General features: G+C 41.1%; 1 protein-coding gene across 6 annotated transcripts; it reads right to left on the reverse strand.

Annotated features, from left to right (window-relative positions):
- Positions 1–5,824: 5,824 nt before the first annotated feature.
- CEP78 (centrosomal protein 78) lies at positions 5,825–53,950 on the reverse strand. 6 transcript variants are annotated; one of them, XM_054032945.1, is made up of 17 exons: positions 53,670–53,693; positions 49,381–49,497; positions 47,117–47,400; positions 46,089–46,264; positions 45,489–45,561; positions 44,745–44,848; positions 37,593–37,767; positions 36,094–36,207; positions 35,040–35,104; positions 32,218–32,326; positions 29,586–29,718; positions 26,450–26,495; positions 24,459–24,608; positions 15,808–15,885; positions 13,238–13,404; positions 9,694–9,847; positions 5,825–7,019 (listed from the first exon to the last, which is right to left on the reverse strand). In XM_054032945.1, the coding sequence occupies exons 3-17, from the start codon at positions 47,367–47,369 to the stop codon at positions 6,501–6,503; spliced, it is 2,316 nt and encodes a 771-aa protein (XP_053888920.1). In that variant the 5' UTR covers positions 47,370–47,400; positions 49,381–49,497; positions 53,670–53,693; the 3' UTR covers positions 5,825–6,500. The 6 variants fall into 6 exon arrangements, with proteins under 6 accessions (XP_053888920.1, XP_053888919.1, XP_053888922.1 ...); XM_054032944.1 differs by lacking the exons at positions 49,381–49,497; positions 53,670–53,693 and adding an exon at positions 53,780–53,950; XM_054032947.1 differs by lacking the exon at positions 49,381–49,497 and having other exon boundaries at positions 24,459–24,605; positions 53,670–53,718.
- Between the last annotated feature and the right edge of the window lie 18,139 nt (positions 53,951–72,089).

Below are 72,089 nucleotides of genomic sequence, written 5' to 3' on the forward strand. Positions count from 1 at the left end.
GGCATCCCTGATCTTTATGGCCCCCCGCTGTGCCTCTCTAATAGCCCTGGTCTCTGGCTGTTCAAACTCAGCCTCCAGGTGCTGAGCCTCTGCGGTTCAGCCCTGAGTGAAGCTTTCACACTTCCCTTCACAAATATTATGGCGTGTACAGTACGTGGCTATAAGCATAGGAATATTGTCATCGGCCAGGTCCAGCTTCCCGTAGAGGCAGCACCAGCGGGTTTTTAAATGGCCAAAAGCACACTCAAGTCATTCTCCACTTGCTCAGCCTGGTGTTGAACTGCTCCTTGCTGCTGTCTAGTTGCCCCGTGTATGGCTTCATAAGCCACGGCATTAAGGGGTAGGTGGGATCTCCCAAGATCACAATGGGCATTTCAACTTCCCCTACGGTGATCTTCTGGTCTGAGAAGAAAGTCCCTGCTTGCAGCTTCCTGAACAGGCGTGTTTCGAAAGATGCGTGCGTCATGCATCTTTCCGGACCAGCCTGTGTTAATGTCTGTGAAACGCCCACTGTTATCCACAAGCGCCTGGAGAACCATTGAGAAATACCCCTTACGATTAAATGTAGTCAATGGCTAGGTGGTCTGGTGTCAGAACTGGAATATGCGTGCCATCTATTGCCCCTCCACAGTTAGGGAAGCTCATTTGTGCAAAGCAATCTACAATGTCACGCACGTTGCCCAGAGTCACAGTCTTTTGGAGCAGGATGTGATTAATGGCCCTGCACACTTCCATCAACACAAGTCCAACGGTCAACTTTCCCACTCCAAACTGGTTAGCAAGCGATTGGTAACAGTCTGGAGTAGCCAGTTTCCACAGTGCAATTGCCACATGCTTCTCCAACGTCGGGGAAGCTCTCATTCTCGTGTCCTTGCGCCGCAGGGCTGGGGCGAGCTCATCACAGTCCCATGAATGTGGCTTTCCTCATCCAAAAGTTCTGCAGCCACTGTTAGTCATCCCAGATGTACATCACAATGTGACCCCCATCACTTAGTGCTTGTTCCCCGAGCTCAAAAGCAGTGTTCCATTGTAGTCAGCACCTTTATGAATGCCACAAGTAATCTCGTGTCATAGCTACTACACTTGGCAAGATCAATGTCGCACTCCTCTTGCATTTGTAGTTTAAGGAATAACTCCACTGCCACTTGTGACGTGTTGGTCAGAATGAGCAGCATACAGGTCAACAGTTCAAGATCCATTCCTGCAGCCTGAAGAGCCAGGGCACACAGTACACAAACCATTGAAAGATGGTGCCAAATGCGGACAAAAGCACAGGGATTGCTGGGATGCAAAGCAATGCATCACGGGTCATTAGGACAGGACCCAGGATGCCTCACGACCCCCCTCCCCCTTCCCACACGTCTTAGTGGCAGAAGGGAAAGAGGTGCTCTGTTTGATAGCTGCCCAGAGTGCATCGTTCTGAATTCTGGTGCAAGTGCTGCAAGCGTGAACATGATATTGCGCAGGCAGCTGACTGTGTGAACATACAACAGCGGTTTCCCTTCAGGGCTTTCTGAGTGGCGCTGTAACTCTGCCAGTGTAGACATGCCTTAAGTCTTTCTTGCTAACTGTAAAGTCACGTGTATGCAAATGTTTCTACAAATCTGTTTCGTATTCTGCAAGATTATTGAGCCTGCTGACGTTTCTCACTGAAAAATTAAATCAAGATATGCAGTAAAATGCTTTTATCACTTCCAGATTAGACTATTGTAATGCATTCTGAGGGCTTGTCTACACGTAAAACGCTGCATCTACACCGCTATAGTGCTTCATTGAAGACACTATGCTGATGGGAGGGCTTCTTCTGTCACCTCCCGAAAAGGCAGTAGCTAGGTTACGAGAAGTCTTCTGTTGATCTAGTGTGGTCTATAGCAGGGGTAAGGTCAGTTTAATGGCATCATTCAGGGGTGTGGATTTTTCACATCCCTGTTCTAACAGAATTTCCTAGTGTAGATCAGGCCTAAGTGGGGCTATATGTTGGATTTGGAAGCTGGCAGTGGTGCAAAAGCAGCCATCCACTAGATAAATGGGATATGCTATAAAGAGCACGACCCCTAGGATCTGTGAACTTCTGGATAGATTTCAAGGTGCTATCTTTGATCTATCAAACCCTTAAAGTGCTAGTACTAGCCTACCTAAGACCACCTCTCCTCTTAATATACTGCTAAACTTGCAGTCAGCGGAAGAGCTGATTCTAAATTCTCATTGATATGAGAAGTGGCTTGTTGCCAGGATCACACTAAGGATATTGGGATGTCAGGAACATCCTCCTACTCCTGGTCCAATATAGCCTACATCTGCTGACTTTCAGGACATGGTGAAGGACCCATTTGTTTCAACTGGCTTTTGAGGAGAGTTTGGTCAGCATTTCAGTTCTCCCGAAATACTAGGTGGTATTGGTATTTAGATCTGTTCCGATAGAGCAAGCTGACTGACATTTGTGTTTTGTTTGTTTTTGTAATTTGAATAATTGGCAAGGTGCACAGATAGTTTATAAAAGCGTGTTTTATTGCTCTGAATTGAAAGAAAAATAATAAATGTAACTGAGACACTGCTAGTACCACATCCTGGTACCTGATGCTCATTTTGTCCCCAGTACTCTCTGTATGCCAAAAGTTGTGGCATCTCTTGGAAGCAAGCATGTAGCTTCTCTTTACCCAGTTACCAGGTCTCTCATACCACTCTACCTGGTGTATGCCAGAGAAACAGGATAACGTCCTCTTCAATGTCATATGAGTTTTTCTTCAATAAATCAACTACCACAGGTCACTTTTGATTAACTAGAGACATCAGTATGAAATTATTAGATAGATACAGAAAATTAACAATTTGAAAATATTAAGTAGTACTCGGGCTCTAAACAATCTGATAAAACTATTATACAGTTTTGTCATATACTGCTTATTACCTACTACAAAGCATGTTTAAGAACCTGCTGTCAGTCAAAGACATCATCTGTCTCCTTTTAACCATAACCGTGTGCATGACCTTTTCTTAGGGAAAGGTGACTGCTTACAGAAGCCAGATATAGCCCAATTCTTCTGTAAAGGTTTATCCATACATCAAGGACGAGCTGCTTTCTTCACACTATAGTCTTGTTGACATTTCATTATTATTCATCTTGTGTTGATATAGTCACTTGGCCCTGTCAACACCAACAGGTAAAGGCATTTGCTTGAAAGCTATCATGATCTAGCAGATTAGACATTAATTTGTGGTGCTAAACCTTGTTCTGTGACCTTTTCCATAACCTCTGATAATCAGTTTTCCCATCAGTGAAGTCAGGGTAAATGATCAACCTACTGTATAATTAAATGATGACCGTAAAAGTGCTATTTAAATGTGCAGGAGTAAGCAAAGTTAGTGACAAGGTGGAAATAGATTTTAGTACCTCCTTTCTCCTAGCTCTGTGCATAATTCACTAATCTATATGGCTTTGGGGAACTAACAGCATCACTTCCACCTCCTCAAGAGTGAATTCTTTTAAAAATATGAACAGCTGAGCTATCAGACGCATGCATTGTTTAAAAAAAAAAAAAAAAAAAAAAAAAAAAAGAGAAAAAAGTTCAATTTTCCACAGAAAAATTTCCAACTTTTGAAAATAATTGCTTGCTTTACAATCTTGAAAAAAGCCATACTTCAACACATATATGTTGTCTAGATCTCTCTTCATTACAGCTATTATTCCTTTTTATCAATAACTGAACACAGTAATTAAAGATAATATTTTGGACACTTCACTTTTTTCAGTTAGCAGTGGTCTTGGTTCTCTCATATTCTCTCTTTAGGAGGACATATTACAGATGGTTCTGGTTATAAAGCAGTTGCTGTTCATTATGTGAACAAGAGTCCCCTCAAGATGGAATAGCTAGATGATCTCAGAGGGGTCCTTTCTAATATTCACAAACTTACACTTTTTCCACTAGAAATCTCATGACAAAAGGACGAGAATGCTTTATTCTTTTCAAACTTTATTTTAAAAATATTTACATAATGTTTCTATTTAAAGTATTCTTCTGGATTCATCTCCCACAAATCTATCAAGAATATTAGGCAGAAATAATTCAAGAGGAAAGTCCAGAGAGGGCGGGAGAGAGGGAGATCAAGTAGACTTTTTTCAGCCCATTCAGTATCTGCAGAAGTTTATTTTATTTATTTAAATTTTAAATAAAGTGTTAATTTCAATATTATGCAGTCGATTTAAGCCTAGATCAAAATCTTGAATTAGTAATTTTGTTTTATATGTTTCATACTCAGAAGGTACAAAGAAATTAGAAGTTTAAGGTTAATTGCTACAGACAGTTTAAAACTAAAAAATGTTAAGGAAACCATTGCTTCAACAACATACTACATATTTATCATTAACTAGAAAGCTAGATAACACCCACAAGATACACAATGGGTTTTTCACTGAAAATAAGAAATTTTCCTGGCTTACAGAAAAGTATCTTATTTCTAGCCATTAGTAGAACTAGCTCATGATTTCTGCTGTGAAAGGAAACAGTTTCATCCAGACTTCCATATTCTTTCAATATTTTTCCATTTTCCACTAGAAGCAGTTTCCCATATAAGGTTAAACAATTTTGCTGGAAAATAGGTTCAATTTTGTTGTTCTTTTAAATTCAAGAAACTTCAGTCTCTAGGGCTGTCAATCTTTCATAATCACTGAAATTTCATATTTCTTCATTAAATGGAATGAAAGGATCCCCACTGTCTGAACCAGAGTGCCTCAATGCTGTTCTGGAGGGTCCTCTAGGACAGGGGTGGCCAACCTGTGGCTCCGGAGCCCCAAGCGGCTCTTCAGAAGTTAATATGTGGCTCCTTGTATAGGCACCGACTCTGGGGCTGGAGCTACAGACACCAACTTTCCAATGTGCCGGAGGGTGCTCACTGCTCAACCCCTGGCTCTGCCACAGGCCCTGCCCCCACTCCCCTTGCCCCCCCGCCGAGCCTCCTGTATGCCACGAAACAGCTGATCGGGAGGTGCAGGGAGGGAAGCGGAGGTGCTGACTGGCAGGGCTGCCGGTGGGTGGGAGGATCTGGGAGAGGGTTTGTGTGCTGATGGGGGGGCTGCTGATGTATTACTGTGGCTCTTTGGAAATGTACATTGGTGAATTTTGGCTCCTTCTCAGGCTCAGGTTGGCCACCCCTGCTCTACGGTAAGGAGGTAGTTCTATCTTCCTAGGTATTTTTATCAGAGGGATAGCCGTGTTAGTCTGGATCTGTAAAAAGCGACAAAGAGTCCTGTGGCACCTTATAGACTAACAGAATATTGCAGCATAATGAATACCCACTTTGTATTTTTGTTACTCTCAGCAGCATCAAAATCTAATTTTTCAGGCTCTATGTTCATTCTGTCATTGGCATCACTGCTAAGATTACCAACAAGAGGACATGTTAAATAGAATATGAATTTTTGTGATAAGGGCACTTGTCCACTAAGAACTGGACCAACACAATTAATTAAAAAGACCATTTAACAGCCATTTGATAGTAATGATTTCACTAGCTAGTCTTAACCAGCAAGCAGGAAATGATCCCAATACTAAACCTCTTAGCCACCTCTATGAAGCCAAATCAAATTGGTTTCACTATTTCAGAATAACCATCACCATCTCAGAACCTAAAATTTCAAGTGGGACATGCTAGTGATTGAATGCAATCAATAACTGTCTTAATACAAAAACAGAATCACCATACCTAATATAGGCTGATTAAATAGAGAGACACTCCACTGTCTGAAAACAACAAAAATACTTGAAATTTTCAATTGAGCCAGTAAGAGTTATGGCTTACATTCTATAATAAAAAAGAAGAAAACAAATCACTTAAATAAAATTACTGTAATTTCAATTCACATGTTACTGTCAAAGATATAGACACAATAGTGGTTTTGTATAACTATGAAACAAGAACATACTTTAATAAACAATATTAACTAGCAAGGGGTTTAGACTCACCCTTGATTTTCCCAATAATAATGGGAGCTATGCATAAACAATGAAGGGAGAATATACCATATTGTCTTAGGCACCAATGGATATGTAATTACAACTAAACAATGGTTTGAAATACGATCAACTGAAAATGCAAATCATAATTAGTACTGTCTCATTCATTTTATTTGCTTAAAACTTTATTTAATAAATCTATATTCATTTGTACTGCACAGCAAATCAAACACCCCTCTGCATCACATCACTGCCTTTCTAAACTCAGACAACATTGACAGGTACCATTCTGTTGATGTTTCATTTGGTTTCTCTAAAAACTGTGTAATGGAAAAAAAGATTATGGTTATATGAAACAGAAACAGTAAAGAGTGTGAAAAGTTTTACCAAGTTTTCAAAGCATACATCTCTCTCTCTCTCTCTCTCTATTTCAAAAAACAAACCAAACAAACAAAAAAAAAAAAACCAAACAAACAAAAAAAAAAACCTATGGACATTTTTTATTCTACACATGTGGAAAACAATCTGAACTTTCTTTTTAGACTCATTTCAAATGCTTTTCATGGAATGGATACTTTCTTGTATTTCAGAATCAAATCCTTCTGTGCCATTTCTAGAATGATCTGCTGTTTGGTGTTTACTTTGATCTCCTCGGACTGCAACATTTGCAATTCCAGTTTCATTTGTTCTGCAGATGTGTTTTTTTGAGGAACAGTTTTGGCTGTCTTCACTAGAAGTGGCACTGAATGTTTTGCTACCCTTACTCTTCAGATTTACATTGGAATCAGAGAATGAACACTGACTAGTAGCTGATTGCTTCGAAGAATGACCTTTTGTCTGTTCACTTAATTTGACACTCTTCTCAGAGGATGATGGCCTGCTATTTTTGGATGTTTCCTCTTCCTTTCTTTGATTATCCATTTGAGCTTCGGTTTCTCCCAATAAACCTTGCTGCTGTTTAACAGTGACCTGAAATTCTTGTATTTCTCTGGGAATGGCACAGGTATTCACAAGGACCTGAGAATGGATGAGGCCTGGAAGAGAAACTTTGATGTCTCCACCAACATTCTGAAGCAAAAAAGATTCAAAATAAAATCAAAATTTCTTAATGAAGCCAGGAAACCACTAATTTAATTTACTGTACTATTACACAGTCATCTTTGTAAAATACATATGTAATGAAATTGGATGAGGGTACACATTTTTAGACCATCCTTTACTTTTTCCAGAAAATTCAGTTTAGGAAGGAGGGTGATACTAAGGCCTTGGCTACACTGGCAATTCACAGCGCTGCATTTGCTGCGCTCAGGAGTGTGAAAAAACACCCCCCCCGAGCGCAGCGAGTGCAGCGTTGTAAAGCGCCAGTGTAATCAGCGCCTGCAGCGCTGCAAGCTATTCCCCTCGGAGAGGTGGAGTTCTCGCAGCGCTGGCGGTGCGACTACACTCGCGCTTCACAGCGCTGCCGTGGCAGCACTGTAAATCCGCGAGTGTAGCCAAGGCCTGAGAGTGGTTAGGGAAAACCAGTGTAGAAGAAATAGGCATATTACAACAGTTTCACTTGCCCCATTTATTTTGGGCCTTGTCTACAGCTTAAAATTGAACCAGTTGCACTGAACCAGTTAAAGCACATATGAGTTAATAAAGCCAAACTAGTCATGCGGAATTATTTAAGAACCATTACAGGCTTGCCTTGTGTCCACACTAGCGTTGTCCTAAATTACACCTCTACCCCAATATAACGCGGCCCGATATAACATGAATTTGGATATAACACAGTAAAGCAGCGCTCCGCGGGGGAGTGGGGGGAGAGGGGGCTGTGCACTCAAAGCAAGTTTGATATAACGCGGTTTCACCTATAACGTGGTAAGATTTTTTGGCTCCTGAGGACAGCGTTATATCAGGGTAGAGGTGTATTTAAATTGCAATGCCTTCTTAGTACCTATCCCACAATCTGTTCTGTGTTTGTACAGCCTCTAGAACAATCATGTCCTGGTCCATGACTGGGGTTCCTCATTGCCATGGTAATACAAATAATAATCTCTAGCTCCCAATAGCAGCGCATGGTGGGAGATTTTCCGAAGCCACTGGTGTACTGTGGACAGCAGTGGAAAGATTAGATGAACCCTTCAGTTAGTCTTCAGTCACATCGGCACTAACACCCTCCAGGGTGAAAATGTTCAGATAAAAACAAACATACATTTAGCCTGGAAGGGAAGGGGGGAGAAGAGAGAGGGAAGGGAAGGAAAAATAATCAGGCCTTCCTATAATGGGTTAACTTTCAAAACAGATTCAAACCAGCTTTAAAATCAGTTGGAGACAGCATAGATGAGGCTCCAGAGGCCAGAACCACAATTAAATCAGTCACAAAAACAATTCTAGCAACAAGATCCTCATCTACAGTAACACTCCAACTAGTTTTAAAGCTTAACTAATATTAAAACTGATTTGATTTAGTCAAAGAGTGTAGACCAGTCCTCATAATTCCACAGTGTCCTGCAGTAAACCATTTGGAGTACTTTTAATGTGGATGCGAAGTGCGTTACAAGCATGCTAGAAGAGGGTTACAATGATATTGTAGCAAAGCAAATTTTTATGGGGTAGACAAGGTTTTGGATACCCACTCATTTTTTTAACCTCACAGTTAAGATCTTCTGGAACACTCAAGCTTACAGCCCCCAGATCTGCACAGTTTTAGAATGGATGTTCTTACTGAAGGGCTCCTGACTCTGGATTTAGTCCAACGACTCAAAAGTTTTAAACAGTTTAATATTGTACACAGCAATGAACGATTGTGAAGCTTGGTTGAGGTGGTGGAGTAAGAGGGTGGAATATTTCTCAGGGAATGCCTTGCTGCTAAATGATGAAGTGGCACTCGGCTGAGCCCTCAAGGGTTAATACGTTGTTGTTAATGTAGCCTCACACTTTACAGGGCAGCATGGACTGAGGCAGGAGGGAGGAAATACAATAGATGCAGAGAAGTAGCTGCAAACACTTCCCTGCAAAAACTGAACATGATAATGAGCCCATGCTATCCAGCTGGAGCGCACCACTTCCTCCTCCTGACAGCACATGCGCTGACTTTCCAAAGTGCTCAGGGGGGGCATACAAGAGTGAGTGAGAGAGCGAGAGAGAGACGTGCATTGCCCCTTTAAGTACGCTGACCCCACTTCAAGTACATTGCCCTTTTAAGCAGATCAGACAGGAAGCAAAAGCTTCCAGCAAGCTCCCTCCTTTCTGTCCCGGAGCCCTGTCCCCCTCCTCCGCTTTGTGGAGACGGGGTATGGCAGCGGAGGGGTGGAGGGGGTCAGGAGCAGGGGAACATCCTGATATCAGCACCCCTCTCTCACCCTCCCCCAGCAAGCAGGAAGCTCCCGGGAGCAGCTCCAAAGCAGAGGGCAGGTTAGGAGCAGCACCGTGGGGGGAGGGCCATCTGAACTGTTGCTAGGCAGCTGCTGAGCCACATACCTTACAGGGAATTTAGGGGAGCTGATGGAGGACTGCCGGCCCCTCCGGTTCTAATCGCCACAAGGAGGGGCTGCTCTTCGAGAGAATCCTGCAAGCAGTGTTCAAAGCAGGCAGCTGCCAAACAACATTATAAGGGAACATTGCGCAACTTTAAACTAGCCTGTTCCCTAATAGATCAGCAACGTAACAATGAAACAACATTAACCAGGAAAACGTTAAGTGAGGAGTTACAGTATATTGCCACAACTATTCTTCCGATTCCCCCCCACACACTTACTTTGCTATTCTGTGTTTGTTCTTGTCTTTCTTCTTCATATGATTTCTCCTTTTGTATAATAGCAGGTTTGCTGACAGTAGAATTCATTTGGGGATGGCCCAACAAACCAAAATCAGATTGGTCTATCCCAGCTATTGTAGCAAGTTGCCCAAGTCTGTTAAAAGAATATATGTAAAATGTGATCTTTCCGGAATGAGCAGTAGTTACCTGTACCAGGGGAAGGAAGAGAGCTGTTGCAAAATAAATATTTGTTTGAAATTTCCCTTTTAATTTTAGGCTTTTCTAAAGCCTGGGGGGTCCAAGGATAATTAAAAATTATGGCTACTATAAGCTACAGGAGTTGCCCTCCTGTTTTGCACTACAACTAAGACAACTTCAACTGGGAAGCTAAGAAGCAGTAGAGATGGAAGGGGTGCTGGGAAAGGAAGGGTAGATGCTTCTATCTTATGGGTTACTTTTTCTGCCCAGTACTACCAGAGAGGCAGATTGTGATACTTTTATTAACAATGAATATCTTTCCCTATTAATCCCAGATTCCCAGTGAATTTCAATGGGGCTATATATACAGTCAGATAATATTCAATGTGAGCAAGAACATCAAAGTTTGGCCTAGAGAGAAGAAAACCCTACAGTTTTGCCAAGCAGATCAACTGACATGATTACAATAATATTTTGTGGTTCTAGAATACAAAACAGTGACCTGAGAGGAAAAATTCAAACGACTGACAAAAATCCCTGTTAACATCGACTAAGTATACAAGGAAGATAGGATAAAAATTAGTTAAAAAACATGAAAAAACAGTCATTCTTAAAGAACATTTTTTCTAATAATTCACTTGTCTCAGATTAGTCCTATTCTTAATGACAGGAACGACACATACATCAAAGGAACATGCAATACAAGCGCACACACACACACGCACACTCTAGTGAGAAAACAAGTACAATTACTTTAACTTATTCACTATTATCCCTTCCAAAGTACATACCAGCTGATCCACCACTCCTGCGCTGATGGGAAGCAGCAAGTAGTAGGAAATTTCCCTCATCAATGGGGAGTACAAAAATTTCCAACTCAGACTGACTCCATGAAGTATCAGAAACATTTTAATATATTTTATATATTTAAAAATACCAGTATGTTTACTGAAAGAGAGCAAAGGAAGACTAGAGTGCCCTTCATCAAAAAGCTGCTTTTGGCTTGGTCTGATGCATCTGTCTCATAGCACTTAGAAGAGGAATGTGCTGACAACTAAAACAGTTATATTGCAGATCTATTTGAAAGATATGGCATACTACACACATGACAGCATTGTCTTGGTACTGTGTGCTTTTACCCCTGCAGAGGAAATCCTTATTGGATAATTTGTAGCTTGATCATTTACTTTATCCTCTCAGAGTCACCATACACATATGAGAGAGAAATTTTATCATAGTAGACTTAAAAGCTTTGTACCCTCTCTCAAAGACCTCTCTACCATGCCAGCCTTCCTTCAAGGTTGTGTATGGTACAAGTCAAATTTCACCTCGTTGGCCACATACAAAGTATGCAACTGTTTTTCCAGGTTGTGATAGAGTGTAGGACAGGAACAGGTCAGAAAATTGACTGATACAAGTGAAAAGCAAAATTTCTATTGAGAGCAAATTCTGGAGTTAGCCTGAAAACCATCTTTTGGGGGGGGGGGGGGGGCAAGAGGAAATAAGCTGCATGTATAACTTTTGGATGGATAATGTCCCCAGCTCAACAACTCATAGGCCAGAAGGAACTATCATGATCCTTGTCTAATCTGACCTCCTGCACATTGCAGGCCACAGAATCTTACCCTCCCACTTCTGTAATAGACCCAGAACCTCTGGCTCAGTTACTGAAGCCCTCAAATCATAATTTAAAGACTTCAAGTTACAGAGAATCCAGATGGTTTGGTGGTTGAACCAAAAAAATCTGGAACAAAAATTTGGTTCATTTCAAACCAAAAAAAAAAAAAAAAAAAAAAAAAAACTGATATTTTTTGTTTTTCTTGTCAAACAAAAATGTAATTTCAAATAGACATTTTGTTTAGAAAATATCAATTCATAATGGTTCATTTGGACATTTCTGAATCTTTAACTTTTTTTCTGCCTGAAACTATTTGGCCAAATTCAATAAAGTTTCGGTGCCCTGAAAAATGCATTCACTGGGAAAAAAAAAAAAAAGAAAAAAAAAAAATGTTGCCTAGCTCTAGATTCAATCTGGAAAGGCCCAGAACAAGGCAAACCTCTCTTTTTCACCTCACCCCACCCCACCCCCCAAAGTGTAGGGGGCAGGGGAAATTGTCTCTTTTGCTGGATTTGGAACAATAGTTCCTAGCCAATGAGACTTGTCACTGTCTGGTCAAGCTTGTTGTTTGAGTTCTGAGGAAGGAAAGAAGACAGGAAAATCCAGAGGAGCAGTGTCTAGGGGCTCTATGGACAGTCCCTTCCTAATTGGAGAGTTAACACTTCAGACATGTGATCTGCACAGGAGGAAAAAAGTTCTTCAATCTTTCTCCAAGAGCAATGTGTTCATGAGGTAATAGAATTATTTTCTGGAGTAGAAGCCATTTGGAAAGCCACCACTATCACTGCTGAATCAGGGATTGGGTGATGGACAGAGCTGTGTGAGTGAAACTTGCAAAAGCCATATTTGCTCATAAGACATGGGAGAATGATCGAAAGCCACTAATTAGTCAACTTTTAATCATCTGGCCTACCAAATCCATTAGAGATTTTTGGATTGAGATTTTCCTGTGTTTAGTGGTCTTGTCTGAGATGAAGAAATAAAGAGCCAATCTTAAGGTCCAAAAATATTTTGACTAACTTGTTCATTTAATTCTGCCATAGCTTTTGTGTGGCCTTGCTTTTCTTTTTTGATTTAGACCTGTAAGTGTATATCTTTTAAGGGTGGAGAGGAAGCCTCCAGGGCATGCTACTCCATTCCAAGGTTATCATGGCAAAGACATACTGTATTTTCTGAGACAAGAAAAAAGCCAGTGGGGGAGAGGAACTGCTCTTGGAAAGACAATAGAAGGTTCAACAAAACAAAATCAGACTGCTGCCTCTACTCAGAGTCTGAGACCGGAGGTCCCATGTGCAGTGGGAGAAGGAGCTCCCCTCTCAGTACTAGGATTTCTGAGAGCCATATTTCCAGAGCTGCTGGAAATTGGAGGTGAATCTGGTAAAGAATGCTTGGAAGGAAGGAGAAGAAGCTTCCTTCTCTGAAGAAAAATAAAAAAAAAGAGGAGGGAGTTGGAGATCCTGAAAGTCTATCCTAGAGACAGGTAAGTAAATTTGGATTTGGGTTTGTTTGGATCATTGGTTCTAATTAGGAAAAAAAGTTGGGAGAGGGCGAAGTTTATTTTCTATTTACTCCTGATAGGCATGCCTCTCCTCCAAGTGTCTAGGAGACCCATGAGATCCTCCTAGACACTTGAAGGGGAGGCATGCCCTATTAGGAGGAAGATGGGGCAGGAACAGGGGGAAGATGTAATAGAAAAAGGTAAAATACTCAGATATTACGATAACCTACCCAGCATCTTTAAGAAGGTCTAAAAAAGCATGAAACTTTTGGAAAGAGGTCTCAATGCTGCCCAGAACACCTTCATCTTCCAGAATCATGTTGGTTACTGACTGTGCATGAAGAACCTCAGACAGAGAGAAGTTTAGATTCCTTAATCGGGCATTTTCAACTTCCAGCTACAAAAAAGGGTGAGAAAAAAGTAAGTATCACAATATTATCACTGAGGATGATATAAGCCTTGAAAAAGAATGTAAGGCATTTCAAACTGCACTCTTTTAGCTGAAAAAAAGTGTTCTGTGAAACACTTTAAACAACCAAGACAGTGTAATCATTATCAACAAAGAGACATCTCTTAGCAAAGGTTAGTACTCTCTTCATATTTAGTGTTACATGTGTCTAAACCAGATCTCATATTGGGCCAGTACAGTGGCACCTTTCGCCAGCCGCCTTTTTGTGACTGAGAATGTTAGCTTTCATTTAAGAAAAAAAGAAAGTCTGCAGTATAGCAATGTCCTCCAGAATTTGGAACAATAGCTTTGAAAGTTGTGAACAATCCCTCATACTTCTTAGTGAGATCTTAATTCAGATGCGCACTGAAGATGATTTGAATGCCAACTCTAAGGCTATGTCTACACTAGAGACCTTACAAGAAGCACAGCTGTACTGATGCAGCTGCGCGGCAGCATGATTTCTAGGTAGCCACTCTATGCTGACAGGAGAGGGCTCTCCCATCAACATAATTAAACCATCCGCAACGAGTGGTGGTAGCTATGTTGGTGGGAGAAGCTCTCCTGACAACATAGCACTGTGCACACTACCACTTATGCTGGCGAAACTATGTCACTCGGGGGTGTTCTATTCACACCCCTAAGCAACATAAGCTTTGCCGATGTAATTGGTAGTGTAGACATTGCCTAAGTATTTCACTGTTCATGAAAGCATGTAACAAAGGAGAGGGATTTACAGATCTGCACAATCTACCGTGGGTGGTGTTTGAAAGAGTACCATGAATTATCTTTTTCCTCCCCAAACAAGGGGCTTAGGAGAGTAGAGCATCTGATCCCCATTAAGGGAGAGCCAAGCCAAAAAAGCCCAGCAAGACATCTAAGCACCCCACCAATGGGAAGCCAAGCCCTAGGAGCTCAGCAGTGCCCACAGATATTATTCCAAACCTACTGAGGGACAGCCAAGCTCAAGCTGTGCAATGGAGCCTAGAGTGTACACACAACTATATTTTGGACATCTGCATCCTGTACTGGGAGTGATGCCTCATGGCAACTCACATGGGTTGAGCTTGAAAGAGTACTGCCACATTTAAACCCCAACATTTAACCCCAATCTAAACTCTACATAAGAACCCAAATCCACTCATACATTCTGTTTCTTTGAAGCTGAGTTTTGTTTAAAGAAATCCTATTTACTTGTTACTCTCTAACCAGGAGAATCTTTCTAGTAACTCCACAGAGAAACAGTTAATTGATTGCCTAGTATAAATCACAACCAATCAAAGATTAATCACTCTTAACAAAAAAGTGAACAATCCAAGTGGCCTGGATGCTAGATACTGAAAGCACACTGAAACAGCAGCTGGGCTAAAACGAGTTCAAGGCTCTGAAATAGGATCAGCAGTAAGAGACCAAGAGGGCAAACACACATTACTAAATACAAATGTTGCCATTTCTCTAAAGCTGGTAAATGACACACATTACTTTGACCTCAGTTATTCACATATTTTCTTAGCTGGGACTACAGCAATGCAATATACCTGGGCATGAAGCCTGCAGCATTTAGGAAACTAACTGGTACAGAATGCGGCAGTCTCTTTCTCAGCAATACAGGCTACTGTGAAGACATCAACCCTGTCCTCTGTTCCACATTGGCTTCCCACAGAATATAAAATCAAGTTCAAGGTATTGGTCCTAATCTTGAAGGTGCTCCAGGATATCTAAAAAAAATTACCTAAAGCTCCATGATAAAGAGCATGGTCAACAATTATGCTCCTATGTCACAATGCAGCTCTTTATAATAAGGGTGAAGGCTCATGTGTATGGAGGACAGAACATCCTCAGAAGCCAATCCAAGTCTGTGGAATGAATGCCCTCAGGAACTAAAGACCATCATAAACCTCACCACCTTCAATGCCAAGTGAAATATGCATTTCTGTGACCTTGCCTTCTCTAGCATATAGCAGCATGTATATTAAAAAACAGCATTCTACCTAATGAGTCACTCCGTTGCATGCACTTCTCCGGTGATGATGAGAGAACAAACAACATGTGACGGATGTTAGTCATGTCACTTAATACACTACTGGAAAGCATTCAGATATACCAGGCTCATCAATGTACTAAGAGCCTTTATAGAAAAGAATGGAACTAGTCATTTTAAAGCAATTAAAATCCTACATCTTTTTAAAAAACTAGTTCACATAATTTGGCTTGACCATTATAGAAAATATTAATGCACACGTAATTGTCATTGATAGTTACTCCAAACTAAACATTGAGATAATACGACATATACAGCTATAAAAGCAAATGTGAACTGATGATATTAAATATTAAACAATCAATAACTACCTCCATTATCCGTTCATCGGCCTTTACTCTTGCCCTTCTTTCTTCCTTTAATTTTAATAGACATTCTTCCAACTCTGTCTGTCAGAAAGTAGAATATTATCTTTAAAGTATCAGACACACCTAGAATACTCTATAAATATATTTGTGTTCTAATTGGATGTATACGTTCAGTCCATAACATTATAGATATGATATAGTTGTCTGCAAGAACGTCATTTTTGGTTTAATATGTAATTTTGAGGCAGTGGGGTGATTTGATGGTGAAGGAAAGAGAGGGCAGTACTTTTTGTTTTCTAATAAAATGACAATATCATTTAGCCAGATTAAAATAAAATAGTTTAAATGTGACTAAAATGTATACTTTAAAACTTTAAATGTTATTGCCAACATTTTTCAATATTCTTGTGTTGCCAACTATAAATTCAGGGATCGTTTCTGTTTTTCTTTTTGTCGGTCTTGTTTTAAAAATAAATAAGCCTACCTGGTCAAATCTCAGAGTGGGGTTAGAAAAAGTAAAATGCATTTTTACTTGATAGCTACATTTATCATCCAGGACTGTAAATGTTTATAGGTGTTACCCTCTAATACTAGATCTTCCCTCAACTGGTTACTTGATTGGATTGAAGAGCTTATTTTAAAATTCTATTTTAATATTTTTATTTTTCAGGACCCCAAACCCTTTGGTAGGGTTAATAAACAATATTTATTATTAATTAATTATTATTATTATAAGGCAACAAAAGAAAATAAAAGGTCTCAATGAAAATTTAAATTTAAAAGAAAGCAAGACTAAACTGGAATGTGACATTTTGGATTATAGTCCTGTTTTATACCATTCTCCAAGACCACCAATATATGAGAGATTCTTGAATACTGATCAGTGAAGATGGAAAGCTGCACAGGCTAAAAAGAAAGCAGAGCAGAGTTGTAGCAAAGATGTATACGACAAGGGCTGGAAAAGCCAATTGCCTGCCTCTCCTCAAGTGACAGGTCACACATGGAGCTTATTTTGTCAGGATTGGCCAACACTACTATTAGAACCACTTAGAAACAAAGACTCTTCCATCCGTTATCCCATTTAAGGTACTATAACTAATGCGGTCTTGTGTGGCACCAAAGAAAAAAAACAAAACCAACAGTTGCTTGTCCTTATAACTGTGGTTCTCCCACATGATTACATGCATGGACCCAAAATGTAGGTATTGTGCACAGCCTCTGAACTTTTTGGATAGAAATGTCTTCTGGTGCTACATGTACCATCACTCAAGTTCACATTAGGGAACAGATACACAACTGGCATTCACTTCCTTCCTCTAATATCAACAATCTATTGTCAGACTCCAAAACAGTGGGTAAGAAGGGAAGTTAGTGCACATTGATGCAATCAAATTCCCATGAGCCACAGCTGATCAGAGTGTCAGAGACAGGAGGAATATTAAAAATGATACTCTTGTGGAACTTTAAAAAAAATATGTCAGCTCTTTTAGGAGGTGGGAGGAATGGATCCAAGGATAAGCAAGAGGTCTATTGCAAGTTCTAGAACACACTTAGTTAAAAAAAGGTGCTGACAGAATTACTCAGAAACAAGTTACAAACAACTCCAAGTCTGGGACTTCAGCTAGACTTCTCAAGAGTTTCTGGAAAGTCTTGAAATCCTGAGTTAGGGAGGCTGGTGGTTCAAGTGACAGGATCGTTCAGACTAAAAAATATGAGAATGGGCTTTCTACAGCCTCATCTTCCTCCAGGTATTGAGCCAGAGGAGAGTTTATGCAAGGACAGTTATGGATATGTAGAAAGCCTCACAGAAAATTATCTTAGAGACTGATCTAGCTGGATACAGACTTCTTCCTTCACAAGCGCTAAAGGTACTTGTCTACGGCAGACTTTGTGCCATCACAAAGGGGAGTTGGTCTTCACTATCACAAATCAAGAAAAAGGGGGACTTGCGGGGGAGGAGGGGGGGAAGTCAGAGATGCTTAGGAAAACATTCCAATAATGCCAAAACTGAAATTTTTTTGCCAATGTGTAACACTACATTAAAAATACCCTAAGAGCATTAAAAAAAAACAAAGCAAAACAAAAAAAAAAACCCTCAAAGATTTTTCTGACAGAACAGACAGCAGAAGAAATTGCATAATAGTTGGGGTTGCATCTCCTTCGACATTGTCTGATGGGTAGGTGAGGACAACAACAGGATATGCATGTTATAAATAGGAAGAAAGCAAAGAAAGAAGAAGTGGGACCGCTGAAGACTATAGCCGGAGAGGAGATTAAAGATAATCTAGGCATGGCGCAATATCTCAATGAATATTTTGCATCGGTGTTTAATGAGGCCAATGAAGGTATTAGGGATACTAGCACCGTTACAGAGGGGCATACGGGATGGGGGATTACCGCATCCGAGGTAGAAACAAAACTAGAACGCCTTAATGGGACTAAGTCGGGTGGACCGGACGATCTTCATCCGAGAATATTGAAGGAATTGGCGCGGGAAATAGCAGGCCCATTAGCGACTATATTTAATGAATCTGTAAACTCGGGGGTAGTCCCGTTAGACTGGAGAATAGCCAATGTGGTTCCTATTTTCAAGAAAGGGAAAAAAAGTGACCCGGGTAACTATAGGCCTGTTAGTTTAACATCAGTAGTGTGCAAGGTGCTGGAGAAGATTCTGAAAGAGAAACTAGTTGAGGACCTTGAAGTTAATGGCAAATGCGATAAATTACAGCATGGTTTTACGAAGGGCAGATCGTGCCAAACGAATCTGATCTCCTTCTTTGAGAAAGTAACGGACTTATTAGATAAGGGAAATGCGGTGGACCTAATATACCTGGATTTCAGTAAAGCGTTTGATACAGTACCCCATGAGGAACTATTGGTTAAAATGAAAAACATGGGGATCGATATGAAAATCCAGAGGTGGATAGGGAATTGGTTAATGGGGAGAATGCAGCGGGTCGTATTAAAGGGTGAATTGTCGGGTTGGAGGGAGGTTACTAGTGGAGTGCCTCAAGGTTCGGTTTTGGGACCCATCTTATTTAATCTATTTATAACTGACCTCGGGACCGATTGCAAGAGTGGGCTGATAAAGTTTGCGGATGATACGAAGGTGGGAGGAGTTGCAAACTCGGAGGAGGATAGGGATACTCTGCAGGGAGACTTGAATGAGCTTGTGAATTGGAGTATCAGAAATAGGATGAAATTTAATAGTAAAAAGTGTAAGGTGATGCACTTGGGGACGAATAATAACAATTTTAGTTACAAGATGGGGACGCATTGGTTAGAAGTAACGGAAGAGGAGAAGGACCTAGGGGTCCTTGTGGACCGCAGGATGACTATGAGTCGGCAATGTGACGTGGCGGTGAAAAAAGCCAATGCGGTCTTGGGATGTATTAGGCGAGGTATATCTAGTAGAGATAGGGAGGTCCTGCTTCCGTTGTATAAGGCGCTGGTGAGACCTCATTTGGAGTACTGTGTGCAGTTCTGGTCTCCAATGTTTAAAAAAGATGAACTCAAACTGGAACGGGTGCAGAGAAGGGCGACTAAGATGATCAGAGGAATGGAAAACCTGTCGTATGAAAAGAGATTAGAGGAGCTTGGGTTGTTTAGTCTGACAAAGCGAAGGCTGAGGGGGGATATGATTGCTATCTTTAAATATATCAGAGGGTTAATACAAGGGAGGGAGAGGAATTATTCCAGTTTAGTACTAATGTGGACACGAGAACGAATGGATACAAACTGGCCGGGGGGAAGTTTAGGCTAGAAATTAGACGAAGGTTTCTGACCATCAGAGGGGTGAAATATTGGAACGGCCTTCCGAGGGAAACGGTGGGGGCGACGGACCTGTCTGGTTTTAAGATTAAGTTGGATAAGTTTATGGAGGGAATGGTTTAATGATAAAACATAGTAGCCAAGGAAAACCAAGCAATGGTACATGAACAGCATAATGGCCAACAAGGGTCAGGCTAGAGACTCTTGCCTATATGCTCGGGGTATTACTGATCGCCATATTTGGGGTCGGGAAGGAATTTTCCTCCAGGGTAGATTGGCTGAGCCTCTGGAGGTTTTTCGCCTTCCTCCGCAGCATGGGGCAGGGATCACTAGCAGGAGGGTCTCAGCCGATTGAAGTCACTAAAACACAGGATTGGGGACTTCAACGGTAGAGTCCAGGGAAGGGTCTTGCGGCCTGCAGCATGCAAGGGGTCAGACCAGATGATCATAATGGTCCCTTCTGACCTTAATGTCTATGAGTCTATGAGTCTATGTTGATGTGCACCAGAGACACTAGCATCCAGAAAGTTCCATATTTGCACGCTGAAGTGCATACATCGCCTCATCCTGGAATCCAGGCAGGCAATGCTTGAAGAAGAATTTTGGAGTCAGACATAGATTTTATGGATCTGACTGATACTCAAAGTGCTCTTTGCAACATCATTTAAGTTTTTCCTCTAATGTTACCAAGCAATTCTCTTGTTTTTAGGGTTTTAAAATAGCAATATACCTTTGCACTGGGAAGAAACTTGGTTCAGGATTCAAAGGGTGGCAAAGTTTATTTATTTTAATGTTTGCTGCTCTGGCTAAGTCACTACATTTCTTCCCAGGGCAAAAAAGTTTATAGCACGGTTAAACCCCTGGAAATAGAGGCCTGTAAAAAAAAAAAAATTATAATAATAAAATAATTAAAAGGATAAACTTTAAAATGGTATTGCAAACAGCCCTACAATAATTCTTTAGGTCTAACAATTTCATGGCCATCTATTACATTATATAATATCAAGTCAATAAATAAATTATTTAACTAGGCTCTGCCGGTTTAATATACCACATGTAACAGACTTCTTAATTATCATTATTACATACTTGCCCGTCAAAAGTATATTAGGTCTTATACATTTGCCCAATAATGCAAACACTACTGGCACACTGCTTACAAGTGTTAACAGTCCTAAAGAAATCCCAAAGAAGTGGTAGGCACTATCTCTGAGAGTAAGTGTTTGCAGCATCAGGCCCTTAATTAACTACTAGCAAATAAATGTCTGTACTGTAGAGAGGAAAAAACAATTTCTGGTGAATCTCCTCCTAAGTATATTAGAAGCCAAAATTTCAAATGAAGTTGACTTAACTGCACTCATTTGTCATACTAAGACAGGTGTATGTTCCAGGTTTGTTTTGCAGCCTTGGTACTCACTTTTGAAATGTGTCCTTTTGTTAGTTTTCCCTCTTCTGCAGTCCTTATGCAGAAAATCCTTTTATTTAAGTTTGTCAAGGGAGTTATATCTCCAGACAGTTTCTGACTTGCGTAATTGAAGCACAGAGAGAAGACTGTCACAAGAGCCTTAAAGAATTCCATGGATACTACTGGGATAGGTTTAAGGAGAAAACAAAATCTGCCCTTAACGCCTTTGCAGTTATGGTTTCACATTAGATCACTAATACTAGATAAATTACCAAACTGATTAGCTTTTAAAAACTAAAAGGAAAAAAAACAGGCTAACTCTTTTCACATATACTATAAATACCTGCAGTGCTTATGTAAAGTTAGAGATTGCACTATGTGGAGGATGAAGTCCACCATTTAAATCACTATTTACAACTGTATAATCCTTAGGGCTTTCCACTATGCATGAGAGCCTATTCAAGCACTTCTGATTCCCTCTAGTGGAGGGAAGGACTATATCAGTTCCTATTTTAATTTAGTTTTGAAAAACACTGGGGTTTTCATTTAAAATTTCAGAATTGCTTTATATTGTTTCAAAAATGAACTACATTAACTAAAATATTATTTTATTGAACATAAGAATTAAAGAGACTGTAAGCTGCCATTATGGCAAGAAGCATAGGACAAAAGGAAGCAATAAATTTAAATGCCACATTATGTCACCCTTTTCACATTCAATAGTACTCTGATCCTTGAACAGTAGCATTGAAATAACCAACTACCCATTGCACCAGGTACTACTTCCTCAATGTGACAGGTATCAGAATCTGGCCCTCAGTTAATAGGAAGGACACTATGAAGGCATTTTTCAGATATGTTTCAAAACGTACTGAATTTGTTCACCCTCCAAGAGAAGCTTTGTTCTAAATATAAAAAAAAACATACTCCCTTTATCCTCCATCCCCTTTCCCTGTCTAGGATTTTTCAAAAAAGACATGTAGTAGGTTCTCCCTTTGCAAGAGAACTTAGGTTGAAGTACAGTCATTCTGCTGTCTCCTCCATATCCCAATCATTCTCTATGCTCAGAAAGCATAAATCTGCCACTAAGCTAAATAAGTTAATATTTTATTTCTTTTGATTACATAAAAACTATCTATGTCTTTGGATAAATCTTTAAGAACCTAAATCAGTACAATCAGATACAATGAAGGATAGGTCAAATGGAGTGATCTGAAGCAAAACCCACTGCAAGTGTGTGGTTTAAAATTATGTTAACTTGGTGGCAAGATATCTTTTGCAAAACTAGATTCTCAACAACTAGCATTTCAGTGTCTAGTTATTCTGCCTGAGTGGGAGTGTTTTATAGTAATGCTACTGTATTACCATAGCAGTATTATTGAGCCATTAAAACAAACCCTTTATTTTCCTTCTCTTCCACACATCATTATAACACACTCTGTATGAAGATGTTTGTAGCAGCTGTCGGAGTCTTGCTATCACTCTTCATTTTGCTATAGATAGCAAGCAAAGGAATCAGGAAGAATAATGAGGAAATGAAAAAGATGTTACTATAAAGCTCAACTGCAAATGGAGCTTTAAAGTAACTAATTTCAATTTACTTTTTAAAACATTTTTGTACCAAGTACATTAAAGTATTTTAATAAAAACAAAAAAAGTTAAAAATACATTTACTCCCTCTATGAATTTTTAACGGAACAACAGAAATAACCACCTCATTATTGCTCTAACAGATTCGTACATCATGAAACATTTTTACAAATACATTAGAAGCAAGAGGAAGACCAAGGACAAGGTAGGCTCATTCCTCAAATGAGAAGTGAAAGACAGTAACAGAAAACACAGCAATAGCTGAAGTGTTAAATGCCTTTGTTTCATTTTCACCAAAAAGGTTCGCAGTGATCAGACAACTAACAGTGAACGTCAGTGTAAATGGGGTAGATCTGAGGCTAGATTAGGGGAAAACACAAATTAAGAATTAATTAAACTGTCTTCAAGTCAGTAGGTCTAGAATACTTAAGAACTGGCTGAAAAGATCACTAAGCCATTAGTGATTATCTGTGAGAACTCATGAAGGACGGGAGAGATCCCAGAAGACTCAAAAATTGCAGTATAGTACCTATCTATAGAAAGGGGACACTAAGGAAAACCCAGGGAGTTAGACCAGTCAGCTTAACTTCTGTACCCTAAAAGATAAAAGAGCAAAAACAACAACAACAACAACAACAAATTTGTAAGCATCTAGAAGATAATAAAGTGATAAGTAACAGACAACATGGATTTGTCATGAACAAATCACCTCAAGCCAACCTAATATGCTTCTCTGCCAGAGTAACAAGCCCTGTGGTTGGGGAAAAGAAGTCGACGGGATATATCTAGACTTTATTTAGTAAGGCTTTTGATACTGTCTCAGATGACTTTCTCATAAACAAACCAGGGAAATATAGCCTAGAGAAACCTATGATAAGGCAGATGTGCAACTGGTTGGAAAACTGTACTCTGACTGTGAATCACTGATTACTCTCTATCTGAAAGGGCATGTCAGGTGGGGTCCTGCAGGGACTTGTCCTGCGTCCAGTTCTCTTCAATATCTTAATAAATTATTTGGATAATGGCACAGCAAGTACATTTATAAAGTTTACAGAAGATACCAAAGTGGGAGGAGTTGCAGGCGCTTTGGAGGACAAGATTAAAATTTAAAATGATCTTGACAAACTAGAAAAATGGTCTGAATTATATAGGATGAAATTCAATAAGGACAAATGCAAAGTATTCCACTTCGGAAGGAATTATCAATTGCACAAACACAAAATGGGAAATGACTACTTAGGAAGAAGTACTGCAGAAAACAATTTGGGGCTTACAGTGGCTCACAAACTAAATATGCGTAATACTGTCATCAAAAACAAACACACACACAAACAAAAACCCCGAAAACCATCATTCTAGCATATTATTTAGCTAGAATGTAAGCAAGACACGAAAAGTAATTCTTCTACTCTACTCAGCACTGATAAGGCCTCAGCTGAAGTACTGTGTCCAGTACCGGGCACAACACTTCCAGAAAAAAAAAAAAAGGACAAATTGAAGGAAGTCCAGAGGAGAGCAACAAAAATTATTACAGGTCTAGAAAACATGACCCGTGAGGAAACACTGAAAAAACTGGGTTTGTTTAGTCTGGAGAAGAGAAGACTGATGGGAGACAGAATAACTGTCTTCAAGTATGTCAAAGGTTGTTGTAAAGAGAAGGGTGATTAACTGTTCTCCTTAACCACTGAGGACAGGAGTTGCTTAAAGTACCCTGTTGAATTGAGGCATATATGCCATATAGTATAACAGAAGTATGCAAATATTCAGAGTTCCCATTCAGTGATTATTTACCCATTTAAATCTAATTCTAAAAACCCATTTTTCTGGAAAAATAGAAGCTCTATGCACTCATCTTTTGAAAAATCTGAACAAAATTATTTCTTCTTACCCGTAATTGCTGATATCGTCTTACATTAGTTTTAACTGGGGATTTTGTCAAATCAGGATCATGCATAATGTCCCCGAAAGCGCCTTCTGTCTCTTCAGTTTCAGATGTAGAAGCACTTTCCACTGTCACTTTCACAGGAATGCCTGTCTGCTTATATGAAATAAGTGAACATAGGAGCATTATTAAACAATGTTTAACAAGGAAATAAGTCATATAATATTTAATGAACTAATCTAATTAGCCGATTAGAAGCAGCAATCCACAAAGTTCTTTCTTTTGAATTACTTATAACATGTTCATTTTAAATAGTTCCACACAATCTAGATATAAGTGTGCATGTGGAAAGAGTATGATAAATCCTTTGCAAATAAATTTCTATGCCAAAATGGAGCAGAGTGTATCACCTGTCAGAAGCTTTTACTTTATTTGTAGCCTCTCCTTATACTAGACTTGAAACATTCTAGTCAACCAGGAAGAGTATTTTTTAAGCACCATAAACTATTAAAATATTAATTGTTTCATTATCATAACAATGGGCACAAAGGTAAATGTTATGCCTGGATGGTAAATTTTTGTTACAATTATGCCAAGGTTCTTCATGTTTGTATGTAAGTACATCTCCACAGAACATACAGTGCATTGGTTGCGAGTGACAACACATTTAGCCTCACTGCTTCAAGATCAAAAACTGCAGTTTGACAGTTATTTTGAAACACTGCAGTGTCAGTACTGTGTAAGACACCTAATAGTACAAATAAAAACTTGGGGAAGGATTCTCCTCTCAGTCCCTGAACTCTGCTGTAACAGAGCATAGGGGCCATAAAAGCCCCTTAGCTGGCCAAGGGAGAATTCCCCCTACACAGGTACTACATAAGATAAATCCTAACCACTGTCTTCCCCAGAGATCTCCTAAGCTCTGGTATGGCAGGTGGGGGACTGCCTGCCTGCAAGCAGGAGAGGCAGAGGTATAGTGCACAGTGCTTCAGTAATTCTGCACAGCTCTGGGTTGGAAAGATGCTCAGAGGTAGCCCAGACAAGATCATAACTAGGAGCAGCTCCCTGAAATACTAAAATTAAGCTGGAAGCTGCTTTGGTTCCTGATCAGCCCAGATTCCAACTGAGAGCAAAAGCGACGTTATTCCATTAAAATCACACCTAAATATGAGAATGGCAAATTTTGCTGTATCTGTCAGGGTTCTCTGCCCCCTACAGCCAATTTTTTAAAATGACCATCAATAAGATTGTCACGCCTTCAGTAACAGGTGAAATGATGTCAACTTCAAAGCTGGTGATTAGTGCCAGTGATTTCATTAGTATTCTTCCCTCAATATCTTCTATAAAACAATTAACTGAACTCAAAATGTTTTGATTTTTTAAGCTAATTAAAAAAAAAAAAAAAAGAACTGAGGCCTGTCTACACAAGAACACTGTACTGATTTAGTGAAATCAGTGTAATCCTCTCATGTGGACATTTATTTCAGTTTAAGTCAGTATGGAATTAGTCTTCACAAAGGCTTGCGGGGTGGATAAGATATGTTGTAGTGTGGAGTTTTTGAACCACAAACATCCTTGAAAATAAAAAATTCAAAGCCATGCCATCTTAATTATCTTCTTCCAAGTTATGTTTGAGTCTCACAAGTATAGATTTACTTCATTTAAAAAAAAAAAATAGGAAAATAGTATTGAAACCACTGATTTGACAATAGAAAAAAAAAAAAAACCTGACACAAAGGAAGAAAATAAAACCTCAAGTATTGCTTAAAAAAAAATTCATCCCAAATGTTAAAGTGTGACCATGAAGTGTTTTCACACACAGTTTCCATGCTTCCAGGAAGTATTTAAGCCATAAAAAACACTCTCCACTTCTGTTTCGTCACCTTGTGTTTTTATACTGGAAGCTCACTGGATACAATGGATTTTTATTTGTTCAGCATATTATCTACAGTACCGCATCATGTGCCTATCTATTGATATGTAATTGATAATCATACCTGGAACTTCAGTGGTAACTCCTGGGTACCATCCACTGGGAATCCCCTACAAGGATATGTTTAAATCAAAGTGGGTTTTTTTGAGAAAAATATTGTAATTTGTCAACATTACAATTTCAAGGCATAATTTTGATTTAAGGGTCCTGATCCGACAAACACACATTGCTAAGATATTCAAAAGAAATAAGAGTTAAAACACGGTATAAAAATACTTGACAGGATCCTTTGAACAAACTGTCACTAAAATATCATTCTGCATAACAAAGTAGCTCTACTTTCTAATCAAGATTTAGGCCACGCTTTCAAAACTAGGTGCCTAAAGTTAGGCTCCTAAGTCCATATTTAGATACCTAAATAAGCAGCCTGATGTGGCACCATTGCAGCTGCCTTTGGAGTTTACAAGAGATGCTGTGTGCTTGGCACTTTTGAAAATCAGGTTTTATTTAAATGATTAAATATGGATTTAGGAACCTAACTTTAGGCATCCAGTTCTGCATATCTTGGCCTCTAATTTTATAAATTATTTGTAACTACACGTACAGTTTTTCTGTATGTTTCCTTGGCCAAACCTGCTCATGCAGGAACTACATAAAAATGGTGTTGTGGATTCCAAATTTGTGTCTCAATGCTTGCAAGATCAAAATGATTGCTTAAAATAAAAAAAGAAAGAAGAGCTATTTTCACTTGTTAACTAAAAGCCAGACCTGCACCTAAGCTCATAAAGGTAAGCTGCATCCTTTCCTTCTTGTGCATCACAACCAGCAAGAAAGGCTGTGGCAAACCAGATTTTTCCTTCAGTTACACCTGTGCATTCCTAGTGCCTTCCAAGTTATGCTCTCAGTATTTTTAAGCACTTATAAAGCCCTCCTATTGCCCTGGTATCTGAGTACCTTAAAAAAACCAACCAAAAAAAATAAAAATAAAAACATAAAAACAAACAAACCAGAAATAGCAACAATTACTCTTTCTTCCTTCCCAATCTCTAGCAGAAATAGCCTGATTATAATATTTTGAAGGGGGACTATGTTTGTGGGTGTGCAAAAATACTTCGAGGCAAAGTAAGTCAAAGAAATGAGTTTTGTATTTAATTCTGAAAGCGATAAGGTCCATGATCTGTCTTATTCCTCACAGGAGGAAGTGCCTCAAACTAGATCCAGCTCCTGTGAAAGTTCTGTCCCCGGCACTCACAGGCCTCCACCTAACAAACAACTATAAACCAGTGAAATAATTTCACCAACAAACGCAGAAAAAAGAAATAATATTAATGTCTATCTTTAAATATTTGGGAAGCACTCACAGATATGGTGATGGGAGCCATGTCAATTGACAATTTCATTGTGCTAGAGAAATACAGATACCTTGGGAGGTCATGGTCACAGGTAGGTAGGGCCAATCCCATTGAGGGATTTGAGTATCTTGAGAGAAACCCTGAACTGTATTCTATATTCAATGGAGAGCTAATGCAGAAAGCAGAGTCCAAGAATAATATGTTTACAGCAACCTTTGTTAATACTTAATCATAATTTGTGGTTATGATTATGCTAGGGTAGTGTAAGTTCACATTTATTCTGCTATTGTCTGGAGTCAGTTTTGTCACCCAAGGTGGGGTGGGGGAGGAGGAGGAGCAGGACCAGGCATGGTCCTGTAGGACTTAGGAGCTATGCATGGCCATTACCTCCTCCTGCAAGCCTCTTCTAACCTGACAAGAACTTTGGCCCATTTCACTGTTTGAGTCCCCAACTCTATCACTCCTCTAACCACATACACACAGTCTCCCATTCTGAGGAGCTGCTCAATTCCACTTATGAACAGCAGATTACAAACTTCTGCATACCTTACCCTACCTGGATGATGAGGTTCAACAAAGATCCTCCATCACCCAGATCCAGTGATCAATTTCTTGTGCCTTTACTGCTGTATCAATTGTGGAAGAATTTCCCACTCTGTCTTTTTAAAAGGTCTCAGAAAGTGAGCAGATGTGGGAAATCTAATTAACTCCACATTAGGTGAAAAATACAGCAAATAAAAAGACAGACAGGTAAATAAGCCAGGAAGGAAAGTAGTAAAGAAAGTGGCTGTTGTTTTGTGAATCTGTGTGGCTAAAGCAGACTGATGGGGAAACATTACCAAAAGATAAATTATATGTTAATTTGCATGGTTGCATAAACTGATTGGAACTTAGTAAACAATTCTCTTGATGACGTACAAGAAGGAATAGTACCCTGCTCAGTCTCTCTCAGTTGTGTTAGCACTGCAGAGCTAAAAAGGAGTAACAAGCATTAGAAAGTGTTGTCACTAATGCTAGGTGATACGACTCAACAAAAGGAATGGATCAGCTGAATTAGAAGGTACCAAATTTATAATCACTTTTTCAATAGCATTATTCATCTGCTTGGTTTACAAAAACAATTATAACATCTGAAATATTCCATGTTTTTTATTTTAAAAAAGCCCTGTATAAAAACAAAATCTATGTGCAGCTAAGTTTTAGAATTCTTTTGAAACATCCACGTTCTAACTGCTTAGTTTAATTATTGCTTAGTTTAATTATTGCTGAAGAAGCTAACCAATTGCAGCTAAGGGGCAGACAAGTTACAAAATTCAAGACACAGAAAGGATTATAAATGCAATATAAAATCTGTTTTGTGTACTCTAATCTGTTTTAAAATGAGTACAGATATGAATTTACAGCAGGGGTGGGGAACCTACGGCCCGCGGGCCGGATCCGGCCCCTTGCTCATTTTCATCCAGCTCACGAGCCATACATGTTCAACTCACCCGCCGGGAGGTGGGGCGGGGGAGTGGCACAGAGGCTCGGGGCTTCCCCATGGGGCTGGAGCCGCAGCTGCAGGGGGGAAGCTCTGAGTCTCGGCACTCCCCTGTGGGACTGGAGCGGCAAACACCGGCTGGCCCTGCTACGGGGGCCCCCGAGTCCCCGCCCCCGGGCAAGTGAGTTGAACGCGTGTGTCCCGCCATTGATTTTTTTTCAGTGGGTCAATGGCCCAATACAAAACAAACAAAAGTTCCTCACCCCTGATTACAGTATGACCTCTGTAAACCACATCAACTTATTCTACTGTAATCCAAGATACAACATGCAGATTCGGTTTTCTTACTCATGCTCTCAATACTTCACCTGCACCTCTTTGCACGCTCTGCAGTACGCCAAGGTAGGAAACCATATGCACCTGGTGGTAATGGTTTTGGTGAACAGGTATCTTTATCAGATGGACTCTTTCCAGGGTGCATGGGCTTTTTAGATGCTAATCCTGTATTGTACAGCAGGGATAGGGAGAGAAGAGAGAGTTCATTACAGTTACAACATGGAGAGACAGCTAGAGTTAAGGTTGCTTAGGCATTTCCATTTTAAGGATCCTCTTTCAGCTGCTCATAACTTTCTCAAACATGCACCTCTCCAGCTGAAATTTTTCAGGGAGAGTTTCTGACTAAGAATGAATTTTTCGTTTTTGAATGCTTGAGTGAAAATAGCTCCGGTATTCTTCAGTCCCAAGAGAGTGAGAATATATCCTTATACCCACTAGCCCAGAGGCTGATTGAGAACACAGTATGGACTGCTCCACATTCCTGACTGTACAGCTAAGTGCCCACCCCACCTTTGGGCTTGCATCAGTTAGAACCCAGCCAGACTAGAGAAGTGCTCATGAAGTTTATATCATTTACCTAGTGAAATGTCTGAATATGGAAATAAATTATTTAACTTCAAGTTATATTTCTCTGGAGAACATCCCATAATCCTGCTAATCTGGTGGGAGTGTAAAAGGACATAACTGATGTTGATGGGATTTCAAATTCCTGGTCACAGTTTAGCAAGTATCTAGGATTAAGGAGAAGGGTTTTTTTAAAAAATTAGCAGCAGCAGGAATTTTCCTCCCCACCCTCACAACCGCCTCAATTTCAAGCCCTTTGAAACTGATTGTGCAGTTTGACTTATTATGCTTACCTCTGTGTCTCCAAATCACTGAAGCAAAGATTAAAAAAGATAAACAGCCAAAGAAATGGAATTAAGTATGATTTTAGTAACTTTTAAAAATATTTATACTATCATGTGTTTTACTCATTAACCATGTTTAAGAGATATATATATTCAAAATAAAAAAATTTAAAATAATTTATTCAAATTAGCAGTGACAGGACTGCCATCTATATATAGAGCCAGATTCATCCTACCTTATGCTGGCAATGGAGAGTCTGCTATGGAAAGCCTCAGACATGAAAAAAATAGACAACTATCTGCTGCCAAGCCTCCAAGAGCCATAGCAGTTGAAAGATTGAATAAAGTATGGTAAGGCCATCCTGGGAGGGAAGGAAAGGGTCTTGCTGATGCAGCACACATCATTCAGAAGTCCCCATGCTTATTTTACTTTTCTACTGATTGTGTGTTATTTGGTGTGAAATGGGATCAGCAGAAGTAGGAATCTGAATCAGGTAGCAATGAGAGAATCTGGAGAACTTTTGTATTTTAGGAAACACAGAACATTGGGCAAATTTTACTATTCTAAAACACATTTTCAGGGCTTTTTTAAGTGTTTATTCTGCTTCATTTTAGATTGACTCTGGCATTCAGTTGTTGAATCCTAATCTTCAAAATTTCATCTGGTTTTCCATAAAGTGTTCTTGTCTGGCCATGGAAGATCACTGCTTAGGCTGCTCCCAACTTACTGGATCTTTTGCTTTTGTATCTTTGATCACTTCTCAGTTCATTCAGCATGAGCTTAAGTACACAGTCTATTGGAAATATTGCTACCCTCTCAAACAGAAGAGGGAATGGAGCACCAAAAGCACTAATCCAGTGTACATGGAACTGAGAGAACTCACAAAGAATGTTACTAATTCTACCAAGCACCAGGAAAAACGGGAAGGAAAGAATAAGGCCTGGCCTAGACACAGTTTTTGTACCAGTAGAAATATTTTGGTTAGAGTGTGTCAAATTTTACTGAAATAATTATACCAGTAGAACCCCTCATATGGGCACAATTATACTGGTATAACAGTGCTTCCTGTAAAGAAAGAGGAATAAATTATACTGAAAAAAGAACCTTTATACAGATATAACTGCACTGGGGGGGGGCTTGTACTATTTTGACTATACCAGTAAAGTTAAAGCAATACAAACTTTTGTGTTTAGACAAACCCTGGTCTCTTTTATGCCCCCACTAGGAAGGAAGCAGTGACATTTAGCAAGAGGGGCTGAAACAATTCAGTTCTATTAAATTCAGTTTTGCCAAACTAAAAGAGGGGAAACTCTACAACTGAGGTTTTCCTACCTATGTTCTACTAGGGAAAGTACTATTCGCTATATATAATGTCATCAACATAAAAGGTATCCCAGTTAATGACTGGAGTGATGATCAACATAAGAACAGAACAAGAGATCAGCAGCTAGTATTTTAATCTGGCAGATGGCTAGAGGCTAATTGTTGGTGTAAGAATGTAGTTTCAATGGTTATTTCATAACCAAAAGCACTACATCTATTTTCCTCCCACCCGCCGTTCTTCACAAAAAAATTCTATTTATTTTTTTCTCACTATTGAGATCAATAACATGTACAGTAAAAATCATCATACAGAGCCAAAGTGTTTGTATAAAGTCAATGAAAACTGTGTCATTACAATTTGTATTTGCCAACCTCTTGGGACCAATTTCACTGCCTTCTTTCTAGACAGATGGGGTCATGTAAAAAGCAAGAACTGACAAGCTTAGAAATAACTTTCGATTTCTTTCAAAGAGAAAGGGAAGGCAGTATTACCAATACGAATAGTAGCTTTTCCTTTCCGACCACTTCCTAGGACAATAGTTCTTTTTTTTGATTTAGGTTTGAGAATATCCTTTGAAGAAGGAGATGTCAGCCACTTGTACTAGAACATTAAATAAAAAACACAAAAATCTCAAAATGTTAACTTCATTTTAGTAACGGATATTTCAGGATGTACTAGCTTTGGAGTTTCATAGCTAATATGCTAAAGATTACTTTTCTATATTGAATATTTTATTTAATAAACTTCACTTATGTAGCCTTGTTAACAATTTGAGTTTTCAATAATCAGGACTGAGTTAAAAATCTTCAAGATTTTGAGAGGATCACTTATTATTTAACAAAATAATTTCCAACTTAATTGGATATAAATATAACATCATACTATCTGCAGGCAAATGTTCCCAGAACACCTCTAAAGCACCCCATCCAATTTTTCTTCCTCTGTGCAACAGTTCTCCTTTTATAGTAAGAAAAACAGCACATGCTCTGTAAAAAGGAAAAACTGGCACTTGCTTTCCATGCTCCCCTACAGAGCTGACTCGTAGGAATGTCTGGCTCCAGCCAAAGTTCTCCAGTGTAATAAAGACTTTCTAGTAAGATATTATATTACAAATAAAATACAGCTTTTTTTAAAAAAGCATCAAGGGGTTTTTTTTTTTTTTTTTTTCCCCCAGTGCTTGCAGTGGTAGGGCATGCCAATAGAGCACATTTATCACAAGAATTCACACTAAAATTGAAGTGTATTGAGATCAAAAGGAAAAGCTGTGCTTTGAATTTACTGTTTTCCTTCAAGGTGACACCGTGCTGCTCTAGAGGATTCTCAAAAAGGACTGGGTCTGACCAGTATTTTTCTAGGTTTATATTCCAAGTATCTATTCCAGTGTTTTGTTTGCTTTTTAAAGTATGTGTCTCCATGTTGTAGATATAATGGCACTTGGAAGCCACTGGCTCCAAAAAACTTGGCATCAGTACAACAGCATTTGCCACATCAGAAAATCCTACTACCGCCCCCCATTGCGTGAAATTAAGAGCGTTCTGGTAGGATTTTATGATTCTCTCTATTAGTGTGGTGATTATCAGAAAAGAATGTTAATGTAAAAACAGCTTTGTCTTTCTCAGCTGATTCGCCTTCCTTGTATTGAGAGTCAGATTTACATACTTTATGGACACAAATAAGTTTTTACTACTTTTTACAGCAGGGCCAACAGATTCTAATCTGGCTCATGAGTCAAAAGAAAAAGATTCTGCAAATGAAGCTTAATAAAGTAATGACAAAATATAAGCAAGAGTGAACATAGCTGGACTTTCAGAGTCCAGCTTGAATTTGCAGGTCTGACAGTTAGAAAGAGGGGCTACTTGCCATTTACGGTTGTTCTTCGAGAATCACCTCTGCATTTTCACACTTGTATTCCCATTTGTGGGATATACTATCCCTGGTATTGAGATGTGGAACTGCTTTGAAAAGCTGTGTCCTTTGGGAGGTACTTCGTATAAGGGTGTGCAATCCCCAACTGTCTCAGTTCCTTCTCCCTAACCACAGAGGCCTGATGCTATATAGAACTATGAGACAGAAGAGAAGGTAGGCAGAGAGAACAAATACACAGATGTAACTCTTGAAGAACAACAGTCACTGGTAAGTAATTTCCCTTTCTTCAAGGTCTTGTGCGTTTCCCACGTATTTCCCATAATGAGATCCATCAGCAGGACAGTGAGCTAGGAGTTTAGTTAAATATGGATTGTAGCATAAGTCTCCTAAACTAAGCATTGGAGCACAATGTAAAATCCAAGGAATGGAGTTTAGTGAACTCTTTCACCAGACACCAAGTTGCTGCTGTGCTTATCTTCATTAAGAGAACTTGCCTAACACAATTATGCTGCATTGGCTCTCCTGGAGTGTGTATTTTATAGCAGGGTACACTGGTTTCCCACCTGAGATGTAACGTTCCATACATCTCCTAATCCAGTGACAGCCTCTAGTAAACAGGTCCCTGACATCTCCCCAAATGCTACAAATAACCTACCGAATTGTATAAAAGGTTTGGTATTTTCCAAGTAAGAGCAGAACACTCTATTTACACTTGGGGTCAGGAGACAAGATTCCCATTGGTGGGAATGGGGTCTGGAGAAACACAGGGAGAGAAATACAATCTGAGAACACCTTATGCATAAAGCTGGGATGGGGCCTCATAATGACTTTGACCTTGTGTACCACAGTACAAGATGGTGTGGCCATCAAAGCTGAAGGCTGTCCCAAAGGGTACCAGTGAGGTAAAAAGATCTCCAATAACTGTACACCAGGTGCACAATGGACAAGTGCAATCACTCGAAGAAGAATTTAATTCACTGATTTAAAAAAACAACGTATTTTTAGGTTAGGTGTTATTTTCCTAACCTAGGGAATTAGGAACACAAACAAAGAACTGCTTTACTAAGACATTAAGGTTGACCAATTGAAGACCACTAAACATCAGAACTTCCAACAACATTTTTAACTTTGTTATGTTGTACATATGCACTGTTTTCTATTTTTCTTATTAAATATCTAATTCCTGTTTTATTAGTTTACATTGTAAACTACACAAAATATACACGATGTTCAATGTGGCATAGTTAATGCTGCTGCTGGTGCTTTAACTTTTGCATTTTCTAAACTTTTGTGATTTTTAACTGCAACCTGAACATACACTTAATTTAATATTAAATAAAAACAGTTATACTAATCTGTACAGAATCACGTGGTGTCATAATATCATGGTTTGTTTTAAATCCGAATACAGACAAACTAAAGTCATTCCAGAATGCCTGAAACATACCTCTGAACAAGTACTGTTTCCATTCATGAGAACTCTTTCAATAAGTTTTTTCATCAAAGTGTGATCTAGAGTGAAAAAAATAAATACATTCATTTCATTAATTTCAATAGTAGATTATTTTTGATAAAATATTCACTAGGGCTGTCAAGCGATTTAAAAAAATGAATCGCGATTAATCATGCTGTTAATAATAGAATACCATTTATTTAAACATTTTTGAATGTTTTCTACATTTTCAAATATACTGATTTCAATTACAACACAGAATACAAAGTGTACAGTGCTCACTTTATATTTATTTTTGATTACAAGTATTTGCACTGTAAAAAAAAAAAACCAAAAGAAATAGCATCAGAGGGGTAGCCATGTTAGTCTGTATCCACAAAAACAACGAGGAGTCCGGCGGCACCTTAAAGGCTAACAGATTTATTTGGGCATAAGCTTTTGTGGGTAAAAAACCCACTTCTTCAGATGCATGGAGTGAAAATTACAGATGCAGGCATAAATATTCTGACACGTGACAAATATATTGACACACTCCCTTCTCTTCATGTGTCAGTATATTTATGCCTGCATCTGTAATTTTTACTCCATGCAAAAGAAATAGGTGAATTGAAAAATACTAATACAAGTACTGTAGTGCAATATTTCTTTTATCATTTTTACAGTGCAAATATTTGTAATAAAAAATATACACTTTGATTTCAATTATAACACAGAATACAATATATATGAAAATGTAGAAAAAATCCAAAATATTTATTAAATTTCAATTGTTATTCTATTGTTTAATAGTGCAATTAAAACTGTGATTAATCATGATTAATTTTTTTGAGTTAATTGCATGAGTTAACTGGGATTAATCGACAGCCCTAATATTCATACAAACAGAGCGAGATAAAACAAGTCAACATCTCCCTTTATTTAAAATGTAGTTGACAAATATTCAGTAAAATCTGGTTTAATTTTTCTGAAAATGCTACATTTTTCAAAAGCTACAAATGAAAAATCTTTGTTATTTAATCAGAATGCAAGGATAGATAAAAGTACATACCAATTAATGGATTTTTTCTTACATCCAATATCACTAGAGTTGTATTAGTTTGAAAAGCATCTAACAATGATTTTGCCCCATCGTTGGAAATTCCACACTGCTGCATGTCAAGTGCTGAAATGTTTAAAAAGGTTAAACATTACTCAGTTGTATCACTTGAGCTAATAATTCAAATAATGAATCTATCCATAATGCAAACATCCACATGCATGTACCTAAGAGTCTTGCAAGTAAGCGAAAAGAAAAGAAAGAAATAGTATTCTCAGCTCTACCCAAGGGAGAGTTAAGGTAATATTTTAAATGCAGGATGGAGATTAACATTTAAGTCATTATCAGATATCAAAGTTTCAAGATATAGCTGCTGGCTGTGTTCCCTCTAATTTTTCCCACCCATGTGCGGAATTAATTTTGTTATATGCACCAATATGGAGGTGATGTGTAACTAAATTAAAAATCCCTACCACATCATCTTATACACTCAGTTATCTTTATGATTGGTTTTGAAAATTGCTAACTTGAACAGCAGTGAAGCAAGGTCTAATATGCAAGTAAATGTAATGGTGCTGAACACCAACCAACAGCTGCTGGGAGAAAATAAATAAATAACTTCAATAACACATCGCTATGCAGATAATTGTATTATCCAATACTTTTAAACTTGCTGTAGCTTTGCCATTTCTTGCAATATTCTTTCATGTTGTACAGCCACAGTATTTTCCCAGATGTGATCCACAATCAAACATACTGAAAGGCAAAAGTTCTACAACCAATAAATTAATCCAGATTACAGAGCTGTAAGAAAGTCAAGACATCTGGAATTCTATAGCCACCTTAGGGTTTATGTACAGTAGAATAGTAGATGAAGACCCTTATAAGATTGCCACCAAAATTTGTTCAAGAGTTTCACAAAATTACAGTTACCAAAATTAGAATTAAATACCAAATAGTGTCTAACTAATCACCATGAAAACATTATTTCTTCTTCTATAAAACCTCTCCACATATTGGCTACTAGCTTTATATTTTGTAACTGTTATCCCTACCTTGTTAAATACTTAAACTTAAAAATGTATTACCTATACATCTATTACAGATGCAAATCAGCTACTGTTAAGACTACTTCTAATGTGCCTTAGAAGTACGGTGACCACACATCTCATTTTGGCTAGGAAAGTCCACTTTTTAAGCCCTGTCCCAGGGGTCTTGATTTTTTTGGCATAACTGGGAATGTGTCCCATTTTCTCTTGCCATCTGATTATCAGTTGTCAAGAGCAAATGGGACAAATGCCCACTTTTGCCCAAAAAAGGGGGGGCATGCCTCCCACTGGGACATGGAGCAACGTGTGGGGTGTGGGGAGACAGGAAGAGAACAGCAACACCAGCCCCGCACAGCAGGGCTTGGGTGAGCAGTGACACTCGCCCAAGCCCCTCCCCATCTCCCATTTTACCTTTGGGAAATATGGTCACCCTACTTAGAAGCACAGAACAATTTACCATACCTTTCAGCCACAGGTCCTCTCCAAGACATTCTGCAAAGGCTCTAGCCCCTCGATCACCAACAAGTGCATTGCAGTTGAGAGTGATACGCCTCAAACCTGCCATACAGTCAAGATCAGGTCTCCTATAGCGTAGGCTTTCAGCCCAAGCTTCACCATGTCTTTTCATCGCCTGATGCTTTGAAAACAGAACAAGTTAACATTAGTGGTGAAGTGAAGCCATCAACAGTGATGCGAAGAAGATTAATTAAAATAATGATTCAATTACAATTACTATTATTGAAATGAAATAAAACCCAACTACAATGTTACTGAATTTAAGAAATACACACAATCATGCTCTTACACATTAACTCTCATTCTTATTACTGATAAATTATTTCATGAAGTAAAATATAAACCAGGTTCAGAGAATTCCTTAGGAATCTCCCTGCCTGCTTGTTATCAAGCAGAGACAGATATAGCCTCTTTGACACTTGTGTCTTAACTAACAGACACTTGCTAAAATGTTTTGTTTCTTATTATTTTCACAAAGACCAATACTTCAGTTTAAACACATCTTATGTTCTACCATATTCTCTTCTATTACTGAAAAAATATTTAAATAGTTTTAATCATTATGAGCTTGTTGTGCATGAAATGTTCACTGTAAGTCTTGAATTGTAAACTTGATTTGCTCATTAATCCAAGAAACATAGGGCTGGAAGGGACCTCAAAGGGTCATCTACCCCACTTTCCCCAGCAGAAGAATTGACTACCTAGACCACCCCTGAGAGATGTTTGTCTAACCTGTCCTTAAAAACACCAATGACAGGGATTCCACAGCCCCAAGGTAACCAATTCCAGAGCTTAACATTCCTTATAGTTAGAAAGTTATTCCTAATAGCCAACCTAAATCTCCCTTGCAGAAAATTAGACGGATTACTTCATGTCCAACCCTCACTGAACATGGAGAACAACTGATCGTCCTCTTTATAATAACCTTTCACATATTTGAAGACCATTACCTGGTCCCCTCTCTGGTCTTACCTTCTCAAGACTAAACATGGCCAATTCTTTCAATCTTTCCTCATAGGTCATGTAATCTAAACCTCTTATGTTTCTTGATCTCCTCTGGACTTTCTTCAATTGGTCCACCTCCTTCTTAAAGCATAGTGCCCAAAACTGGATGCAGTTCTCCAGGTGAGATGTCACCAGTGCCAAATGTCATTCTTGTGTATGACATTCCTGTTTAAATATCGCTAAATGACACTTGCCTTTTTTTGCAGCAGTATCATATTGTTGACTAATATCCAATTTGTGATCCACTATAACCTCAGTCTTTTTTCTGCAACACAACTGCCTAGCCAGTTATTCCCCATTTTATATTTGTGCATTTGATTTTGCCTTCTTAAGTGCAGTACCTTACAACTGTCTGAATTTCATCTTGCTGATTTTACGCCAATTCTTCAAGATCGTTTTGAGTTCTAATCCTGTTCGTCGAAGCACTTGCAACCTTTCCCATCTTGGTATCATTCGCAAATTTTATGAGCATTACTCTCCACTCCATCATCCAAGTCATTAATGAAAATTCATTACAAACAAAAACACAGGCCAGATCCCTGCAGGACCCCATTTGAGAGGTCCTCCTGCTTTGACTGAAAATCACTGGTAACTGCCCTTTGAGAAAGGTCTTTCATATACATATAACATACCTAATGCAAAAACCGCAAAAGCAAGGAAGAGATAAGCCATCTAGCAAGTTTATAGCCTCTTCACCTTCTCCCAGATACACCGATTTCCCAAACAGCACACCCACTATATACTACTCATCATTGCTGGGTAGACAGGGAACAGTGTCATTCTTCATGTCCTACTCTTGTTTTTAAACAAAAATTTATAGTACAAAGGAAAACAACAATTAAGCCTCAGAACTGGCATTCTAGAACTTTTAAGGGAGGTGCTGATGTTTTTCCATCAGTAAAAGGATACCAGCCCCACAACTGCTTTTATGAATAAAGACTTTTTATAAAGATTTCTTCCTGGGAAGCAGTAACTCAGAGACTTCAGGGTCACGGTGGATAATCAAATGAACACAAGCTTCCAGTTCAACACTGTGACCAAAGGCCTAATATGATCCTTGGATGCATAAACAGGTGGATCTCAAGTAGGAATACAGAAATTATATTACTTCTGTATTTGGGATTAGTGTGACTGCTGCTGGAATACTGCATCCAATTCTGATGTCCACAATTTAAGAAGGATGTTGATATATTGGAGAAAGTTCAAAAAGCCACAAGAATTATTAAAGTACTGGAAAACATGTTTCAGAATGATTGAGCTTCTTGAGTCTATTATTTAGCTCAACAAAGAGAAAGTTAAGGGGTGACTTGATCAGAGTCTATACGTACCTACATGGGATAGAGGTGCTTGATAATGGGATCTTTAATCTAGCAAACAAAGGCAGAACAAGATCCAATAACTGCAAACCGAAGCTAGACAAATCGAACTGGAAATAAGGCACATAGTTTTTAAAGGGTAATTAATCCTTGAAAAAATGTACCAAGAGTTGTGGAGGAGTCTTCATCATTGGCAATTTATTTATTTATTCTTTAACACAGCTAATATATATAACAGAGATGACAAAGAAAAGAAAGGTATCTAAATTGGAATAGAGTGACATTATCAGATTATACAACAAGATAGATAATACAAGTAAAATCAAACTATTCTCCAGAATCACTTCTTTAGAAAGGGGGAAAGAAGAAAAAAAGAAGGAAAAAAGGGTATTGAAAGTGAAGAGAGGACCAAAGAAAAGCTTGAAAGGTAAGTAAAAAAAGAATAAGAGAGGAAAGGGCAGCGGAGTAGGGGGGATACAAGAGGTGGAAGGAATAGAATATGAGCGTTAGCTAGGGTCTTGGAGGGCACTGCAAACAAGGTTACCCTATGGGGAATTAAATTGATTATTCCAATACTTTCAAAAATGCACACACATGCACACACACTCTCTCTCATATATATATAAAAAACGCACACACACATATTTATACACAAAACACACACGTTCATCTTGGTTGTTACTATTGCAAAACATTATTTATTGCACTGCCGGCAGGCTAACCATGGCAGAGTACCAATCTTTGGTAGCTGGGCACCTTTGGAACTTCCACCATTGTAGAATTAGACATTTGGCGACGATCAGAGCTCTACCCAGTCAAAGTTTTTCATCAGTTTCCAAGACAGATTGCATAGGTGAGGAAAGGACATGATGGAATCATTTTCAATTATGTGGTTTATGCTCAAAATCTCTTTTTAATCCTATCAGGCCAAAGAATAGGTCTATGGACAGTTACATTTTTCAAGTTATCCCAAATTAAAGACAATGTAATAAAGGATGATATTTAAACTTAGAAGCAACCAGACACCAGGCTTTCCTAGCAGCAAAACTGTGATTGATTTCTCCCTAAAAAAAGGGTAGAAGTCTAAGTTTTGGACTAATTCTGGTGGTAGTGGGATGACAATTCCCTCCTCCATGCACAACTGGGGCTGGAGAAGATGGGAATTAATATGAGAACTGAAAGGTGAGTAAGGAACTGATTAAAGGGGAGACTAAAGGGGATCATGCTGAAAGATGAACTGTCAGGAAGGAGGGTAATTACTAGTGGTATTCCTCAGGGATCATTCATGGGACTACTCCTATTTAATATTTTCATTAATGGCTTGGCACAAAAAGTGGGAGTGTGCTAATAAAATATGCATATGACACACAGTTGAGAGGTATTGCTGGTATGGAGGAGGACTGGAATATCACACAAGAAGATTTGGACGACCTTGAAAACAGGAGTAATAAAAATGGGATGAAAACTAATAGCACTAAGTGCAAGGTTATGCACTTAGGACTAACAACAAGACTTATCAATGACAGAGGAGGGACAGAGGAGGAGAAAAAGCTGGGTGTACTGGTCAATTATAGGATGACTACAAGCTGCCAAGGTGATGTAGCTGTAAAAGAGGCAAATGCAATCCTACAATGTATCAAGTGAGGTATTTCCAGTAGAGTTAGGGAAGTGTATTACTACTATACAAGGCACGGGTGAGACCTCATCTAGAATACTGTGTGCTATTCTGGTCTCCCCTGTTTAAGAAAGAAATTCAAACTGGTCTAGAGAAGGGCTACTAGGAGGATCAGAGGAATGGAGAAGAAGGAGGTTGGCTTGTTTAGCCTAGCCCAGTGGTTCTCAAACTTTTGTACTGGTGACCCCTTTCACTTCTCAGTGCAACCCCCGCCCCCCTTATACATTAAAAAAAACACTTTTTAATATATTTAACACCATTATAAATGCTGGAGGCAAAGCAGGATTTGGAGTGGAGGCTGACAGCTTGTGACCCCCCGCCCCCATGTAATAACCGCCTGACCCCTTGAGAGGTCCCGACCCCCAGTTTGAGAACCCCTGGCCTAACCAAATGAAGGCGAAGGGGAGATATGATTATCCCTCTGATATATTTATAGGGAGCAAACACCAGGGAGGGAAAGAAGTTATTTAAATTAAGGGCCAGTACTGGCACAAGAACAAATGGATATAGGCAGGCCATCAACAAGTTTAGGCTTAAAATTAGACAAAACTTTCTAACCATCAAAGGAGTAAAGTTCCAAGGAGAATAATGGGGACAAAATCCTACACTGGCTTCAAGACTGAGCTTAATAAGTTTATGGAGGAGATGGTTGCCTACAGTGGCAGATGGCCCAGCTGCAATTGCTATTAGCGAATATCTCCAACAGTCAGAGATGGATCATCAGATGGGGAGGGCTCCGAGTTATTACAGAGAACTCTTTCCTAGGTGTCTGCTCAGGGACTAACTAATCATTGTACTTGGAGTTGGGAAGGATTTTCCCCCCATATCAGATAGGCAGAGATCCTTAGGGTTTTTTATTTGCCTCTGCAACATGGGGGCCCGGGTCACTTGCTGGTTTGGACTAGAGTAAATGATGGATTCTCTGTAACACGAAGTCTTTACATCAAGATTTGAGGATTTCAGTAACTCAGACAGAGATTATGGACTTATTACAGGAATGGGTGGGTGAGATTCTGTGGCCGGCAATGTGCAGGAGGTCAGACGAGATGATCACGATGGTCCCTTCTGGCCTTAAAGTCTATGATAGGCTGGGTGTGGGGGGGGGGGAGGGGGGAGGAGTGGACACTCCATTGTGTGGCCTTCCTCATGATTGAGGATACATAGTAAAGCCTACGGTTGGGTAGACCAATGCCTCCTGATTTAAAAGGCAGCTGCATTTTTTCAAAGGATAATCTGGGCTTGTTGCCCATACCCCACAAGGAGCTCTTAAAAGTGTTATTAATTTTGAAAAGAAACAGAGCAAGGAGCTAAGAACAAGAAGAAGTCACAGGAGAACATTTGTTTTTAATATTCTAACTCTGCCCGGATAGAGGGAGACATCTATGTAAATCCAAAACCATCTGTGTGATAAAAGAATTGAAATTAATTTTGACTATTTTTCTTAGGTCTCTGGAAAAGAGGACTAACTACCTGATTTCCACCTGCTGCCAATGAAAACTATAAACCTGAGAGGACAAAGTTAAGCACCCCGAGAGATACTGAGAGCTGCCAAACTGTGCCAATTTATTTTCTACCCTGAAATTTTCCCGAACAATTCAGCCATTTGTAATGCTGGGGATGGTCTGAAGGGGGTTGGTAGTGAATAAAAATATATAATCAGCATGTAGGCATATTTTCATCTCTTGGGAACCCTAAGTATTCTAATTTGTATTTGACTCCAAAAGCCAAATCAAACAGGGAGGAGGAGAGGGGACATCCCGGTCTCGTACCAAGGAGGAGAGATTATATGATTGGTAACAACAGAAGCTAGGACTGGAGTACAAAAGTCTAATCCAGGAAATGAAAGAGGGACCAAATCCAAATTTTTGTAGAATGAGGAACAAAGAGTTTTTCTACATGTGACAGAACAGTTCTGAAAGGTTTTAATAGTAGGACAGTGCAGAGAAGCTGACGAGTGTTGTCTGACCCACATCTCTTTTGTAAAAATCCTATTGAAGCAGCGTTACGTTCCTCATTATTTTTTCTAGTCATCCAGGTAGAATTTTAGACAAGTAATGCCAGAGTTCATTAAGGGTATTGAGCAAAAGCTAGCACATTCTTGGGCATCTTTGCCAGGCTTAAAGCTTGACAGAAACTAGCGATTCATTCACTAAAGAAGGTACAGAGTCTTTAACAAAAGCCTCTGTGTATACTTCAGGCAGTCTGGGAGCCAGGCTGTCTTTGATTCAGGCCTAAATTTCAGCTAGAAAGCCATCTAGACAATATTTTTAATTATGCAGGTCTAATCTAAGCACATCTGTTTTTCTTTCATGCTTTAACAGCTTCCAGATGATCGAATACAGCCCATAAGGCCAAGAGTCCTGATCCAAACCCACTGAACTCAGTGGAAAGACTTCCATTTTCTTCCATAGGCATTGGATCAGGACCTCAATGCTTGGGATAGAAGAGGAGATTGTATTGCCAAAAGTACAATCATTTTCCTTGAGCTACTGATGTGCATAAGCTTAGCTTGTTTCTTTATCAACAAAAAGAAGACAGCAGCTAAAGTGTAGTGCAAACAATTAAAATTAGAATGACTATTTGTGCTCTCATAGGCCCTAATCCTGGGTGGTATAGAAGAATATATATAACTTTAAGCATGCAAATAGTCCCATTGACTTCACTGCTTGAAGTTATGCAGATGCTGAAGTACTTTGTTTAATTGGGGCCCAAGTCACCCTAATCAAACCAGGATATGTAGAACTATGATTACATTAATGTGCTGAGCTATATTATTGGAGTCTTAAACATTCATATGACATGAACTATTTCTCGTCATATAACCCTATACTATTTCACGGATGTAACAGAAAATAGCCATATATGCATATCTTGCTAGCAGCAGTTATCTCACTGAAGAGATATCATCTTAAGAGGAATATTGGGAATCCAATGCGACACTAGCAGTAAATTACACTAGGGCTTTTCCTATAGTATCAGAATGTTATTAATATTAAAATATGTAAATAAATTGTGTTTACATACTAGACTCAGCTATGAATCACAATGTATATACATTATATTAATCCATTTAAATATTTGCCTTTACAAAAGGCAGGTTACCTTTAAGACATTGGCCAAGTGTTCTGCTCCCCGCCAGGTCAAACTACATCCTGTAAAATTTATAGATTTGATGTTGGCAGAGTTTCTCACACTTTGACAGATTGCTGAAGTTAAAAAGATAAAAAAATTACAGTCAGATCATTAAAATGAATAATACTTACCATGTTTCTTACGGTGGTGTTATAAAGGCATAATTAGCATTAGTAAAGAACCTATATCCTTGAATGAAGAACTACTGTAGAAGAGCGATGTATATTATTTATTTTAAATAAAAATATTTTAACTGTTCCATAACTTTTTGCATACAAACATGAAATATCTTTAAAATAGGTATATTTCAGAACTGCTTTATATTTCATGTTAAAGCAGTTTAGATATTCCACTTGATATAAATGTTAGCTAATGTATTTCGTGACTTGTACACATTTATAAAAAGGAACTTTTTAACATAAGAGTTTGTTTGCTTGCAGCATACAGGAGGGTACTACTTTATTTCAGTGTGAAGAATGCTCAGAACCAAACACTAAAAAAAGAAAAAGATAGATAGTCACAGCAATGACAAGTCTTGCACTTCACACGCAAAATTTCACAGTGTTCAAAGTGAACATGATTGTTTTCTGTTATAATCAATACAGATTTAAATAGGGATGGAACAATGAGATTTTTTTAAAAAGGTATTTTAAAAGCAATAACACAAAAGACACAGATCACCTTAGGCTATTTCTTTTAAATTTCAAAACTTACTTTCCAATCCTCCATCTCCAATTGGACAATGTGCTAATGACAAGCTCTCCAAAGATGATGTCTTGGCCAACCCCTTCAAAATAAAAATCATTGAAAACATTTTTTAAAATGCTTGAATAACAATATTTTAATAGCACATATCTGAAGAAAAAGTAGTGGTTCTCACTCCCACTATGGATCCTTTATGCATGTAAAAGGGACAGAATGGTGCAAAGGGGCCCTAAAAGCCTTATTTGTGTCTGAGGGAGGATTCTCCTAGTGCAGAAACTGTGGAAGATAGCTGTAAATCTGCCTTCTAAGCACTCCCTCTTAAGCCCCAGTGAAGGGGGCATGCCAGGGTAGTGCTGGGATGACATGTCAGAGGGAGGGCTGCAACATGCCAGACAACCTGAAGAGATTGCAATAACTTTGAGAAGTCCCCAGATCTGTCTTAAATTACACTAGGGGCCTCTCCAACCCTGAGAATAATCAAGGGCAAAGGAAGCTTAAATCTACCATAGCTCCACCAACATCTGTGGTAAACCTTTAAGAACTATAAAATAGAATCTCACCCAACATCTTTATTGCTAAATGTATACATTTGTGTGTGTGTAGTCTTACCTTTGTTAAAAATATTAGATCTCGCTCTCTTAGAAGCAGTCCCTCAAGTTCCAAATTTTTTAGAGCACTTGACATATTCAGACAACCTCTGATGGCTTTACATAATTGAGTAGTCATGTCTTTTGATCGAATTGCTGGAATTCGTCTTCTAAAGTAGGTTTTAGGTCTGTCAGCCCCTAATAAACAACAAAAGTGAATTACTGATAACATCCGGGCCCCACTGAATCAGTAGGATTTTTGCCATTGCGGTAAGTGGGGCCAGAATTTCTCATTTCTTTGTTTTATGATTGTGATATCTGAAGAATTATTCCTTTTTTCCACCATACACACACCAATTGCTATATGGGATCAGAACAGTCGTTCATTTAATCCAGTATCCTATCTCCCACAGAAGCCAAAACCCAGAAGGGGGAGGGGGGGGAATCCCCTAACAGATATAAATAAACTGGCCATAGGGAAGGTTTTTCCTATCCCCAAGAAGTAATACCTGAAATTTCATTTTTATACCTCTTGGATTTTTTTTTATCACCACCACCTAGTGGACCATTAAAAGGAAAGGAGAGAGCTCCACTAAGTGTCTCCAGCTGATGTTATTCATACCACACAATCCTATATTGCGATAACTCAGCTTTCAACACAAGATTGGTCTATTGTGCTTTAACTAAGGGTACGTCTTCACTTACCGGAGGGTCCGGCGGCAGGCAATCGATGTTCTGGGATCGATTTATCGCGTCTGGTTAAGACGCGATAAATCGATCCCGGAAGTGCTCGCCGTCGACACCGGTACTCCAGCTCACCGAGAGGAGTACGCGGCATCGACGGGGGAGCCTTCCTGCCGCGTCTGGACCCGCGGTAAGTTCGAACTAAGGTACGTTATTAATGTAGCTGAATTTGCGTACCTTAGTCCGAAGTGGGGGCTTAGTGGGGACCACTAAAATGGTAAATCATTTTAAAAAAACTCCCAGTTTTCCTGTAATGAATTCCCATCTAGACAGATATAATAAAGATCTCAAGTGGTCATTACAAACCTGATTCTCCAAGACCCTGTTGATGAAAGCTTCTTATTACAATAGAAGTCAAAGTCTTATTATGCCTGATAGCATTCAGAAGTGGTGCCCAGTCAGGAGCCTTGAGGCGATCTGCATTTAGCTCAAGAATGCCCTGATTCATATTAGCTTTCACAGTTTTTAGTGGGACAGAGCCTTGAACGGCACAGAGAAATTCATAGTGTGAGTAAAAATCCAAGGTGCTCTGTCTCCTTATTTTGACTGAGTCAATCATTTCTATTCAACGTGCTGAGTTTCTCTCTAAACTGAGGAAGAAAAAAAATAAAAGACTGATTCCATTGAACAGTAGATTTAATGTTACATGCTTTCAATATTAACATACGGGCACACAATATTAAAAAAACCAGAATAAAGCTTACATTCAAACAATTCACTAAATATCATTATGTTTAAAGTACTATACCCAACTGAATGAGATGGAAGGAAAGAAAAACCCTTACACTGATAGCACGTTGACTACATCTGTGAAGGTAACTACTATAAAGCTAACCTTTCAAGGCTCCATGCTCCCACATGCTGGGTGCTTCTTGTGGAACGCTCAATGCCTTAAGCTGGTGCTGACTTACATCCTGATCCAGCAATGAGATACATACAGGGAGATCCTTGCTCCTAGGAGTGCTCATATGTTCCAAGTTAAGCACCTGCTCAGGTGCTTTGCTGGACAGGAATCTAATCTACTACTATGGGATAGTCCAACTCTAGAAAATAATCAAAACCAGAACTTGTCAGTTGCAGCCACTGAGAAACTGCTTCACTGACTGCAGGCAAAACAGAAACTGTGTGTTCTTATTCTAAAAGAATTGGAGTAATCATCTCACTGTTACCCTGTGCTTCCTCTATGTACCAGTGTCTCTCATCTTAGAATGAGAAGAGCTTACGATCAAAGTATTTCTGTTATGTGTTGGTATAGCACCTAGCACAATGGGGCCTTAATCCATGGTTAGGGTCTCTAGCCTGCTGTAACAGGGTGGATAAAAATCAGTGATTTAAATTTTTAAATCAGATTTTTTTGATAAAATGCTTTTTGAGGAAAAAATCTATCTAAGGTTCATTTTAATTAAGATACATTACAGCTCAAAGATATGTCATCATGGAATAGGGATTATAAATTCTAATTCTATAGTATGAGACAATATATTCATGTATTGTTTAAAAAAAGTTTTGTAAATGAGTTCCAATAGTTCATGGATTAGGGACCCAATCTTATGAGATTCCAGGGGCTTCTGTATAGATTATTTAAATTAATCTTTCCATCTACCCAATGGGACTCAGTGCTCAGTCTAGAAGATACCATCAGAGATGCTTAGTTTTGCAGTTCTCAAACTGTGGATTTGTGTCTCCAGAGGTAACATGCTTGTTAACAGCAAAAATGTTTTTAAATAAATAAAAAAATAATATATAGAGGTGAGAAATAACAGACCTCAACCCTATCGTCCTTCTGCAAATTTGTGTACACAGAGTTAATCCCTTACCTCTCTCTGAAAGTGCAAAGTTTCAAAAAGTTCAATGAATAGAAGATTGTTGGGGGCAAAATAGATCTGGACAAGGAGAAGTAGTTGGGAGATAAATGTGAGAAGGGAGGGACAGGCAGTAGAAACAAAAGTGAAATTGTTTGAGCAGCATATTCCAGAAGTCTTGAGGTCTTTCTGATTGTAGCCTCCATTGAGTTGAGATCTACCATACCTTCTCTCACTAGACGGGAAAACCTACAATGGCAGCAGGCAGTAAAAGAGACCCAGTTTGGGAATATTTTAATGAAGTTCCTCTACCTGTGGGTAAGACAGGCATGCCTGCAAAATGCAAACAGTGCAACAAAAAAGTGCAAGGCCGCCCGAACGAAACATCATGAGAAATGTTTCTTCTCAGGAGGAAGCTACGTTGAAAATGATGAAAGAAACATGTCTGACCATTCAGGATCTTCAGGTTGGTAAACTTTTTTATTTCATACTTCTTTCTTAAGGACTGCCTGGCTTCCTTCTGAACTATTCTTGAATTCTCACATTTGAGCAAAAATATAGTTGTTACTCTATGGTACTATCATTTTAGATGCAGTTGTGATAAAAAAAATAAATAGCTGAAATAGGCAGATCTTCCTTTTACAATTTCACCTTTAAAGTAGTACTGAGTGTCCGTGAATGCAATGAGTAATACTAAAGGAGCAACATGGTAATAATTAAATAACTGCATTGACTTATTTTGTTTAGGAGAATCCATCCTCAACATACAGGATTCTGAAGACTATCCACCTTCAAGATCACCATCATTTTCTAAAGTTTCAGAGTTATTTGCCAATGACAGTGTTTCAGTCACATCATATGTATCACATAGCCACAGTATATCACCTGTAGCAAAAAGAAGAAAAAAAAAACAAAAACGCTATCATCCGGAAACAACCATGGATAAGTTTATGATAAGAACCAGCAGATTAGAAAAAGAGGTAATTGATGAAAAAATTGCCTGGTTTGTTTATGCAACATATTCTCCTTTCCATATGATTGAGAACCCACACTTCATTAACATGGTTCAGTCATTAAGACTAGGATACAGTCCACCCAACAGAGCAGATGTCCCAGGCAAATTGCTGGATAAAGTGTATGAAGGAGAAATTGAGCAGCGTGCAAAAGGTCTAGAGCAGGGGTGGGCAAACTACGGCCCGGATCCAGCCCCTCAGGGCTTTGGATCCAGCCCGCGAGATTGCCACCCCCGTGGTGCTGCGCGCCATGCACTGCTCAGGGAAGCAGCCGGCACCACATCCCTGCGGCCCCTGGGGGAGGAGGGGGCAGAGGACTCTGCACGCTGCCCTTGCCTGTGGGCACCTCCCCCGACGTTCCCATTGGCCAGAAAATAAAAGAGATGAGCAACATAGCTTTAGGAAGGGAAGGAATACTATAGATACAGTATTTATTGGAAGGAACTGAGTGAGATCTTAAAAAGAGAAATATGCAATGACAGAGTTAAATTACAAGCATTACAAAAAACAAATGGGACAAGCACTATCTGCAGCTCATCTTCTTGCAAATATTCTCAATACTCGGTACCAGGGTCAAACCTTAACTGCTGAAGAAGAGGAGTTGGCCATGACATGGACATCCAGCAATCATCCCTCCATAATGCCAACTATAATAAACTTCAGAGCGAAGGGTGAACCATTCAAGAAATATGTGTTTGCTGATGATGTTTTAAAGAAAGTCACACCAGTGAACTAGTGGAAGTCACTTAAGCACTTGCAGTCAGAGACTATTGAAGTGATAATCTCACTTTTAACAGCAGTAGCTTCTTCTGCCAGTGTAGAAAGAATGTTTTCTTCCTTTAGACTAATTCATTCCAAATTGAGAAATCATTTGGGACCTGAAAAGGTAGGAAAGCTTGTTTTTCTTTTCTTTTCTTTTCCAGATTATGAACACACAGGAAAATGAAAGTGAAGACGACGGAGTTAGCTGCAGAAGCCAATATTTTAAGTTTCTCATGTTGACCTGGCTGACAGGGTCGATTTAATTTTAACTTAACTATTTTAGTTAAAAACAATGTTAACAAAAACAAACCTGATTTTAAAAAACTTGAATGTTTAACTAAATTCAAAAGTTCATACGCTTGTTTTGTTAAAATATTATATGTTTGCTGTTGAAGAAAAAAATTCAGAATACATAACATTGTTGTTTTATTTAAATAAAACAATTTAAAATGTCTGTCTGGTGATGTTCTCCTCCTAATACAGCATGGCAAGAAAATCCTCCATATATTAATGATTAACCTGCTGAATTGGAGATATTTATGAAGCCACTGGGAGGTGAACTATCTGCTTCAATTACCTTTGGTAAATGGTATCAGAGGGGCAGCTGTGTTAGTCTGTATCCACAAAAACAACGAGGAGTCCGGTGGCACCTTAAAGACTAACAAATTTATTTGGGCATAAGCATATGCTTTTGTGCTTTTTACCAACAAAAGCTTATGCCCAAATAAATTTGTTAGCCTTTAAGGTGCCACTGGACTCCTCATTGTCTATGATAAATGAAATAACCAAACAATCATTCATTTTCTGATATAGCTGTAAAACTAATCTGAAAAGTTTTCAAAATAAATCACTTTAAAAATGTATTGTGTGTACCTTCTAAAAATGAAACCTACATCTATCTCTGAGTTGTGAAGAATATGTATTTAGGTTATAACAACCAACAAAAATGCACTTTTATGTAGAAATCCATGACTAAATCGAGTCTTCCTAGTGATTTAAATGAAATCCACCCTGTACCATAATACAAATAATGAGACCAACAAAAGGTTCTCGGACCATCCTGAGACTGGAGATGCTCAGAGCATCAAAGATTTTAAGAGTTATGGGAATTTTATACATGAATCAAAACTGAGCCTTGATCTACACTACAAACTTATGTCAGTATAATTATGTCACTACACTGAGCAACATAGTAATACTGATCTAACTCCTGATGTAGACAGCACTATGTTGACAGGAGGGCTTCTCCTATCGACATAGCTACTGTCGCTCGGTGAGGTGGAAAACCTACACTGACAGAAGAAGCTCTCCTGACGGCGTAGGAAGAGTCTTCACTAAGCAGTACAGCGGCTATGTTGCTCCGGCACTGTAAGTGCAAATAAGCCCCAAGTATCCTGTACTGATAGTACAGAAATAATTTGAAAAAGTGTTTGGAAATCTAAAAGCTGACTGGACAATTTGTGTGTTGCAATGACATACTTTGCATATATTACATCTCCATCAAAGCGTGAAACTTCTATTTTTCCTAACAGTTCCTCCCGAACTAGAAATTGTGACCAACCATTGCATGAGATTAAGCAAATACTGATGTTTGTATGTGACAAGAAGTTGATGGTTACACACAGACATAGAATATGAACACACTAACCTAGCCTTTAACAAAACAAACACAAGCAAACCCCTATGCTTCCATAACCAATAATACCCAACTGTAAAATCCAACACCATGCCACTACATTGGCTATTCAGAGTGTCAACCACTTCCTCCACTTTTAGATACAATAATCTGATTTTTTTAAAAACTATTAGGCATATAAAAGTTACACTAAGTCACTGCATCTCTCACACAACCACTTTCTCATATTTCTTGCAAGGAAGAGTCAGGAGTAAGCACAGTCTTCCATTTATTTACTTGTAGGCTGTAAGATTCAGGAAGACTTCAAAAACAGGGCACTGTATTTTCACATCTGTTTTATTGACAGCTCAGGCACAATCTAATTAAGAAGCACCTTCAGTGGAAACTACAGCTTTATATGCTTCTTTTGGAAAAACTTACTAAGAAGAATTTGAATTGCCTCTTATGACAATTATAAGTGATACAATCAAAAGGGAACATGGTCCAACTTTGCTTCCCTTTCCCCACAGATTGGGTGTTAATTTTGTAGACAATATAACATAAGATAAGTATATATGTATAAGTGTATCAGGAATGCATTGCCTTGAAGGTTGAAAACATGACTGTAAATGAAGGTAAAGCAGACAGTGGGCTATGATGTATTAAATCTCCCAGGACAAGGACTATTATACAGTTCCAATATATATTTTATCAAAGACAACCCTAACATTCTTATCATGGATTTCTTTCTGCCACTGGCTCTTCCCACCCAGCATTATCATAGGGCTTGATTTTCACAAGGGCTAAACCTTACAACTCCATCTGTAGCCCCTAGACGCTATAGGTGCCAAGGACCTCTGAAAAATGTTCAAAAGTTATGTATGCAAAATGCACTCAAAAGCTAGCAGCCCTGCTGTTAAACAAATGTTTGTCTTTTTCCTTGCTGTTAAAAAGATCCTTATAATACTGTATAGTAGGCGGAGTTTTATATCATAAGCAAATAATTTATGTAATAAGATCCGATCACAGAAAACTATTCATGTTCTACATGTTCAATGAACTGTTCCAAGTAAATCATTTATTAAAGCAGCATAACTTGAATCTGTATCGTTACAGGCAAAGCCCCAAACCCGCATGTGTGTAGACTGGGATCAGGAAGTGACTGGCCTCTGCTTAGGCTGATCCCAGCTTTTCTCTCGTTCTGATCTCACAATGCGCCCCTCTCGAGAGCTGTATAAACCTTCACTTCTGAGTGACCTGATTTACTAGCGCCAGCCAGGAACGGAAACAGACTGGGAGCCTTTTTTACAGAGTCAAAGAAGTCACTGCAACCAAACAGCGAACGCCACCTGCAAGTTCAAAACCAGTCGCAAATATGCACGACTGGCAGAGACCCACCAGGACACACATGGCCCACACTTAGCGCTGCCAGACATGCGCGCGCCCCCCTCACGCTCCCAATAAGCGTGGTCACGGCGATCCCCCTCCCCCCGGCTCACAGATTTATACCACCCGCCCTCTTGGCGCGCTCGCCCCTACTTTCCCCCGGTAGGCTCGTGCCCAGCGCCCCCGCGTGCCTCTGCCCTCGGGCCCCATCTCCCCATAGACTCTTCTGTAGCGCACTCTCTGCCTCTCCCCCCGCAGCACGCCCAGCCAGCCGGACTCACCGACCCCGGGTCCCTCCCGCTTCGTAGCTATCAGACAGCGGCGAGCGCGTGGGGAGGTTTCCTTGGTTTCCCAACCGCCCCTTAACACGTGACTACTGGTGCTCGCTCACCCATTGGTTGCTACCACGGTTCAAAATGGCCGCGCCCAACGAGCGGTCCCTGTGGTAGGCGTCGCGCGCCGTTACTCGGCAGTGGTACCAGCCATTCCTGGGCCGAAATCCGAATCCAAGGACAGGATCAAACCGTCCCGCGCCGCCAGCTTCCGGCTCCGCTTCCATCCGGAGGCGGGATTTCACCGAGTCCACGCTTATACCCGCTAAGCTATGCCCCCTCCCCACTAGGGTTACATATTTCAGCAAGCAAAAAAGAGGACGGGAGGAGCCCCGCCCCTGTCCTGCCCTAGCCCCGCCCCTGCCCCTTCCACTCCCCGCCTCAAAACCCTCAACCCTCCCCCCCTGCTCCTTGTCCCATGACTACCCCCTCCTGGGACTCCTGCCCCTAACTGCCCCCCCAGGACTCCACCCGCTACTTAAGCCTCCCTGACTCTTGTACCCTGAGTGCCCTCTCCTGAGACCCTCCCCCCCATCCTAACTGGCCCCCTAGGACCCTACCCTCTACCTGTACCCTGACTGCCCCAACCCTTATCCACACTCCCACCCCCAGACAGACCCCTGGGACATGATAGCAGTTTTCAGGTATCTAATAGGGTGTCATAAGGAGGAGGGAGAGAACTTGTTCACCTTAGCCTCTAAGGATAGAACCAGAAACAATGGGTTTAAACTGCAGCAAGGGAGGTCTAGGTTGGACATTAGGAAAAAGTTCCTAACTGTCAGGGTGGTTAAACACTGGAACAAATTGCCTAGGGAGGTTGTGGAATCTCCGTCTCTGGAGATATTTAAGAGTAGGTTAGATAAATGTCTATCAGGGATGGTCTAGACAGTATTTGGTCCTGCCATGCGGGCAGGGGACTGGACTCGATGACCTCTCGAGGTCCCTTCCAGTCCTATAATCTATGAATCTATGAATCTATGACTCCCACGCCCCATCCAACCACTCCCCACCCCCTGACAGCCCCCCCAAAACTCCTGACCCATCTAAACCCCTCTGCTCCCTGTCCCATTGACTGCTACGATCCCTCTCCCCACTCCTGCCCCCTGACAGCTCCCCCCCTAGAACTCCCAACCCCCCCCCCCTCGCTCCTTGTCCCCTGACTGCTCCCTTCTGGGACTCCTGCTCCTAACTGCCCTCCAGAACCTCACCCCCTACCTAAGCCTCTCTGTTCCTCGTCCCCTAACTGCCCCCTCCTAAGACCCCCCCCAGGACCCTACCCCCTACCTGTACCCTGACTGCCCAAAACCTATCCACACCCCCAGAAAGCCCCCCCTGAACTCCTGACCCCCCTGTCTCTTGACTGCCCCCTCCAAAACCTCCCTGCCCGTTCTCCGACCCCCTGGCCCCCTTGTTTTTGGCCTTTCTTCGCCTAATGTCTCGGTGAATTTGCTCAGGAACTGCCTGAGCCGCTCGTCCCGGCACGCTGGGCAGCAGTGGGGGAGGAGCTCCAGACTGCTGGAGCCGATCTGCGAATGGAGGGAGGGAGTGATTTCTGCTGCAGGCGGGGGGAAGAGGAGGAGCTCTCTCTGGCTGTCGGAGCCCCATGTAAGTGGCACCATCCGGCCGGCTGCACTGTTAGCCGTGCGTGCTCTGCGGGGGGGGAGTCCAGACATTTACAAATTCCCCCCGGACGCTATTTTTAGCTCAAAAACCCGGACATGTCCAGGGGAATCCGGACGAATGGTAACCCTACTCCCCCTGCGCATCAACTGGCTCAGGGGTGGTGTCAACTGAGCCCATCCCCGTCCTGGTCACCTAGCTACTCCTCAGCCCCTGGACCCCACCCAAGGTCCGAGGCCTACAAGGGAGGTACGCCGCCCATTGCCAGACAGTACACAGTCCACCCCCCAGCCTTAGACACCCCACTGCCCCCTTCCAGCAAGGCCCACCTTCACAGCAGACCCAGCACCTAGTGCAGGTAAGGGCAGTACCCACAGCAGAAACATTTGTTTCTTGACTTTTTCCCATTTACATGAGGTTGGAGGTGCCCACCATTCTTGGCCACACCTTGGGGTCCAGGGCATGGTTTTGTAGGTATTGGGATTCCAGTCCTTTTCTCTTCAAAGGTCTCATCATCATATCCTTGGTCTTCCACACTGGTTTTTGGTGTCTTCTATCTCTTATGCTTTCTTTTCTGGTCACTCTCCCATTCTTATCACATGTCCAGCCCACCTCAACCATTTGCTTTCATTGGGAGTCCCAAGTCCATCTTCCTCCTACTTGTATACTACTTGTATCCTCTTTTTCTCCGCCATCTCCCTGAGACCCTCCATTTCCAAACCATAGAGCAGGCTGGGTCAGACACACACAGCATACAGTTTTCCTTTGTTTGTTACTTAATTGCCAGTTCCACAGTACTCCTGCCCCCTTTTTCACTGTTGCCCATGTACATTGGGTTCTTGTTTTCATTTTTTCAAATCTCTGTCTGATGGTACTAAGTGTATTTCCCTTGTACTCAATTTTTTCCCTCCACTTCAGCTTGTCTCCTGAAACTTCAATCAACAGCTCTTCTTCTATCTTCCTATTTGCATAACTTCAGTTTTCTTTGTGTTTACCTTCAAATCATGATCTTCAAATGTACACCCACTCTGATACCATATTTGCCAATTCCTCTTTGCTATTAACCAAAAGGGCCAGATCATCAGCATAGATTAGTTTTCTTTGCCTCTCCACAGGCTTGGTTATCCTACTTAACTCCATAACTAGTATGAAGGTAAGTGGAGTCGGCATGCTCTTGTCTCAATCATGCTACCACATCAAAACTCTGTGAAATTCCATGTACTGTTACCACGCTTAATTCAACACCTCTATCTCCACTTCTTGAAGTCCCCCACCCATTGATCTCAATACTCCAAACACCAGCTTCCACAGAACCACGTCATTTGCTTTCTTCATAATCAATATATGCTCTAAGTTATGCCTTCCATTTATCGTTCTTTCAGACTTCTGTCTTATTGCAAATACTGTCTATAGTATTCCTTCCCTTTCTAAAGCCATGTTGCTCCTCTCTTTTATTTTCTTCCTTGCCCCTCAGTCTTCCCTCTAAGGACTTTAGGAGATGCACTTAACAAGGTGGTGCTCCAATCATTTGCATCACCCTTATCCTTCCAAAGAGGCACAATCAGTCAGGTTCTCCAGTCATCATCTTTGCTTGATCCCGCAAACACACAGTAATCTATGAAACCACTTTACTCCAGTATATTCAACTGCGTTGATCGTATCAACTGTTATTTCATCTTCATCAGCTGTTTTGGCATTCATTTTATTTAGTGCTTCTTCTATCTCCCTCACAGATACCAATACCTCTTGAGGGTTCCTCATAATTGCTGGCAGTTCTTGCACTCACAGCCCTCTCTTCTCATTTAACAGCCTTTGAAAATATTTTTTCCATACCTTTATCACCTCTTTAGGGTTAGTCACCATACAGTTCCCATCCTTCACACAAAGATCTTTTCATATTTTATTTCAGTGTTCCTCTTTTTTTGTCAACCCAAAAACCAATTTCCTGCTATTATCTTCCTCCAGCTTTCTGTACAATTCCTCTTCACCCTTCATTCTATATGTAACAGGATCTACTGGAGTCAATTCAATACGGGTTTATGGACATGACAAGTAATGGCTAAAGTAGATTGAAACAGGAGGGAAAGTGTTTGTTGCACCTGCCAAGGAGAAGGGGCAGCTGTTGAGGAGCTGCTGCTTATTATCCAAGCGAAGGAGAGGTGGAGAGAGCGTTCAGACACCCCATTTCTGTAATGCCTGATAAACTGTACAAGTGTTGCCAAAGTGAAAAAGAAGTAATTTTTTATTCCAGATTGTCGAGGAATCTAAGAAATAAAGGTTACAAGTAAAGTATCTCATGCTTCTGTTTGATATACTTTAATTGCGCAGCTCACACACAACCAGTTTGAGGGGCAGGCACAGCTTAGGAGATATGCATCCACTTCCCCATAGGAAAACCCTTAATACAGATATAGCCCTACCAATACAGGTATTTTTCTTTAAGTCTGTAGCAGGTAATTAGGGAGGAGGGGTTGGGTGAAGGCTCTAGACAGAAACTGCAATGAAGCAGTAACAAAATATTTATTGTACAGTATTAGAAGAAAGTACCTTTCTGGGACTCTGTACCATTATCATATAACGTCATACACACTATGTATACATGTGCATTAATCCCTGTTTAGTGAGAAATGCTGAAAATATGTAGCCTATGCACTAAGGCTAGATTTTGCAATTCACTCATGGATAGAGAAGCCTGCCTCTTGTGAAAACAATTACTTTACATTTATGGCTGAATTAAATAAGATGTGTGCAGTGCTTTTTATAAATTCCATCAAGCTATGATTCAGTATATTGAGCAAGCTTGTAGGATCTGATGAGACAGCTTCGTGTCCCTTGGAAGATAGTGCCATTGATAGAAGAGCTCTGTACTGGAATGTGCGGAGATGAAGAGGGAGGCACGTGTCAGGACCCTAATGGGGCTCTGGGTGATCACTGCTTCCCACCACCCAACACAGATGTAATGAGGTTGAGTAGTGCCCGTATAAGAAAAATTAAAACTACTGCTTATTCCTCAAAAAAGGTTTTAAATGACTTTTGACTATAAAGGCAACACAGACAAAATAAGAAAAGCAAGATTAAAGACCAGCACTGAATAAGGATTAATATAAATGGCAAGGTACTGAAGACAAGCACAAGTGCATGTAAAATTATTATTCATTAGCTATTTACTACTATCTTAACACTATAGTATCAATACAACTTGAGATCAATTCTGCCCCAGCAACCAGACTTCTTTACTCCATAACCTTACCCTGCATTCGCCGAGAATACATTACCCTTCAGTTGGCCGTTTTCTGCACTGGCCAGGTACAGATGGTCATGAAGTGCACATCCCATAGGGTTCAGGGGGTGTGGGTCAGGTTTCCTTTATAACCAAAATGCACACACAGTCCCGTTCCTTCGTACCTTTTATCTGATCTGTCCTCCATGTCTTAAAACAGACGGACCAATTAGGGTTAGCCAAATTTTTATTGTGGTTAGCGCTGTCGCCTTGGCTGTATAATTTATGCTTACTTCTCTCCTTGTGTCACTTTGACCATATAATTTATACTTACTTATTTTCTTGTAGCCAATTGTTGTAGTTGTGAGTTAGACAAGCTGTGCCCGGGGCCACAACTTATCTCCTTTTATAGGAGTTAGAATGTGTTATCTGGTTGCAGTGCGTTTTGACCACAAGTTTTAGCTTACTTCTTGCCCTCTTCACCTTTGCAAAGTGCAAGTTTGAGGCCTAACACTGACAATACCTTTGTTCATTTTAAGCTTGGCAATACTTTTGCTCAGAGATTAATCACAGAATGGAAAACAGTGTTCAAGTCAACGGCAGATACATGGCATACTTTACTATTTCAATGGGAATTTAACAAGGCTGTGTCCTGTCATCATGGCTGTTCAGCATTCATAGGTTGCTGGATAAGCTTCAGGAGGCAACTGTTAGTAGCATGGAGCTGAATGCCATTTTGCTTTGCAACCTGAATATATCAGTGACTTTGTCTTGTTGGTTCAGTTTGGTGAACTGCTGGAGCTGATGGGCAGGCAGGTAAGAAGCAGTGAGCACTGGACTATATTAATCTACATCCCTGGCCATTACCATCAAGCAGTCTCCAGTTTCAGATTACAACCAGCTCATTGTCATATACTTGAGAAACATCATAGCACTGATGTTCAAAAGATGTGGGTGCTTGTATAGCAGCAACCACTGATATGTTCTGTGCCCTTCAGCAGTCACTGTGAAGACACTTTAACCTCAAGCTTATGAAACTGTGGAGTTAGTTATGCTAACTCTGTTGTATGGTAGTGAAACATGGGAAGGCTGAAGAGTGGCAGATTGACTTTTCAGTTCTTGTCATCTTTGTCAGCTGCTCCATAGTGAGTAACAGGACAGGATCAGCAATGTGCATATTCAAGCCGAACCCAGCAATCACCTCCATCGGTACTGTTTCAGTTTTGGCAGCTTTCTTGGTATTGCTGTATTAGGATGGAAGACTAACAAATTACATAGCATGTTTACTAAGAAATGCCACTACCTCGCTGGCCACTACATCGTCCCCAGAAGCTTTAGTGACATAAGATCACCAATGATGGACATAGACTGAACATCAGTGGTTCTCAAACTGTGGGTCAGGACCCCAAAGTGGATCGTGACCCCATTTTAATGGGGTCACCAGGGCCAGTATTAGACTTGCTGGGACTCGGGGCAAAAGCTGAAGGCCGAGCTCCACCCCACGTGGGGTTCGGCTGCCACCTCCTCTCCCCCCACCCTGGGAAGTGAGGCTCAAGCTGCGGCCCCTTCTGCCCCCAACCGGGGTTTGGGCTCTGCCCCACCCCCACCCCTGGGATCTTGTAGTAACTTTGTTGTCAGAAGAGGATAACGGTGCAATGATGTTTGAGAACCCCTGAGCTAGACCATTTTAAGCACCTAGCTAGAGATTTTGATTCAAGTGGTGCCTGATGTAAGCTGGCCTCATCCCTTTGGTATTTGTCTTAATGATGATGTAATATGGGTAAGTGCAATTGCTTATTTTATAAGTTATGTTTGTTGCCTTGCCTAGGGACTGGAGGATCAAACTCTAATGCCAGATATCGTCTAAAGGTAAATGAGCTAAAGCCCCTAGAACATTTGTAGAATACTTTGTTTCCACACAGATTTAATAATACTGGACATCAAAATCTTCATCTATCATCAGAAGATGATCTATGAATACAAGTGCAATCTCAGTGCCCGACCAGTTAGTACCCTGACTAAGAAGCATCCAAGAGACTGGAGGTCACCTTATACTCTGCATATTGCTTCGCCACCACCTTTTCAATAATTTTAACCAGAAAAGGCAGATGAGATACAAATAGTTGGTCAGACTGCCAACATAGAATATCAGAGTTGGAAGGGACCTCAAGAGGTCATCTAGTCCAACCCCCTGCTCAAAGCAGGACTAATTCCCAGCTAAATCATCCCAGCCAGGGCTTTGTCAAACCGGGCCTTAAAAACCTCCAAGGAAGGAGACTCCACCACCTCCCTAGGTAACGCATTCCAGTGTTTCACCACCCTCCTAATGAAATAGTTTTTCCTGATATCCAACCTGGACCTCCCCCACTGCAACTTGAGACCATTGCTCCTTGTTCTGTCATCTGCCACCACTGAGAACAGCCGAGCTCCATCCTCTTTGGAACCCCCCTTCAGGTAGTTGAAGGCTGCTATCAAATCTCCCCTCATTCTTCTCTTCTGGAGACTAAACAATCCCAGTTCCCTCAGCCTCTCCTCATAAGTCATGTGCTCCAGACCCCTAATCATTTTTGTTGCCCTCCGCTGGACTCTTTCCAATTTTTCCACATCCTTCTTGTAGTGTGGGGACCAAAACTGGACACAGTATTCCAGATGAGGCGTCACCAATGTCGAATAAAGGGGAACGATCACGTTCCTCGATCTGCTGGCAATGCCCCTACTTATACAGCCCAAAATGCCGTTAGCCTTCTTGGCAACAAGAGCACACTGTTGACTCATATCCAGCTTCTCGTCCACTGTGACCCCTAGGTCCTTTTCTGCAGAACTGCTACCTAGCCATTCGGTCCCTAGTCTGTAGCAGTGCATGGGATTCTTCCGTCCTAAGTGCAGGACTCTGCACTTGTCCTTGTTGAACCTCATCAGGTTTTTTTCGGCCCAATCCTCTAATTTGTCTAGGTCCCTCTGTATCCGATCCCTACCCTCTAGTATATCTACCACGCCTCCTAGTTTAGTATCATCTGCAAACTTGCTGAGAGTGCAGTCCACACCATCCTCCAGATCATTAATAAAGATATTAAACAAAACTGGCCCCAAGACCGACCCTTGGGGCACTCCGCTTGAAACCGGCTGCCAACTAGACATGGAGCCATTGATCACTACCCGTTGAGCCCGACGATCTAGCCAGCTTTCTATCCACCTTACAGTCCATTCATCCAGCCCATACTTCTTTAACTTGGTGGCAAGAATACTGTGGGAGACCGTATCAAAAGCTTTGCTAAAGTCAAGGAATAACACATCCACTGCTTTCCCCTCATCCACAGAGCCAGTTATCTCATCATAGAAGGCAATTAGGTTAGTCGGGCACGACTTCCCCTTCGTGAATCCATGCTGACTGTTCCTGATCACTTTCCTCTCCTCTAAATGTTTCATAATTGATTCCTTGAGGACCTGCTCCATGATTTTTCCAGGGACTGAGGTGAGGCTGACTGGCCTGTAGTTCCCCGGATCCTCCTCCTTCCCTTTTTCAGGTGCTGGTTTGTAGAGTAGAGGCTGTATGGATATTTCCTTCAGAGAAGCTATTAATCAGGTAGTTCTTCCTTTAAAGCCTTCACTATTCATGGGGTCTGAGCACAAGTCATAGAACAAAATGCCCCCAACACTTGTCATACTTTGGGGTGCCACTGGCTGAAACACAAGCAAAGAAGACACAGTATTTGTCTTCTCCAGAGCACAGGATGAGATTATATGTAATCTTACTGGGGCGAAATGTGACAGATGTGAGGCCTGAGAGTTTAAATAAGACTACATTGAAAGTTTCAGACAAGTATGGACTTTTGGCATAATAAGTATTAAGTGGAATTCCTGAGGAGTCCCTAGGGGAGTGGAAAATACAAATTCCTCAACTCCAGTTATGCAAAAATCCAGCCTTTTGAAGATATGCCTGAGGAGAGACTTATTGATTGCTGATTACCTATTGTAGAAGGAAAACATCCAAGGCTTGAGCTGTATAAAGAAACAGCCAATCTGTCCAGTGGGAGAGAGGGGGTTCTTCAGGATCTAAGAGGGATGAACTGGTGGCCATAGGGAAAAATTAGTTGTAAATTTTGAAGGACTAAATCCAACAATAGCTCTAGGTTGAAATTGGGGGAGACCTCTAGTAAGCTTTCTAGTATGCATTTGGATTCTTCTGTTTTTTTAATATGTTTTCTCTTTAATGCTTAGAAGAAACTCTGGCGTAACTAATAAATGTGGCTGATACACTGGTCATAGTCTTCTGAGAAAAAGCAATGCACAGCCACTGAACTTTTTAGGCAGTCTGGCTTTCTGGGGATATCATAATGTAATTCCAGGTTGCTGTATAGCCTTAAAACCAGTGGTCAGGAGGGAGTGAGATGCAGGTCTCTGCTCAAGAGAGGTGATGGCTGGGAGCCAAAAGTCTTTTAGTGAGTGCCCTCGATGGACCACGGAAAGGGAATGCAGTTGCAGTTACCCTGAAACTGTGACAACTATAACTAGTTTTATACTTACATCTACCAATCAAAGGCATGGGATGATGCAGGCCTTTTCAAATATCTGTATCCCTCATGTGACTGCTGAAGAATTGTTATGCATTTCTTATTTTCTTGAACTTGTATTTAAACATTGGCTTAACACTTGATAAGATGTTTGAGAAGAAACATCTCAGACAACCATACATGAAAAATAGAAAGTGTAAGATTGATTTGAGATTCGATAGGAGATAAAGTCTTAGTGAATACAACTGCTATATCTTGGATGATTTCCAGCCAGGCATTTTGCTGTCAAATTCCTGTCAACTGTAGTGAACTGGGATTTGCAGATGAATTATGAATCTCAGCAACATTGCCATTGACATGTAAATGAAAAGGAAAGCTGCTATTTGGTTTTATACTTGGTGCTTTATACACTAGTTCTGTTATCTAACGAGAATAAGATTGAAGGGTCAGGCTGAGGACAGCCCTTAGAGCAGAATCAAGGATGATCAGAATGTAAATATAGCCCTCATTATCTTACAATATGGCAAAAATTTTCTCTAAATTATTCACCAGTGACAATCTATAGCTACCTACACATCCTAATCTAGCCAAACATTCTGTAATGCAGCTGTAACTAGAGAGGGATTGCCTTTTCAGTAAATACAGTATGTTGGACTGTAGCTTTAAGGGTGACATTCACCCTATTAGTAAGCGTGTAATGGGCTTCACTGGAGGGGCCAGCAGGTCTAATGGGCAGGACATGGCTCAACAGTTCCCAGAATTTTGGAATAGCCTTGCTGGGCAAATCCAAGTTAGAGTGCATCCATCCCCCAGGTTCTCCTGATCAGATGAAGCGGGAGGGAAGGGTAAGAGGACCCGGCCTTCCCTCTCCACTGGGCCAGCCAGGGCCCAAGAGGAAAGGGGTAAGAAGAGTCTCCAAGCTCTCTAGCTGATACCCCAGTTCACACACACACCCTGGGACACTTCCTGCCTCCCCATGTTCTCTCTTCAGTTTGGAGCAAGGTCACAGCAATCTGCTTCCCTTCCAGCAGGGGCTTGCTCACACACTCTTCACAATTCAGATAGTCAGTTGGGGCTTCCCAGCTCACTTTTCAGTATCCATTTGTTCCCCCTTGTCAGGTGGGGGGGTAGGTAGAAAAAGAGTGAGGCCCCTGGCCTCCCAGTCTGGTCTTACCCACAGTCCAGGACCTTGCCCTGTGGATGCCTCTGCCCCAGAAGCTACAAACTCGCTTGCTTCCTTCCTGTGGATAGCCTCCCCTTCACACTCCCCTGTATAACTGTCAGAGTCCCCTTTTAAGCAGGGTCTCCATTTGGAGCATGTTCTCCAGCAGATGAGTGGTGGAGCTTTCTTAGCCAAATACTATTCTAACACGTAGCTGGAGTAGCGTAATTTAGGTCGACTTACCCCGGTAGTGAAGACAAGGCCAAAGATTGGCAGAATGGTAAGTAATGTTGAGGACAGGGCACCGTTGATCTTCCCAATAGCGAAGACAAACCCTTAGTGTGAGGTCTGTAAACTCATTCACAGAGGGCCTGCACAAAGTCTTCCACACTAAGCACTCTTTCTATATAAAAAACTGTAGTTTGATTTATTAAAAAATATTGTTTTATTCATTTACATTAAATTGTATTTTATTTACTGCAAAAAAAAGTTTAAATGTTTGCAGTCTTTCTGAGCCAAATCCTGGTCCCTGTGGCACAAACTAACCAAACGGCTGTGTGTTGGAGAGATTATGAGGAGAGATTAAAAAGACTAGGACTTTTCATCTTGGAAAAGAGACAACTAAGGGGAGATATGATACAGGTCGATAAAATCATGAATGGTGTGGAGAAAGTGAATAAAGGAGCGTTAATTTACTCCTTACAAAGCATGAGAATCAGGGGTCACCCAATTAAATTAATAGGCAGGAGTTTAAAACAAACCAAAGGAAGTTCTTCACACAATGCACAGTCGACCTGTGGAACACATTGCCAGGGGATGTGGTGAAGGCCAAAACTATAACCAGGTTAAAAAAAGAAATAGATAAATTCATGGAGGATAGGTCCATCTGTAGCTATTAGCCAAGATGGTCAGGGATGCAACCCCATGCTCTGGGTGGCCCTAGCCTCTGACTGCTGGAAGCTGGAAGTGGATGATAGGGGATGGATTACTTGATGATTGCCTCTTCTGTTTGTTCCCTCTGAAGCACCTGGCATTGGCCACTGTCAGAAAACAGGATACTGGGCTAGATGGACCATTGGTCTGACTACGTATGGCCATTCTGATGTTCTTATGTTCATGAAGGGTGCATTAGAATATGTGGTCCACTGTGTGTGCCCTACGTGTAGGCTTTAGCCAGTGGATCTGTGTGTAATGATGAATCCACTGACCAGGCCCCTTCCCTGACCTTTCCTCTGTGAATACACAGAGCTGTTGTTCAAAGCATACAGGGCCTGTGCAGTACCATTTTATAGCCTCTCCGTGCAGTCGAACTACAGAATTCTAAGAAGTCTATAACAAAATATTGCTGATTTTATTAAACATAACAAGATACTTTGAGTCACATCTACAGTAAAAGAGTGTGGGCAAGACTTAGAACATTTCAAACTGCAAAAGTTGTATTACACCTGGAGTTCACACATACAAACTGGAGACTATACACAAGAAGTTGAATATTTACACAGACAACTAAGGGGCTAATAAAAGTAATCTAGACATTCTATCCCAAAGGAATAGTTGTCACCTATCTCTAATATAATGTAACTTTTGCATCTTATTCCATTTTTTTCCCTTTATTTCTTCTCTTTCTTCATTGGCTAGATACTGGAGGCAGGACTGGATTTCCATTTAGGCACAGTAGGCACATGCCCAGGGGCACCAGCATTCTAGGAGCACCTTACCTCTCTAAAACTGTGTGCAACATGAAGGTTAGCTGTAGGCAGGGCGGGCGCTGAAGATGTTGTGCCCAGGGGCACGTAAGTTATAAATCCGGCCTTGACTGGAGGCTAATATAGCCATAAGGAGCTCTCTTTTAGCTTCTAATAACTTCTCAATTAATCTAAGTAGGACATAGCTTTTTTAGTAAAGCCTGTTAGTATTAGTGAAGGGTTTGGGAAAATACTGATTTTATAGTACTTTGGTCTTGTATAGCTGTTCTGAAAGCAGTTATGTTAAAATTTGGCTTAGAGCATTAAAAATGAAAATTCTCTGTGAAGCTTCCCACTACCCATGAGGGTGTGGTCAGAGAGTTTTATGGCAGATTAATCTATTCTTCCACAGGAGCTAGAGTGAGTTTTTACATATTTTAGGAGACTTAAACATTTCTACAGACATATTGTGCCTCATTATTCTGCCGTATCATACAGTGTCACTTAACTACATTGTTTGCTATTGTTTTATACTCATTTAAAATAAAAATGAGCTCCAAAATTTGTACTGTTTTATGTATCCTCTTTGGCTATGTTTCTTATTTTGGGGTAAAGTGTCTAAAGCGTTATAACTGTGGCTATCATCATTACTTACTTTTACAGAGTACACTTACACTATTGTATTTTGATGATGATTCAGTGAGATGCCACTACGTACATGTTTCTTCTCCAAGAAGACAATCCCTGAGTCCGTTTTAACAGGCCCATCTTTGTGTTTCACTCTGGCAAATTGTGTCTTCTCCCTGAGCCATCATTTTGCTGATTTAGTTGTACTAATTTTTGTTCTAAATGTTTTTTCAAATATCTTTCTAGGCCATATGTTCTGATGTCTATTTTTAATTTATACCGGTTCTGATTTTAAACACAAAGTCAAATGTATTTCAAAGAATGCAAGCACTTTGCAAGTTTAACGCTACAGCCGGTGCTAGACTTTCCAGAGGAGGAAGGAAGGGACAAATGAAGATGGGTCTGTGACTGAAGGAGTCCACTCTGTGCACTGTCAAAGGGTCATGTAGCAACTAATCTCTCCTTGCTGCATGAGGCATGGTGTGTCTCAGAGCAGTCTCCAGGTTTGATGTGCCTCTACCTTGTCCCTTATTGCATGCTGTTCCTTAAAGGAACAATGTAGCTCAGGGGTTCTCAAACTTCATTGTACCATGACCCCCTTCTGACAAAACAAATTACTTCACAACCCCAGGAGGGGGGACTGAAGCCTGAGCCCACCCAAGCCCCACTACCCCGGGTGTGGGGGCCAAAGCCTGAGCCTCACCATTCTGGGTAGGAGGGCCAAAGCTGAAGCTCAGAAGCGTCAGCCCCAGGAAGGAGGCCTGCAACCTGAGTCCAGTCACCCAGGGCTGAAGCCTTTGGGCTTCGGCCCTGGGCAGTGGGGCTCGGGCTTCAGCCATAGGCCCCAGCAAGTCTAAGCCAGCCCTGGCGACCCCATTCAAAGGGGGTTGGACCCACTTTGGGATCCCAACCCACAGTTTGAGAACCTCCGATTTAGCTCATAGTTTGGCTTTCTTTTAAATTTCTTTACTACTGTACCTACCTTGCCTTTTAAAGTGTGCTTCCAAAAGTCAACTGCTAGCTATTTCTCTCCCGTGTTCTGCAGAAAGCCAGCTGGCATTGAATGCTAGTGGCAAAGGAACAAAAACAAACTTTTCAATGCTATTTGAAAATGTTCTAGGAGCTGCTGCTGAAGCTGTTCTTTATAGCTTTTGTCCCACAGCCTGAGAGGATACTTTTAGGCTGTTGCTAGGTGGCAATGTTCCTTAAGTAAAGAGATACTGATAATGACTGAAACTCTTTTTTTTTTTTTAAAGCAGAATGGAAATAGTGACGTAATGTCATCATTAGGTGGCTTTATCATAGTTTTCTTGGACGCTCACAATGTGACAATCACACAGGAGTATTTATTATTTATATAGTGTGTGACAGACCCAGACCAGTGGGGTACAGGAATCTGGTAGAGGGCAAATATACTGGTCACTGGATGAGTAGTTTTCTGTTCCCTGAGTGACCAGAGAAGGGGCTGCACTAGAGTAATCAGGAACCTGCTAGAACCAGTTAAGGCTGGCAGGCCAATTAGGACACCTGGAGCCAATTAGGAAGAAGCTGCTAGAATCAATTAAGGCAGGCTAATCAGGGCACCTGGGTTTTAAAAGGAGCTCACTTCAGTGTGAGTGTGAGGAGTTGGGAGCAAGAGGTGCAAGGAGCTGAGAGGGTGTGCTGCTGGAGGACTGAGGAGCACAAGCCTTATCAGACACCAGGAGGAAAGTCCTGTGGTGAGAATAAGGAAGGTGTTTGGAGGAGGCCATGGAGAAGTAGCTCAGGGAGTTGTAGCTGTCATGCAGCTGTTACAGGAGGCACTATAGACAGCTGCAATCCACAGGGCCCTGGGCTGGAACGCGGAGTAGAGGGCAGGCCTGGGTTCCCCCCAAACCTCCCAATTGACCTGGACTGTGGGTTCTTCCAGAGGGGAAGGTCTCTGGGCTGTTCCCCAACCCACATGGTGAATCTCTGAGGCAAGAAAATCCACCAATAAGCGTAGGACCCACCAAGATAGAGGAGGAACTTTGTCACAAGTGCTATAACAAAAAATGGCACTGACACGCTCAAAATACGTGAAACAAATCCCCAAATCTCTGTAAAATAATCAGGGCCATCCAAAAACATGAACTGACTTAGTCCAGTTGAAAAACAAAAACTGGCCTGTGAATTTTATCACTAGTTTACTTTGAGTGATTCAAAGATATAGGGAATTTGGTATAAGTCAGGAGGCTGTTCCAATCATAAGGTGGAGCATGGAAAAAAAGCATAAAGCCTGGAGTGGGAATAGGAGACGGGGACAAGATCTGCCTCTGAATAGTAATGGTGCCTAGGGGTCAGTCCATTCATGTGGCATGGCCCTTTATGATTTTGAAAGGTCTGATAGATACACAAGGACTTAGGAGATATTGAGAGAGAAACAACAAGGAGTCTGGTGGCACCTTAAAGACTAACAGATTTATTAGAGCATAAGCTTTCGTGAGTAAAAACCTCACTTTGCTCTAATAAATCTGTTAGTCTTTAAGGTGCCACCAGACTCCTTGTTGTTTTTGTAGATACAGACTAACACGGCTACCCCCTGATAATTGAGAGAGAAAGTGGTTCTGGGAATAAGTAGGTTTTGGGAGGAAATCCTGTTTCTTTCAGGACCCAAGAACAGCAGCAGCCTTGAAAGGGCCTCTGTCTAAGGTGCCCTGGGTTCTAATCACAGCTCTGCCACTGTCTACTGCATGGCCTTGGGCAAGTCATTTCACTTTGCTGTGCCTCTGTTTTCCCTCCTACTCTGTTTCTGTCATGTCTGTTTTGAGGGCCGGAATTGTTTCTTATTATGTTTGTACAGCACCTAGCACAATGGAATCCCAGTCTCAGGGTTTTAAGCACAACTATAATACAAATAATAAGTAATAATAACACCCCAAAGTTTTCAGTCTAAATCAATGTGATGTCAATAAAATCTCTGGGCAAAGGAAGAAGGGAGGATAAGAATCTTATGCAATTGCTCTAGATTACTATATGCATTTTAAGGGTTATCTTTCTTTTTTAAATTTTTGTTTGGTATTTATAAACAACTGTAGTGAGGCGGTGTGGTTCCCTACCACCCCGGAAACAGACCAGCCACGTCTGCACCACTGCACCAGTGCAACTGACCAAGATGGGACCTGATGACGACCCCGAAGCGTTTTTGGTAACTTTTGAAAGAGTAGCGCTGGTTGCAGGGTGGGCCACTGACCAATGGGCCACTCTCTTGGCCCCGTACTTAACCGGGACAGCCCAAACAGCGTACACAGGGCTGTCTACGAAGGATGCACGGGACTACAACCAGGTAAAGGCAGCATTTCTGGACGCCCTGGACGTCAGCCCGGAAACCTTTTGGCAGCGGTTCCAGAGCCAGACCTACCCCACTGGCACCAGACTCCAGTTGGTGGTCCAAGAGCTGAAGGAAGCATACAAGCAGTGGCTACAGCCAGAGAAGGACCGTGGACAAGGTCATGGAACAAATTATTTTAGAACAATTTGTACACATCCTCCCGGCGCAAGGAAGGGCCTGGGTGCTTCGCCATCGGCCAGCGACACTAGCCGCCGCCATCGCTTTGATGGAAGAATTCCTCACTGCCGAAGCGCCTGTGGGGCTATCTTCCAGAGCCCACCCCCCAGGACCAGAGTGCCCTAACCCTGAAAAGAAAGGGGGCGCTCAGACCAAAGTGAGGAGTCTCCCCTGCGGGCAAGAGGCTCACTCGGGGCTTCGGGCTAGATGCCCCAAACTCCCACCTCGACAAGGATCCGGGCCCCCTCTATCAAGTGTCCTAAGGACTCATCGGAGTCCCGCCAGGAGCCTGATGGGAGCCCCCACCCGGGGTGGTTGCTTTGTATGCGGGAAATATGGACATGTACAGCGAGACTACCCTGAGATGGACTGCAGCTTCGGCCACGTCTGTGCGGGAGAGACCCGGGCCCGGCTGCCACAGGTCCCCAAGATCACGGTTCCGGTAATTGTCGGGGACTACCCAACCCTGGCCCTGATCGATTCGGGCTGTGGCCAGACACTAATCCATCAGACCTTGGGGTGATTCTGGGGCGAGGCTGGCTGGCGTTCGAGGAGATCCTCCGCTCGAACCCTGTGCTGGAAGGAGATTGCTCCGAGGCCAACCGGAGGAGGACGAGGAGACCCCAGACCCCGAGGGAGGTACCGAGGAACCCAAGGACCCCCTCCCCCCCCTGTCTGGGCTGACTATCAAACCCCAACTTAACACTGACTTTTGCCGCAATCAAAGAGCAGACCCCACTCCTAGTCGGGCCTACGGACAACTAGCCGCTGTTGATGGGGGCTGTGATCGACCCCCATTGCGCAAATCAGTGGCCCCGGTTTGAGCTACACCATGACCATCTTTACCGGGTGGAACAAGATCCCCGCACGGGAGAACCTCAGACCCAGCTGCTGGTGCCTCGGTGCCACCGATGAGCAGTAATGAAGGTCACACATGACATCCCTGCTGCAAGGCACTGGGGCCATGAAAAGACCCTCACCCGGATTTTGACGCGGTTCTTTTGTCCCGGCGTTCACCAGGAGGTGAGGAACAATTGTAGCTCCTGCCCAGAGTGCCAATTAGCGGTTCCCCTATGGGTACCTAAGACCCCTTTGGTTCCCATGCCCATAGTAGAGATACCATTTGAGCAGGTGACCATGGACCTGGTGGTCCCGCTCCCGAGAAGCGCCATGGGATTCCAGTATGTGCTGGTCATCGTTGATTATGCCACCCGTTTTCCCAAAGCCGTGCATTGTGGAGCACCACTGCCCGGACCATCGCTGGCGAACTAGTGATGGTCTTCGCTCGACTGGGTCTGCCCTAGGAAATCCTAATGGACCAGGGCATCCACTTCACCTCCCAACTGTTGCAGCAGGTATGCGAGCTTCTGGGAGTTAAACAGTTATGCACCTCCATCTACCACCCACAGACTGACGGTGGAACAATTTAATCAGACCCTGAAGGAGATACTGTGCAAGTTCCCAGCAGAGGAGCTACACCGGTGGGACCAGCTACTTCCGACCTTGCTGCTGGCATCCGTGAGGTATCCCAGTCATCAACAAAATTTTCCCCATTTGAGCTACTAGATAGCCGCCGCCAGCAAGGCCTATTAGACTTAATGTGAGAGACATGGGAGCAGTCTCCATCTCCAACCCAAGGCCTCCTGGAGTATGTTCTCCAGCTCCAGGAGCACCTCGCTCAGGCTGGAGCCCTAGCACGCAAAAACTTAAAAGCCGCGCAGGATGCCCAGGCACGAACCTATAAACGAGAAGCGCGGGTCCGTGCCTTTGAGCCAGGTGATCAGGTCCTGCACCTCCTACTGTCGAGTGAATCGAAGCTGCTGGCCCATTGGCAGAGACCTTATGAGGTGGCCCAGAAGGTCGGGGCCTATGAGATCCCCTATGAGATCCACCTGCCCGACTGGTGCAAGAAGATCCAGCTATTGAAACCATGGCAGGAGCAGGAAGACTGATTAAATAACCCTTACCCACTGGAACCAGAGTTGGGTCCCCGTGCGCCCCTGACAGAGGACCCCTCA

Source organism: Malaclemys terrapin, chromosome 6 (assembly GCF_027887155.1).
Source record: "Malaclemys terrapin pileata isolate rMalTer1 chromosome 6, rMalTer1.hap1, whole genome shotgun sequence".
NCBI classification, from domain to species: Eukaryota; Metazoa; Chordata; order Testudines; family Emydidae; genus Malaclemys; species Malaclemys terrapin.

Coding starts and splice junctions, on each gene's coding strand:
- CEP78 (XM_054032944.1), bottom strand. CDS start 47,369: ATGATTGACTCAGTCAAAATAAGGAGACAGAGCACCTTGGATTTTTAC. Junction 46,265..47,116: donor ACAGGGTCTTGGAGAATCAG/GTTTGTAATGAC, acceptor GTTGTTTATTAG/GGGCTGACAGACCTAAAACC. Junction 24,609..26,449: donor AGTTACCACTGAAGTTCCAG/GTATGATTATCA, acceptor ATTTCATATAAG/CAGACAGGCATTCCTGTGAA.